Source organism: Magnolia sinica, chromosome 12 (genome assembly GCF_029962835.1).
Source record: "Magnolia sinica isolate HGM2019 chromosome 12, MsV1, whole genome shotgun sequence".
NCBI classification, from domain to species: domain Eukaryota; kingdom Viridiplantae; phylum Streptophyta; class Magnoliopsida; order Magnoliales; family Magnoliaceae; genus Magnolia; species Magnolia sinica.
This window is the reverse complement of record NC_080584.1, coordinates 80,879,024-80,951,112: the sequence shown is the minus strand read 5'-3', so window position 1 is coordinate 80,951,112 and position 72,089 is coordinate 80,879,024. Positions and strand designations below refer to the sequence as shown.

Genomic DNA, 72,089 nt, shown 5'->3' with positions numbered 1-72,089 from the left:
ATGGCTTGATAACCATACATTAACCGTACAAGTCAAATTTCATCCGTTGGATCCCTGTGGAAGTGACCCAACGGATAGATCAGACCTTAAACCATTGATTTTGGGCCCACTTGCTATCTGGATATGCTTCAATCTTGGTCTCAACGTGTTAAATAGGATGAGGAAGGGAATGGACGGAACGGATTCCACATGTACATCACACTGGACCCCGCATGTACAACGCGTGTACATGGGGTACACGCGTGCGCGCCGCACCAGACGACCGATGCGGTCAACAGACGGATGACCCGTCTTCTTTCCACACTAGCGTCTAACGGACGGACGCAGGCTGGCCATTTTTGGCTAGTGGGCCCCACCCATCATCCCTTTGGCAGATCTGAACCGTCCATTGCATTCGAAATGGGGGTTTAACCCACGCCTAGGTTTCCTTTTGGCATCATGCAAGTTTCCTCACTTTCCTAGTCGTTAAATATAGGATGGACGGCGGAGCAGAAAGATCGGTGGACCACACCTAATCCAAGCCAAACAAACCCTTTCCAAATGGTTTTTCGAGGGAATTTCAATGGACAGAATGGATTTATTCTCCTGTCTCGATCATGACCCCAACAACCACAGCCAAAGATCATTGCGCAGGCTCTGTTTCGCAATCTGACTGGTGAACAAAACCTTGTGGGCCTCTATCTTGACCCATAAGCTTGATCCGGACCGTTCAGAAGGTTCTAACTGTCTGGCTAAGCATTATATAGATGAAAATCTTACAAAGAAGAGCCAAGAATTGCTTCTTCATGTTCGAGCATAAGATAAATGGTAACAAGGAAGATCCCGCGGGCCATCACAGGGACTATCCATACCACACTTTCTAGGCTCAGGATTTTAAGAGGAACTTAATGAATGGAATGGATCATGCTGCCGGATCTTCGTTGTGCTAAAATCCTATCCAAACGTAAGAAGATTGTGCGTTCTCGCTGTGGTTATGTGAAAATTCCCACCGACTTCTCTCCCACTGCTGACTTCACGCCAGCTAGCAACCATCTGACCGACCTTACTGATCTTATAAAAGAAAGAGAGGGAGAGAAATCTGGGGGGGAGAGAGGCTGGGAACGTGGAGCAGAGAGAGAAGGTTGGGAACGTGGGGCAGTTTTCTTACGGAGTATTTTTTTCCTTTTGCTTTGGCTGTATGTTTTCCTTTTTTAAGAGATTTGCTAATCATGTCTATGGTTGGCTAAACCTCTTAACTAGGGCTAAGAGGTGAAGCTTGTAGTGTGATGGGGTGATTTTACGTCTTGGATTCATGTTTATGAACTGACGTTTGATTCTAGTTAATTAATAGGAATGCTTTCGGTTTTTAATGGTTTGTTGTGACTTAAATTACAATGGATTTGCGATGGCTTTGAGTATTTTCTTTCTCTTATTTTTTTGTCATGAAATTAGGAAGCCCTGTTGTTCACCATTGCCCCTTGGACATGGTTGGATGACGGAATCTTTCTTAACATTCATGTATCTTTTGATTGGTTGTGAATTAGTTTAGTTCTGTTATTTACTTTGTCTCATGGGCATGGTTTTGTGATAGAATCGACTCTAATTCTCATACCTTTCATCTCTTTGAAAACTAGATCAAAAGAAGTTCAGATTGTGTTTTAGTGGTATATCTTCCAACTAGATAAAGGTGAGACTCGAAGTCTAGTTGAGTTCATGAATCAAGCATAAATCTCCCTGATCTCTACAACTGGATCCTCTAAATCCCTAGTTTCCTACCTTTGAATTCTACATATTTTAGTTTAATATTTTACCATTATTCCTCAAATCCACCTGATTTAAATTTCATCTTTTTCTAGTTCTAGTTCTATTTATTTTCAGATTACGTATAAGGTTCAGTCCCTTGGGATTTGACCTCGGTCTCATCGAGTTTATTACTACACCACAACCCTATACTTGGGGAGTGAATAAGTTTTTGGCGCCATTGCCGGAGATTGACGGTTGCGATTCTCTGAAATTAATTAGGTTTAGAATTAGTTTAAGATTAGGATTTTATTAACTTTAGTTTTAGATTTTTATTTCTATTTGATTTCTAGAACTAACTTGTTTCCTGTTTTGTAGGACCCTGACATAAACTTCTAAATTGGTAATCCCTTTCTAATTCCTCTACTTTTTCTATTTTTAAATTAGGGTTTGAATTTTAGAAATTTTCTAATTCTAGTATTTTCCTATATTTAGGAAATAGTTTATTTTTAGAAACTTTCCTCTTTTGTTTTTAGAAACTAGGTTAGTTATTTTCCTTTTTAGAAATTCTTTCTAATTTTTAGAAACTAAATCATCTTTCCTTTATTTTATTTTTAAAAACTTTCTAATTTTAGGTTTAGATTTTCTATTTTAGAAACTTTCTAATTCTGGCTCTTTTAAAATCTAATTTTGTTTCCTAATTTATTTTTAGAATTTTTGTTTAGAAACTAACTTTCCTATTTTGTAGGCCTTTAAGATAGAAATTTCTAATTCGGTAAGTTCTTTCTCTACTTTCAATTTTTCAGATCTCTTTTAGTAACTTACTTTCTAGTTTAGGGCTTTCCTAATTTATTTTAGAAATTTCCACTTTCTTTTAGGAATTTCTTCTTTTAGAAACTGGTTTGTTTCTATCTTCTTTTTTAAGGATTTTCTAATTCTAGACATTTTCTTTAGAAACTGACTTATTTTGTTTTCTTTTACAAGATTTGTTACTTAGGGCTTTCAATTTGGTAACTTCTTTCTAACTCTCTCTTTCTTTCTAAATTTTCTCTTCCTTTCTTAGGATTAGGTTTCGAATTAGATTGAGGGCTGCGAGTGTTTTATGCCCAAGTGGGCCCGTGACAACACTCGACGTCTCTTAACTGAAGGAGGATTGGTTGAAGGGTTGACTATCCATCGCAGGACTAGACACCACTCAAAATCCCCTGAGTTAATTGAAGTGATGGTTGAAAACTAACCTCTTCTACCCCAACCTAGGGTGGAGGACATTAAGGATGAGAATGAGGTGCATCAAGCACCCCCACCACGTACTTTACGAGATTATTTACAACCAGCGGGGGTGAGTACACCCTCATGCATGATTTTTCTTGAAAATACAGGACATATGGACATCAAGTCAGGGGTTATCCAACTCCTTCATAAGTTCCATGGGCTTGAATCTGAAGAACCATATTTACATTTGAAAGAGTTTGATGAGATCATAGCCACTTTATATTTTCAAAATGTGTCTGAGGACACAGTCAGGCTGAGACTCTTTCCTTTTTCCTTAAAGGAGAAGGCTAAGACGTGGTTACATTCACTGCGTCCTAGATCCATTGGCACATGGAATGATATGCAAAGGGAATTTATAAAGAAAATTTTTCCACATCATAAAACGATTACCCTTAGAAAAGCAATCATGAACTTCACCCAAAAGGAGCATGAAACATTTTACCAATGTTGGGAAAGGTTCAAAGATTTGGTCAGTTCATGCCCACAACACGGCTTTGAAACGTGGCGCATTACAAATTTTTTCTACAATGGACTGACATCTTCCATGCACTAAATGGTCGAGACAATGTGTAATGGAGAATTCATTAATAAAAATGTTGATGAGGTATGGTATTACCTCGATAGTTTTGCTGAAAAAACACAATCATGGGATTATTACCCAAAGTCGAACACCACGTCTAGGCCGACTCAATTAAAGGAGAAAGGTGGATTGTATCTCTTGAAAGAAGAGGATGATCTCAAGTATAAAGTGACTATGCTCATAAGAAAAGTTGAGGCCATGGAAGGAAAGAAGGATAAGGTTAATGAAAGTGTTTGCGGCATCTATGATTGCAACATTCATACAACTGAAAATTGTCCTACGATACCCGCCTTTCGAGAAGTGTTGAATGAACAATCCAATGCCGTAAATAATTATCAAAGACCTTTCAATGGACCAACCTCTAATGCGTACAATCCTGGTTGAAAAAATCATCCAAACTTTAGTTGGAGAAATGGACAAACTGCTACTCCTCAAGGTTTCTTCAATCAAAATCCAAATCAGGGGAAACCTCAAGAAGACCGGTTCAAAATTCCATATAAGAGCTGACCCAGGTAATGCGAGACTTTATGCAAAAGATGGATTCACGTATGACGGTTATAGAAAAGGGGATGCTTCCTGCACAACCGCTCTCCAATCCTAAACCGCAGTACGAGATAAGTAATCCCAGCTCTTCAAATCAAATGGAGCACACTAAATCCATCACCACTCTTAGGAGTGGGAAGATCATTGATAAAATCCTTCCGGTTAGGCCTGAAAAGCCTCAAGAACCGGAAGAGAACAATAATGATGGATCTAGTGATGCCCTACAAAAATTAGAACCGGAACTTATAGAAAAGCCGGTTGCTCTATTTTTCCAACGGTTGGTAGCACCAAAACCTCTCTCTAACTCTCAGGATATCCTAGAGGTGTTGAAACAAGTGAAGGTCAACATTCCTCTACTTGATGCCGTAAAACAGATACCTTCATATGCCAAATTCCTGAAAGACCTATGCACGACCAAACGATGGCAGAGTATTCAAAAGAAGATCTTCTTGACCAAGAAAGTGAGTGTCATCCTAAAGCAAGACGTGCCACAGAAATTCAAAGATCTCGGTAGCCCAACCATATCATGTGTAATCGGGGACCATCGAATTGATCATGCACTTCTTTACTTAGGAGCGAGCGTCAATATAATTCCCTACTAGGTATACAAACAGTTAGGTTTGGGTGAATTAAAACCCACCTTAACCACACTACAACTTGCTGATCGCTTTGTTGGTGTACCAAGAGGGATAATTGAGGATGTGTTGGTCCAAGTTGATAGATTTTACTACCCTGTAGATTTTATCATCCTGGATACCGAACCCATCAATAACATGAGCACTCAGATTCCCGTCATTCTTGGTCGCCCATTCCTTGCCACTTCAAACGCAATTATCAATTGCAAGAATGGTGTCATGACTATGTCTTTTAGGAATATGACATTGGAGTCAAACATCTTTTTCAATAACGGCAGAAACTTAGAGGATGATGACGATTTCCACGACATTAACATGATTGACTCTTTAGTGGAAGATACGACACCTCTGACCTTATCCTTTGACCCTCTAGAGATGTGCCTGGCCCACTCCCATGATTTTGATGATGACATGATTAGGGAGACGTGTGCCTTGCTTGATACTGCACCGGTACTTGAAGTTAACCGGTGGAGGCCACAATTTGAAGAGTTGCCCCAAACCGATGTAGTACCTCTACCATCTAACCTCAAGCTACTGAAGCTTGACCTAAAATCTTTGTCTTCTGATTTGAAATATGTCTATTTAGGTCAAGAGGAGACATACCCGGTGGTGATCTCTGCCCACCTGGAGAAAGAACAGGAGAGTACGCTCATATCTACTCTCATTGAGCATAAGGGAGCCCTTGGATGGACGATAGCGAACCTCAAGGGGATCGACCCCTCGATTTGTACTCATCACATATATCTTGAGGATAATGCTAAGACCGCTCGACGATTACAACGTAGACTAAATCCAAACATGAGGAAAGTGGTTAAGGCCGAGGTTCTTAAACTATTGGATGTGGGTATTATATACCCCATATCTGATAGTCAATGGGTGAGTCCAACTCAGGTGGTTCCTAAGAAGTCCGGGATCACCATCGTAGCCATGCCAATAATGAACTCGTACCAACAAGAGTTACTACTGGTTGGAGAATGTGCATTGACTACAGGAAGCTGAATACCGTCACGAGGAATGACTACTTTTCTTTACCATTCATTGATCAAATCTTGGAAAGGCTAGCTGGTCACTCCTATTACTGTTTCCTTGACGGGTATTCGGGCTACAATCAGATTGAAATCGCTCCTGAGGATCTGGAAAAGACCACATTTACATGTCCCTACGGCACCTTTGCCTACAGAAGGATGCTATTTGGATTATGTAATGCCCCTGCCACCTTTCAACGATGTATGATAAGTATCTTTTCTGACATGGTGGGGAAATATCTAGAGGTCTTCATAGACGATTTATCTATTTTTTGTTCATCTTTCAGCGAGTGCTTAGAGAGTCTTAAATGTGTATTGAAAAGATGTGAAGAAAAGAACTTGGTACTTAATTGGGAGAAGTGCCATTTCATGGTTCAGAAGGGAATTGTCCTTGGGCATATCAACTCGTCCAAGGGAATCGAGGTAGATAAGGTAAAAATCGATCTTATCTCTAACCTACCTCCACCTAAGAACATCAGAGATGTGCGATCCTTCTTAGGACACGCAGGATTTTACAGACAATTCATAAAAGACTTTAGTCTCCTCTCTCATCCCTTATGTAATATTCTACAAAAGGATGCACCATACGAGTGGACGGAGCAATGCCAGGAAGCTTTCACCAAGCTTAAGGGCATGTTAACCACTGCACCTATCATGCAGCCACTCAATTGGAGCCTTCCTTTTGAGCTTATGTGCGACGCTTCTAATTATGCTCTTGGAGCAGTTCTAGGCCAGAGAAAAGATAAGAGGCCCTACGTCATTCATTACGTAAGTAGAACTTTAAATTCTGCCCAAGTGAACTACTCGATTACGGAAAAGGAACTCCTAGCCATAGTATTCGCTTTGGATAAATTTAGGTCCTACCTGATCGGATCCAAGATCATTATCTACACAGATCATGCGGCACTTAAGTATCTCATTTCTAAGAATGATTCTAAGCCCCGGTTGATACGATGGATCCTTCTACTCCAAGAATTTGATTTGGAAATTAAAGATAAAAAGGGAGTAGAGAACGTAGTGAATCTGTCTCGCCTTAATACCTCTGATTCCCCTGAGGCGGCCCATATAAATGACATGTTCCTTGATGAACAACTGTTCAGAGTCTCCCATTTTCCTTGGTTCGCTGATATTGCCAATTATCTTGCCACAGGTTCCATACCGACACAGTGGACTGCACAAGATAAGAAGAAATTCTTTGCCAAGGTGCGCAACTTTTCCTGGGACAATCCATATTTGTTTAAATATTGCCCAGACCAGATCCTAAGGAGATGTGTGCCAAACGATGAGCATCAGAGTGTCATCTCCTTCTGTCACTCACAGGCCTGTGGTGGTCACTTTTCTGCTAAAAAGACAACAGCCAAGATTTTGCAGTGTAGCTTTTATTGGCCCACTATGTTCAGGGACACTCATGAGTTTTGCAAGGCTTGTGAGCGTTGTCAGAAATTGAGAGCATTGTCCCATCGAAATATGATGCCTTTGAATCCCATCCTTATCATAGAAGCATTTGATTACTGGGGCATTGATTTCATGGGACCATTCTCCCAATCTTTTGAAAATCTATATATTTTGCTCGCTGTAGACTATGTCACAAAATGGGTTGAAGCGATTCCGTGTCAGAATAATGACCATCGCACGGTCATTAAATTCTTAAAAGAGAACATCCTTTCCCGATTCGGAACGCCTCGAGCTTCATTAGTGATGGGGGCTCACACTTTTGTAATAGGCCATTCGAGAGTTTAATGAAGAAATATGATATCTCTCATAAGGTGAGCACCCCATACCATCCACAGACAAGTGGGCAAGCTGAGATCTCCAATAGGGAGATCAAACATGTCCTAGAGAAAACGGTTAACCCTGATCGTAAGGATTGGTCAATCCGATTGACCGATGCCTTATGGGCATACCGTACTGCTTTTAAGACCCCTATTGGAACATCTCCCTTCAGACTTGTTTATGGGAAAGCTTGTCACTTGCCTATGGAGTTGGAACATAAAGCGTACTGGGCGATCAAAAATTTGAATTTCAATCTGGACAACGCTGGCTCGCTACGCAAACTTCAGTTGAATGAACTCGAAGAAATCCGGAACGACGCATACGAGAACTCGAGAATTTACAAGGACAGAATGAAGGCGTTTCATGACCAACGTATTCTACGAAAATCATTCACACCTGGTCAAAAAGTCTTTTTGTATAATTCTCGATTACATCTCTTTCCAGGTAAGCTTCGATCTCGTTGGACTGGCCTTTACATTGTGGTTACTGCGTATCCTCATGGGGCCGTTAAGATAAGAGATCCTGACAATGGCAAGGAGTTCAAAGTAAATGGACATCGCTTAAAGCCATTTGTCGAAAAATTTGATTCAGAAGACATGTCCATACCTCTGACTGATCCTGTTTACCAGGATTGATCTCTTAGTCTGATGGAGGTATAGGTAGGTTTCCTGTTTTTATAGGACTAGGGTAGTTTCCTTTATGCTGTTTTAGGATAGATGGTAAACTTAGCGCTCCTAAGAGGCAACCCAACCTTTTATTTTATTTTATTTTAGTTAGTTAGTTCAAATGTTTGTGGGTAACATTGCTGCAAACCCTCACGAGACTACAACTCGTTCACTAGGGGCAACCTAGGGGTTTAAAGGCTTGTTGCATACGCTAAATGCAATCGAGAGCACCTGCGAAAGTGGTGTAGGTATGATTTTATTTTTATTATTTTTATTTTACTTCTGTTGGTTTCTCTCTTGTGCTGACCCGCTCTTACGTAGATATCTTTGGAAAGCCTCTTGATTCGTTCGTCCAGGTACTATCTTTCCATCACTCCTCTTATATTTTCGTTGTCCCATGTGCATTGCATGCTTATTTCTTTTACATTGAGGATAATGTAGATTTTAGGTTAGGGGTGGGAGATTAGGTTTCCTAATCAGTGTTTTCTTAGTCTTGAGCAGAAATTATGAAAATTTTTAAAGTTTTCTAGAATTTCGTATGAATTCAAAGCGATTTTGACGGCCATCTTGGATTTAGAATTACAAGATAAGTGATGTTGGAATTTATGACTCTTGGATTCAACTATTTGTTAGATTTCACAGTTAAGTTAGAACTATTAATCCATGATTAGAAGTTTTAAATATTGATTGAATCATAATTTTACATGTCACATCTCGCTTACACATTAAGTTCATTCGATATTGAAGGATTAATTTGGTGATCACAAAGCTTGAAAGGAACCAACTTGAGAAATTGAAAGGATTGGGCGAATGGTCTACACCATAGGTTTGCTCCCTATAGGTGTAGATTTAATTCCCTATGAATGATATGTGAAAAAAAAAATTAGGTGTACAGTCTTCATCATAGGTTTGCTCCCTGTAGGTGAGGATTTGATTCCCCTTCTTGGCATTACTTTTAATGAAAAAAATCAAAAGCTAGAGAAATGAAAAGATGATCTGTGAGGCAAGTTTTGGTTATCGTGAATTCTCTTATTGGTTACCAATGATATCCTTAAATAGAGAGGTGAATCTTAATGTTGATAAGTCGAGATTAGACTATACATCCATGGAATTTAATGTTTAGAATTGTTCTAATTGACAGACTAATATTTTGAACTTAATTATGAAGTTACCATATGCTTGAATCTAGGAGAGAATTATGCCCAACATTCATGAATCTTAGAATTTTCACATCTTGACCATTTGTTCACAAGTCACTCGAGTTTACAGGAATTGTCTTTTAGTTCTGAAAGTAATTTTCGCATATTTTGCTCGGGACTAGCAAAATGCTAGTTGGGGGTTGTGTTGAGGGTCAAATATTGCATATTAGACCCCAATTATTGCTTGGATTTACGAACATGATACCGTTTAATGGCCCGCTTTAATCATGTTTGTGATGCAGAGTGTATTTACGAGCATGGACTGAAAAGGGAGCTTAAAGCATGGATTTAACGCTCTGATGACACTAAAAGCAAGGGACGGACTCCAGAGGACCAAGCTTGAAGAATTTACACGCCAGAAATCCAAGAAAATCAAGCCATTCACGTTAAAGGCCCGAAACTGGCGCAGAATGCAAGATCACAGGATTTTTGCCATCCGATTGGCTCGAAACTTCATACATGGGATTGGGACCATAAATTAACCGTACACGTCGAATTTCATCTGTTCTATCCCTGTGGAAGTGGCCCAACGGACAGATCAGCCCCTAAAACTCTGATTTTGGGCCCACCTGCCATCTAGATATGCTTCAAAATTGGTATCAACGCGTTAAATGAGATGAGAATACAGATGGACGGAGCAGATTTCTCACAAACATCCTCAAGGGACCTCATGTATATCATGTGTGCACAGTAGACAAGTGCACTAGCCGTGCACTACAATTCTCAAGGTCGGTCAGTACACGTTGACCGACTCCATCTTCTCCAAACCAAAAAACGGACACAGCGTCCTGCCATCGTCCATCGGTTTTCACTAGTGGGCCCCACTCATCATTCGTTTACAAGATCTGGACCGTCCATCGCGTCCAGAGGGGAGGCTGGACCCCCGCCTAGGTGTCCTTCTATTCCCATGCGTGCACACACGTGTAAATAGCAATCAAATGCAGGATGGAAGGTGAAAGAAAAGATTCAGTGGGCCGAACCAAAAGACATACAAAAATATCCTTTTCCAACTAGTTTTTTGAGAGGAACGCAATGAACAGATTGGATTTTCCTTCTGAGGTCAATCTGGGACCCACCAGCCATCACAGCGCTGAATGCGCAGGTTCTGTTTCGCAACAGAGCCTACGGATGAATCGTGTGGGCCACCACCGTACACCAACGATTTAATCTGGATCGTCTATCAAGAGCCTATGTGCCTTCTCATCCAAGCTTAGGTGACCGAATTTTAGAAGACAATGAAGATCAGTTTTCAAACCATCTAAAAGAAGACGAACGGTGCAAGAAAAATCTTTGTGGGCCACACCGAATGCAAGCCATACCATGTCATTTCTAACTAATGTTTCGTTCTTCATCTAATGGATGGCTTGGATTCTTCCACCGATATCAGGAATGGGCCCCACCAAACAACCAGCGTAGGTTCTCTTACGCACGTTGCTTTGCGTAAGGAAAAAGCACGCCTACTGCGTTGCGTAAAGAAAATGCATGTAGGAAGTTCTCCGACTCCAGGAGGATCTGACGTAGCTACTGCCTTCATTGCTTATAAAAGAGAGGGAGAGAGCAAGACAGCGGGGGCAGAAAAGGAGGGATTGAAGGCTGGGGCTGGACGTGAGCAGAGAGAGAGAGAGAGAGAGAGAGAGAGAGAGAGAGAGAGTTAATTGTTTTTCTTTTCTTCTTCTTTTTTGTTTATTTTGGATTTAGCCTAATCATGCCCGTGATCGGCTAAACCTCTTAGTTAGGGCTAAGAGGTGAAGCTTGTAGCGTGATGGGAAGAACTCTGTGCTTATGCTTTTTATTTTCATGGAATTGACTTGATATTTGTCTGATTATGGGAATATTTTTAGTTTTTTTTAAATGGTCTGTTGTGACTAAAATTACAATGGGTCTGCGATAGCTTTAAACATGTTCCTTCCTTTTTATGTTTATGACGTTAGGAAGTCCTTTTGTCCACCATCGTCTCCTGGGCATGGTCGGATGACGGCACCCTTCCTAACCTTCATGCATTGTTGATTGGTTGGTAATTAGTTTAATTCTGTTGTTTGCTTTGTCTTTTAGGCATGGTTTGGTGATGGAATCCATTCTAATTCATATACCTTTCATCTCGTGAAAACTAGATCAAGTAAGTTCAGTTTAATTTCCATGATTCTTGATGCAGGCATAAGATCTCCTTGATCTCTACAAGTGGATCCTCTGAATCCCTAGTTTTCTTCCACTGAATTCCTTAATTTTTAGATTAGTATTTCACTATTATTCCTCAAAAATCATTCAATTTAGATTTCATCTTAATCTAGTTCTTGTTCGACTTAGTTTCAGATAATGTACGGGTATCAGTCCCTTGGGATTCGACCTCGGTCTCACCGAGTTTACTACTCATCACAACCCTATGCTTGGGGAGTGAACAAGCACTAAGAACACCCCCTTGTTATGTGTTGTGGTCGAAGATGGTAGGTCTATTAATGTGGGACCTAATTATGGTGAATGTGTTATAGTTTCGACTCGTTATCTTTTTTTTTTTTGGCATCAGAACTACCATACCCCCACTATATGTATTATATATAAAATGTGGGCCCCATTAGTGACAAGGCCCGACCCCAATCGTCTCTCTCCTTCCCCCCCTCTCTCTTCTTCATTTCTCTTTTGCAGCTAGCCATGAGGTCCACATAATATTACATCCTGTTGTTTAGGTCCCATAGACCTGGATAAAGGGCCCACACAAATCCCCGCTTGATTCAGAATAGGTATGGGCCCCACCTGGACTAGTAGTGGACTACACCTAGGGAAAATGGCCTACCGTTAAAAATTTCATGGGGCCCACCGTTATTTGCCACCGGACTTATTTATAAGGTCACATGTGGCTTGGTTAAAGTGGGAAAACACAAATATCAGTTAAAACTTAATAGTTTTAATAAGTTGTATTTTTTTTCTTCTATTTTTAGAGTATTTTAGATTTTGAAGTCTCTATTTAAGTTATGTGAAAGCATTTAATTTAGTTTAGAAGTCATTTTTTATTTTAAAAAAACTTTACTACTTTGCAAAGTAACAAATTTAGTTTTTAAGGTTTTATATAAGACATATGAAAAGGCCTTTATAAATAACATTATTAATTATTTTCAATAAGATTTTGTCATCTAAATTTTATTGGCCTCATAGATGTAAGGTTCATCATGAACTCTAGGTTTATCATTAATGAAGAAGACAATAATCTATTCATCATTCCTTTCCAGCATGCATATGTTATATTATTTGGTGTCATGATGAGATCTCTCTTAGTTTAATGGCTTTTAATAGCAGATTAGGTGACAATAATTTTTGGCTTCTTAACTATTTATTAGGAGAACATATAATCATTGCGGGAGACGATAATGCCGATTAATTAATTGACTAAGGCTATGAGGCACAAATATATTTATAGCAATAAATAACTTATGATCATTGCAGGAGACGATAATACTGATTAATTAATTGACTGAGTCTATGAGGATATATTCATGGCAATAAACAACCTATGATCATTGAAGGGGCTCATGGCCGATCTATTTATATGATCAGGCAACTAGATCTAATTGTAGCTTATAAACCTATAGTGGTAATACTAATTCAAGTAAAGAAGAAAAAATGACTTATGTAGAACAATAAGTTTACCTTTAAGAATCTATTGGTAAATAATAAAAGTGGGCCTATGTAGATCGAGTGCCTCTTGACAAATTCACTATTAGATTGCTGGATGGATCCACAGATGAATCATCTAATGGATTAATAGTTGGACTAGAAAAAGTTTTAATTAAATTAAAATATCAGTTGATGGATGGAATCATAAAAATGATTAATGGATAAATAAATTACAAATGACACTTTGAACAAGGAGATGCAAACCTTTAATGCCATCTTGGCAAACTCAATAAAAATTTGTAACCTTATACCTTCTTGACAATAAATAAATTGCATACATCAACGAGTAATGTTCATGATAACAACAATGTTTTTAATGGATGTTGAGTAACGAATGAAATTACAATCAACTCTGGGGCAATTTCTGATAGCAAATCCATTATTGAAAAAAAAGGTGAAGATAGACCCCTCATAAATTGAGGAATTGAGGGAAGCAAAATTCAAGGAATTCAAGGAGATAGACCCCTCATAAATTGATATGCTATTGTCATTGTGATGCACCGTTGTCATTCAAAACTTGAGAACGAGTTTTTTCTAGTGGAAATTTCTGATGTAGGTCAAAGTCAAGGACAATCTCATTGAAATCTAAGCTTAAAAGAAATCAGGCTAGAAAGTTTGATGCAAGTCTAACGCATACTGTAACTTCCAACAATGATAAATTTTGAAATTGGTTATCCATTTCATGCATATAATACGTTAGTCGAAAGCTATCGACAATCTCTACATGTTGGCTGATGTTAAAGTCTATTAAAATCTGAATAAAATTCTTTAATTGATTTAGTAGAAAAATCTAAAATTTAAGTTAAAAAATATTTTCTAATGAGTTATGGTTTTTACTAATTTCAGGTTGTTTAATATTTCAAAAAAAAAATCTAATTATATTTAAAGTCTTTATTTGAATCATGTGAAATTTTTTGAGTAAATTTAAATTATTTAATATTTTAATATTTTTTATTATTTTAAAAATAATAATTTAAAAGAAGTTACCAATTTAGAGTTTAAGGCTTTTATAAGTCCTATGACAGGACTTCGTAAAAAAAATTTATTTATCATTCTCAATAATATTTTACTTTTAGTGACTCTTTTGTCTCATGGTTTTAAGGTTTCTCGTTGATTTGAGGTTTATCATAAAGGAAGAAAATAATGATCTCTTTATCACCCATTTCCTCCATACTTAGCTCTTAGCTCCATAGCTGTATTGTTGGCAGGTAATAATCTACATGTATTGGAGAGGAGAGTGGTTGCTCAGGTGAAAATTACAATTATACCCTCCATTACCTTTTGTAAATAAATTCCAACCCGTGAAAAGGCTTTTGGATGAAATACAAATGGTGCATTAAATAGCAATTTTATTTTCAATTCCTAAAATACCTTTTCATTTAAACATGTTCCCATGCTCTTTCAATATTCGAAGTTATTTAGTATTGAGAAACTATTTATGGCAATAGAAATGTGTAGAAGCTAGTCACATCATATATACATTATAGACATAGATGTAGGAGGTTGTTTAACTAAACAACAATGTAACATAGTAATATTTGAACTAAACTAGTTTTGGATTTAAAATGTAGGACTCAAGTAAAACATAACACAAGAACAAGTACTCACTAGATTACATGTCAAATTACCTAGAACCTATGAAATCGATGGTTCACAACATAAAAATTGCATGGAAATTAGGCCAATCCACTTATCGATTGGACCTCATCTTCATGACCAATTCCCATGAAGTATCCTCAAGGATGATTGAATAAACCTTATGTGCATGTTGTGGGCAACTACTTTAGGGCGTGTTTGACCAGTCGCATTGGGTGGGATTAGAAAGGATGGAACTAAGTTTAAGGTAATGATGTATGTTGTCGGTGGATGTGAAGGAGTTCCACCGTATTGCAATATTTCGGGACGATTTGGGATATCTGTTTGGATGGGTGCAATATGCTGGGACAATCTGGGAAATGTGTTTGGATGGGCATGGGATTTAGTAATCCAGCAGGTGTAACAGAGGGGAGTGTTTGGAACGATGGGAGTTTATCCCAGGAGTCCTGCTTCAAGCCAAAAAAATCTACATTGAGGGCACGTCAGACGCCAGTTTTCATGGGAAAACGGTCTAATCCTCGACGGTATGCTGAAAACGGTTCTTTCAAGTAGCGACGCTCACTAGTAATGGCCACCAAACTACCATAAAACACATCTTGAAAATGCAGTTGCTCATTTCTTACATCTACTCTCTTTGACACCCCTTGTTTCTCAATCCCTTTCTATTTTAACATATCTCTTTCTCTCTCTATGACCATACCATCATTTGCTGTCAAATCCTGCATCGTTAAAACTACCGATGACGCTAAGCTCCACACCTGAGTCCTCAAGCCCAAGGACCCCAAGGACAATTTAGTAATTGTGCTTGTTCATCTGTACTCTGTTTTGGGCAGTTGCCAAGGCCTGTTAAGAGGGATAACCATTGGTTTGGCGGAGAGAGGGTACACAACCGTTACCTTTGATATGCGAGGTGCTGGTAGGTCTACAGGAAGAGCTTCTCTCAAAGGCTTTGTTGAAATCTGCAATGTAATTGCTGTCTGCAAATGGGTATTTGTTTATATGTGGGATGTGATCGATGATAGCCAATGACCAGGCAATGAATCCCTTTTCCTCTGAAATCATTGACTCCATGACGCAGACTGATATTCACCGCCATCCAAACAACCTAGAGATAGGGTTAGGAGGGATTTTACAATACTATCCCTCCTAATCCACCTAAATTTCGCTCACGCCCTTATAGAGGGACATAGTACAAAAGGGTCATGTTGTCTAGAAAGAATGAATGTCTGTGAAACTCCACATGCATGTGTAAACTTCATGCATCAATGTATACATGTGTAGTTGTGCAGATCACCATAAAATTTATATCATATTTGCTTATGTATCATAAAAACATATCATATTAACTTATGAATCATATTAGCTTGTATCCATTCTACATTTGTATTTTTTTAAATTATAAATTAATAAAAATTAGAAAAAAAATCATCTAAATTTTTTTGAGACTCCCTATTTACATGGTATCATAGTTGTCTGATATGGGTCATTGAATTAGACAAATTTCACTGGCATGAATGTTATTTGCCTGGCCCTATTTGTCATGCATTGTCCTAATTGTGGAGTCCTTTTTGAGGTTTATATATATTATGAGAAACTAGTGGCATGCAAATACAACTATATTTTCTATATCAAAAATGAAAATAAGCTAAAGGCAATAAAATATCTAAATATAGTTTGATACTCTGCCTGTGTATAAGGCTAGATATGCTGGTAATAGAATAAGTTGAATAAACCAACTAATTGTGAAACCACTGTCACATAATCAGCTCTGTTTGTTTAATGAAATTGTTACATAACTTTCATTTTTAACCATCCAACAAATACCCAACCAATCTAATGGTCTGATAATGAAATAAGCTAATTTTTTAGTTCATAATGATATCTAAAATTTGGACAGAATTACTTGTACTCTACCTGTGCAATTTATAAGTTAATTTATGTGCCTGAGTATCATCTATCACAATTTTACTGAGTATCAAATCTTTTCTCAATAACTAATTATGTAAAAACCATATTCAAAGACCGGTAATCAAATGGTGTGTGTGTGTGTGTGTGTGTGTGTGTGGAAAAGGTTCTGTACGGTCGAGCTCATGTGAACTCCCCATGAGGTCGAGCTGAATGACCCCACCAAGCGATAGAAATCTTCTATGTAATCTCTCATTGGCCAAGAGGTGTACATGAGTCGAGCCGAGCCGAGCTTTGCCCAACTCGTGCTTGACTCGGTCTGCTCGAGCCCCAGCTCGTACTTGGCTCGACTCGACTCGGGCTTTGAGCTCGGAGCAGTAGCTCGTGCTCGGCTCAGCCGAGTTCGAGCAGATTTCGAACTGAGTTCGAGCAGATGAGTTCTGCTCTAATGGTAGATTATATCCTGGTAAACCTCTTCTTGAATCGGTTCTTCTGAGTAGTCCGTATTTTCCATCCGACACCCCCTAACTCATGAGATTGATGGCCTGGATGTAGCTATCAGATGTGTTGCGGAAAGAATCCCCTTACGATGCGGTTTGCATTGTGTGAAAAACGGTGAAATAGCAGAACCTTGTTCCTTCTTGGCTTTCCTTATCTCCTTTCCTTATTGGAAAACATCCGGACTCTCCTCCTTGAAGGTCGGATGGTTCAGTACGCATGAGGGAAAGGAAGTTTCCTGTTTCCACTCACCGTATGGACTTTGATTTGTCTAAAATGGTGTGCGTGTCTGGCCCTTTCACCGCACGTGAAGCATCGGGTTTTGGTCAGAAATGATGGGGCTGTCCCCGATGGACGATTCTGATTATCCATTCTCATTTGTTAGTGGGTCCCGTTTTGAATGAATGGCAGATGTTTGAAACATTTGTAGGCAGGAAAGAGGGAAAGAGGAAGATGAGTTCCGATCGGGAGTTGTTGCGTACGTTGGACGTGCAGCAACGAAAATTTCCTTTTATGCATTACCCACGTGTGATGATGTAGGGTCCACTATGATGTTTCCTCGAGAAATCCATTCTGTTCATCAGTGTTGCAGGGTCACATTTTGTTATAGGATCAAATATAAAGCGGATTCAAGCCTTGGGTGGGCCACACATTTCAAAAAAAACGTGTGAGTGAATGAGTTTCACTAAGGCTAGAAAATCTACATCATATATACACTGTACCGAGTTACCGAGTCGAACCGAGTTCGATCAGTATTCGAGTCGAGCAGGGGCAAGCTCGAACTCAGCTCGAACTCGTTTTGATCTGAGTCAAGTTAAGCTTTTTCGAGCCGAGTCGAGCGAGTTATCGAGCTTTTGCTACTCGTGTATAGCTCACCTGTCGATAATTTTAGTATTGTTGGAATAGTACCTGATTGTAATCACTAGAGAGGAGTCGTGGGCGTAGCAGCTGCTTCATTCATTGCCATATGTGATTGGTGCTTTCATCTTTCTCATCTGTGTGGGTCATGGTTGCTCACTCCAAGCTGAAACTCTGCCCTTCAACTTGTAGGCCACAAGCTTAACTTTCTTCACTTCAGGGATTTTCATATAGTTGAAGAATCACTTAACTTCAGAAAGTCAATTGATGAAATCCTCAATGTGAAGTTAGCCATTGAAACTAGGATGATCAATTCTCATCCTGAATTCTCGATATGTCTGATCTGCCCAATCACCGCCTTATCTGCGATATTGGAGGATCATGTCGTCGACCTCATCATCACCGGACCCCACTTCCTTAGGAGTGATCTTGTGGTTCACTGCCGGCACCGTCTTGTAATTACAACTTCCAACGCCTACTGGGGGTGGATCATATCCATAAACACGGAGCTGGCCTAGGGCCTTTATCATATGATTGATGACAGCTTGTAGCCCTTACATGACTTTTAGATTCTCTTGCTGTGCCACGTCGAAAGCTGCCACTATTAAAGGTAAATTCTCAAGCGCACTATCTATAAGAATGTTGCCCGAACCATCGTTAAAAGTCATAGATTCGAGGAAAAAGCCTTACTTTGATACCAATTAACGTAGGAATTAAAGGACATGATGAGGTCGATCACTATCTTCATCAATCGATAAACAACTTGAATCCACAACGAACTCTTGAATTCACAAGAGAAAGTTCTTGAACCCAAGATAAATAAGAAAAGTTGTTAAAGTAATTTTGATTGATTAATAATAAAAATGAATTTACAATCCTTTAAATATCAATATCAAACTAAGAAAAAAAGTTTTAGACTCAAACTCCAACTCAAACTCCCTAAAAACGTGACTTACTATAAATAGAAAATTTATCAATTATAGACGGTCATAATTCCTACTAGATTTCATGGTTTTCGTCTAAAAATATTAAGTGTCCAATTTGACCTAACCACGTTATTCTCCTAATTTTTCTAAGCCCTTTTCATGTTGGGCACTACTCCTAAAACTCAAAGGATCAAAAGTTATGATCAAATTAAAATTTACTATAAATAGTAAAAATGAAAATAAAATGGACTTTCAACCATCGATCTAATGAAATTTCACAAATCTGGCATGAGCAACCCGACATAGCAGGGTTAGTTGGCTAAAGTAACTTCTCTTACCCAAAATCATATATTATACGTCGAATAACTCATTTTGGTTTGCGAGATACACCATTTTTAGGGTTTTGACCGTCCCGATTACTTCTTCTTCTGATTGGGCCTTCTCTTATCCATCTTTGCCATTAAAGTGTCCACAACCCGCTCAACATCATGGGCCCAACTCAAAAATTGATCATAAAATCCCTATTGCTTTATTGAATGTTTCTAATTTATTCTCCCATCAAGTGGACCACTTTGCTTACTTTAATGTTTGGAGCTTATCTTCCTCATTGAGTAGGCCACACATGCATTAAAAAAAATAAAATCAAAAGAAACAGAACCAATGGTCTACATTCATCAAACTTGGACTTGTCTATATTCAAAACATAGACCTTATATTCCTAATTTATTTCTTTACCTCTTGATCAAGTGAGGGCCGCGTTGTAAAAAGATCTCTCTCTCTCTTTATCTCTTGATCAGATAAGCCACCACACATGCTTAAAAAATTAAGTACTTCCCAAGGAAAAAAAAAAAAACCAAAAGGCTACGCGCAAGCAAGATGCATGAGTTGCTTATTGCTCAGGTAAGGATTTTTAATAAAAATTTTAAAAAACATATTTTGGATATAAGGGTTTTTAATAAAATGCAGGAGAATAAAACTTTAAAAACTTCTATTATAAAAAACATATTTTAATGTGGCTTTTGAAAGTTTTTAATTGTACACATTCATTCACCACTGATTTCTTTGGTTGGATCCAATCGAGTTTTGGATCTGCCTCAGTTTTGGGAAGCGGATTGGCTGGTGTACCTCACACCAGCTGTATAGCTGCTGTATTCATGTCAGCAAGTTCTGTGGGTCTCATCATGAGGTATGTGTTATATCCAAACTGTTCATCCATTTTACCAGATTGTCTCAAGGCTTGAGACAAAAATTTTTATAAATCTAACTTTCAAGTAGACCACGTTGAAAAAAGCAATGAGAGATTGAACGTTTACCATTGAAACTTTTTTTGGGTCACAAAAGTTTTGGACCAATATGAAATTTGTTTTCCCCTTCATTCAAGTTTTTGTGACCTTATGAACGGATTGAATGTAAAATAAACGTTATGGTGGGCCTTAGGAGTTTTTTAACAGTGAAAATTATTCTCCCTGCTATTTGTAGTGTGGTCCAGATGATCTTTGGATATGATTCATTTTTTGAATAATGCTCTAAAATGATCTCTAAAAAGAGATGAACGGTATAGAGAAAATAAATACATCACTGTGAGACCCATGTAACTTTGATCTTCTTTGAACTGTTCGTACAACTCGGAGCTCGACGAGCGTCAGTGCTCGTATTCGCACGACACCTATCTACACAGCTATCTAGCTGGTGTGTAGTACACCAGCCAATCCGCTTCCCATTTTTGGCTAGTGAAATAAAATCACTTTTCCAAATGGATAAACGGTATGGATATAACACATACATTATAATGGGGCCCACACAACTTGATAAATGAATAGACGGTGTGGATACAACACAAACATAGTGGGGCCCACAGAACTTGGTAACGTCACTCCACTGGCGAGTCTCGCTACTAAACCTATCAGTGGCTAATCCACGTCTCCATTTGCGACGCCGCACGCAGACTCGCTTTTGTTTTTTTCCAATTAAGTAGAGAAAAGCCGCCGGTATCTGGGAAAAGCGAACCTAGTTTTTCCAGACCACCAAAAAGCGCCGACGGTTTTCTCATCAACACCTCTCTCTCTCTCCCTCACTCCCTATAAAATGACCCCATCCACCCTTCTCTTATCTCATTCAAAGATTCACAATCCATTACCCTACTCGTAAAAGGAAAAACTCATTCCTACATAGACAGAGAAGATGAGTTACCCGAGCAGAGCTTGGATGATAGCAGCGAGCGTCGGAGCTGTTGAAGCCTTGAAAGATCAGATGGGGTTTTGTAGATGGAATTACGGTCTCAGATCTCTCCATCAACATGCCAAGAAGACCATCCGATCTTACACGCAAGCCCACAGACCCTCTCCATCTCTCGAATCTTCTTCTTCTTCTTCTTCAATGCTGATGATTTCGGAGAGGAGGAGAATCGATGGAGATGAGAAAACGAAGCAGTCAGTAGAATCGCTGAGGAAAGTCATGTATATGAGTTGTTGGGGTCCTAACTGAAAGATTAAGGGTAAAATTGGAATATTGAAAAATTTCCATACGATCTGTATTATACGATTGTATGTTTTGATTATCAAGAGTAAAATTACACTAATTACACTAATCTAAATTACTTTTTTTTTTTCCTTCAGTTATTTGATACTCTGGCTGAGTATGACAGTTAATAAGCTGGCACTTAGAAATGGTTCACGTTACAAATACTAGCTCAACATTAAATTCTGATTAATGGGCACTTGTTTCTAAAAATAAGACTATTGCTATTTTTCACTTTTTAGCCGTCCAATAATCATCCTAAAATCTAGTGAGCTGTTTGGATACCCAATGATCTGTCAAGCTAAAACAGTAACTGGTTAATTATTTTTTATTAAGAAAAATGATTTTTATTTTTAAATACTTTTGCATCTCGGACTGGATCTCGTACGGACATTGAAGGCACTGTGATTAGGGAGCGGATTGCTGATCTCTGTGGGGCCATAGGTATGTCAATGACAAATCCACTCCTGTGTGGGGCCCATGGAGATGAAGGATCACTTCTGTGTTGAAAGATCACAGTAGTTATAAGATAGTAATTTAAAAATAAGGTATAGATCAAAAATTCATGTGGGCCACACCACACGAAACAGTGGGGATTAAACACCTAGCAGTGACAGTAATTCTGTATCAGTATGATATTTGTTCCTACAATATTTTTTCTGAATGGTAATAATTCTATGAATGGTTTGGATGGCTTATAAGCATCATGCTCACCTCCGAGAAGGTTTCGACCGTAGATGTTGCTGTTCCCACGGTTTTGTTGGTGTGGTCCACTTGAGTTTTGGATCGGCCTGATTTTTAGAACTTTATCTTGTTTCAGTCTTGCATAGGCCTGATTTTTAGAATTTTATCTTGCTTTAGTCTTTCAAAACAAATATATAAGGTGGATTTATCACTAATATTTCCGTGTGGGTACACAACCCCATGCATAGAGATATCTCTTTTCCTATCTACCTGGATAAAGAGATATCTCCGTGAGTAGGGACCATATAGATCTTAGCGACAAATCCACTCTATTCATCCGTTTTAAGAGGCCAAGACAAGACAGAATTCTAAAAATAGGCAGATCCAAAACTCAGGTGGACCACGCCAACAAGCAGTATGAACAACAAAGTCCACTACTAAGGTGACCATGATATTTATATGCCATCGAAGCTGTTCATAAAATTATTACAACTCAAATAAACTATAGGAACAAATATCATCTTGATACAAAATTACTATCATTACTAGGCATTCAATCCCCATTGTATCTTGTGGTGTGGCCCATAAGAGTTTTTGATCTGCCTCATTTTTAGAATCATATCGTATCGTGGTCTTTTAGAACAGATGAATGGTGTGGGAGGATTTCTCATGACAACCATGACAACTTTTGATTGGAGAACAGTTTAATTTTCACTTATGTAGAGAGATCAAATTGACTATAATCTAAGGTGATGATGTGCTGCGTCAAATTGGATTGGGTTGGAGGAATTCCCATGGAGTAAAGATTTGGGTGAGATTTCAGCTCCAGGCTTAGTTTAAAGGAGAGATTTTGGTTCGGAGTTTGTGTTCAGGATGAGGTTTTTGGCATTAGGTATGGGTCAAATTGAGATGTTGTATGGGAAGTCACCCTGCTTTGGGTGTGGTGTCTACATATTCTAACCTAAGGTGTTTCAATTGATGGATCGAATAGATGTCACGAATAGATGTCACATAAATAGTAGAGCTTGGGTGTTGCATGCTCTTCTTACAACACGTTTCTTAAGGATTTCAATCCCTCACAGGAATGATTAAGATCACTATAGCAATGTAATTCTCCAGGTGATGGCCCATTCAAGACATAGCCTAATCCATTGGGCTTGTATAAGCCTACCCAACATTGATGCTTGCCCACATGCAAGCAACAAGCAACCATAAATCCAAGTGAAAAAAAAAAAAATGACAAAAACCATATATAGCCCATGTCCTCCTTAAGGCAAGCTATCAATTCATTAGCCGCTTTCTCCTAAAGGTATTACAACTTGAACCATGTATATATACTTCATTTTCAAACCAAAAAATACATAGGCCACAATGTAATCAATATGGAAGGCGAAGATTAAGCCTCCTTAACCACACAGAGTGAAGTACCATGTGGGTCACATCAAACCTTTCGGCGGGCCGATTAAGCACAAAGTGCCGTTGTGCATGAATCACCCGCCTCTGCAACGTTAGATATCTACGACTTGAAATCCCTTGCAATATCACTTTGATGTCCGGTATCCGATCTACCGGTATCTGAATAGAGAACTTACTCCAGTCTAATACATCACTAAATGGAAGAACATAGTGATCAGAAATTATCACAGGAATGCAACCCGCACTGATTGCTTCGACCACTCGAGGGCTTGCAACTTCATATCCACTAGGGCATAAGCAGAACTTGCTTTGGCTTATTAATTTAGTGTAGTCGACGCCTTTTGGGAGGTACTCATGAACTTGGATATCCTTGTCTTTGTCTTTCCAATGCTCTAGTAGGACTTTTCTAATGTAACCATGAGAACCGCCTGCGAAGAATGCGAGGATGGACCGTCTTGAAGGGGATTGTCCAAAGCTTGGTTTTGGAAGGCGTCCAAAACGGATGTTGATTTCGGGTAATGTTACATCTCTATCAGGTTTGAATCCTTCAGAGGTGTTGGCATTGCAAAGAACTCTAATGAAGTTCCGGTATAGCTCGGGGTTTGCAGTTGAAACATCAGGTGCCTGTAAAACACATAGGAAATGGTTTAAGTACAATACTGATGGTTTATTAATTTAGAAGTAACCCACCAAACCATTTCAATGAAAGTGTGTGATTATTCCTCCCATTAAAATAAAACAATGCTCGTATTCAACAGCTACTAGTAAGAGTTTTCAAGGTGGCCCATCTATGGTGGGACCTACTTGAATGCATTGAATAGTTTTACCTCTCTATAAACTAGTTAAAGATGTACATGAACTTCTTGTGGAAGGAACCAAGCAGGAGTGATTGGTCCATCTAAAGAACATTGAAGTAAGGGACCCACCTAAGAAAGGAAAGTTGAACGTATAACTCTTTTGAAGGAGAAATCAGTGACTTCTTAGTTGATATATTGGTAGAAATCCACTGAAGCAAGAATCAAAGTATCATTTGAGTGTTATTAATAGCAGCAAGTATCTATTGTAATTCATTCATCTAGTATCTAGTGGCATTTAACCTTAGTATGATAGAGAATTCCTCTGGGTCCTACTCATGGTTCAGTGGTAGACTGTGAGTTTCAACACGGAGATTATGAGAGTACCCATGTGGTGTGTGTGGGGTGTGAGTGTGTATTTATAATAAAAATAAATAAAAATAAATAAATAAGAAGGAGAAGAAGAATATGAAATTCTATTCCTCTAAATTTGTTGAAAGAAGGCCCTTCAGTTGGCATATGTAGAACTGTACACGAGACAAGTTAGCTTGGTCGACTCGTTTCGGATTGAAATTGAATTCAGACTGAATCGGTTTTTGGAGATATGCCCGAGCTTGACTCAACTCAGATCGAACCTGGACTTTACTCGACTTGGCTTGGTGACTCAGTCATTTTGATCTTGATGCTGCTCGTCGAGTGTTTGATGAAATGCCTCAATGAAAAATTGTTTCTTGGACTGCCTTCATATCATGTATTCTTGAAATGTGTATTCAAAGGAAGATTGAAGAAACAAATCCCTACCAAAAAACTTCATATTATAGGATCGCCCTTGTATCTTAAAATTGATGTTGCTCGCCAAGTGTTTGATGAAATGCTTGCAAAGGGTTCTTATTAATTTACATTCGAAGTATGGGAGATTGAAGATACAATCTATGTATTGAAGAAAATATCACACAAGCTCGAACTCAGCTTCAACTGGCCCGAGCTGCTGATCGAACTGAACCGAGCTGCCTAGTCTAGCACGAGGACCAAATCGAGCCAATCTCAAGCTGAGGTTGGCAGCTGGTCGAGCCACGGTTCGACTCGTGTACATCTCTAGGCATATGTATCACCAAAACTTGATAGGACCATGTCAGACCCATTATAATTGACATTTGATCATAGAAAAAGACCATTTTAATCCTGTATGGGAGAGGATAGTGTTAGGTTTTGGGTTTGGGATAAGAGAGAAGTAAGGATTAGGATTGCGTTTTGGTCAATACTATTATCTTTTGAAAAGATTCTGCTAACCTACCTATATTTACCTTTTGTCTAAAACATTAATGTCATTAAGGCGAGTGTTTTCTATTTCTTCTGAAAATAGTCACGAGGGATGGTGTTATTTATCTTTAGGTCAATAGGGAGAATGTTATATATCAATACTTGTAGAGTATTTGAGGATTCATGCATCCATGACGAATTTAAATGTTGTGCATTTGCATAGAGATTTATCCCTAATCCAAATGTACCACATTCTTTTATAGCGATACCCATGTTTTCATTGCATCATTCGGCATGGTACATTGGAAGACTTTTTTTTTTTAAAAAAAAAAATTTTAAAAATGCTAACATGGGAAGGAATTTAAATATTTGCTTACCCAATCATGGCAAGAGACCATAAAGTGGTCAGCCCCTTTGCTTCTATTCCAGTAGGGGTATTTAGTGGACACAACACCAATGTAGTCAGTGACCAAACGTTGGAGGGGTTCCCTTGAATAGGAGACAAGGGGCCTGTAGAGGAACCCTATGACCTTGGCCACACTGAAAGGTAGGAAGAAGGCATGCGCCTCATCAGGATGGTGGGCCGCAAATCGGCTCTTGCCACTCTCCATCTCATCGATGAACTGCCCTTCCGTAGCGTAGATGTTGTTCAATGGTCCATCATGGACAAGGGGCGGCTCTCCTTCTCTATATGTCCATACTTTGAATCTCCTTTCCATCTCAATGTAACTCCTGTTATGCACATACATCAGTTCATCTATGTAAACTTCATGCTTCTAGTGTCTAGTTCTAGAAGCAAGTCATTTGCAAAAATCATGCCAATCAGATGATCCTAACACCCTATCAAATAGCATAAAAATGGAGTGGTAAGATTGAGTGGAGAAACAAAATAGATCCAACAATCATCTTAAAACATCTACTTCATAGATCCAACTTTTTATTGCTCATGATTCCCGAGTAGCACTTGGATTTGATGATTCAAACTATGTGATTTGTGGTTTCTAAACTATAGATGGGCGGTTGTAATAAATTGGCATCATTTAAAAGGCCAGGATCATCCAGTTAGCCTAATTCTTGCACTATATCTTTCACCCAATGGTACCATTGAATGAACTGTCCCAATTGATGGTTAAGTCACTAATGTAATGTCCATCATTGCCTAACAAAAGTGATTCTTTAGATTCATAAGCAATTAATGATGGGCCTAACAAATAGATGGATCAAATAATTGATTGGAACTATTTTCATATAAACAATCTTGACCGTTCATATTAAAGGACATTAGAATGGTTATCTTTGTCAATTGGTCTGATGTTTGTGTGTAACGTATCCCCATAGTTGAATTAGCATGTGTAAGAGATTTAAATTGTCTGTTAGGTGTGGGCCAGGACATGTTGGTTCATCAATGGTCCATATGTATTCCGCCTGATGAGAGGGAAGCACTGATGGAGTCCCAACTAATGGACATGTTAGATCTCATATAATGTTAAACGTTGTCACACCAAACTACTTTCAAGATGTGTACTACAATAAGAAAAACTTCACTACTTCGGCAGTGTCATAGTTCTACTAGGGCACTAATACTTTAAGGTAGGTGGCCTATTCTCACCTTTCAGTTAAAAAAGGAAAAAGTAAAAAAGAAAAGAAAAGAAAAAAGTACTAATACATATGAATCTGGATCCTCTTATTGTGACAAGTAGAAAAATCATGTTTTCCTGCATTGTGAATGGTCCACATCAGTGATAACGTTGTCAGCACCATTGCATTAAATGCAGTAACTCATGATGTGGCCGTTTACTGGTCATTTAGTAGACAGGGCAATGAAAGCTAGCTAGTGGTCTTAATTCAGTATACAAGTGTTCATGAACTCCTTAATTACCGACTGTTAAATCAATCTGATTTATGAGTTACATGCTATGTACAGTCGGTCCCACAACTTTGGAGGTTTAATTTGAATTGGTGTTGATAGCAATAGAAATTCTAAATTCCTGTGTGTCAAACATCAATCTTCTTGAGCATCAACTAGTGTGGATATATAGAGATATTGGAGTAATTTGATATAATGCACGTGGATGGAGATGAGAGGAAATAGGAAAAAGGAGAGGAGAAAATATAAGAATTCTTTTAGGTGTGCCTAATAGGCCAATGGTTTAGATGTACGTTAGTAATCCTTAGTTTAAGTTAATGAGATTGGAACTAGTTATATTAGCCAACATGGTAACCTTAAACAGTGAAGATTTTTATGAATTTAGATGTGATATTAAGGTACAGGAGTAGGGTTGTATATAGTTGTGTCTGTGTTCAATGAGAATAGTGAAAAAATATTAATAATTACCATTTTGTATGGATGTAAATAGTGTGGAGTAAACAATACTAGTGATGTAAGGCTAAGAGACCCATCTCACTCATAGGTGTTAAGTGTCTTTAATTTATATGATTAGTATCGGTTAGATTCATGTTCAGGAGAGTCACTTGCATGTTATGACTTCCTTATACAGGAGAAGTAATATGATGTGATCGATTCTCATTAGGATTGATTTGTTGGGCCTATTTTTGTCTTGAGTAGTTCAATTGAAGACTCCAATAAATTGAATTTTTTTAATGAATTTTGTCTGATATTCAAGAACTATTTATATTAAACATCTATGCTAATGTGAGTGTATTATGCAATCAAGTAAACATTTCAACTCAATACAATTTAGTTCTCCTTTTAACTAGGTCCAATTATCCAAAAATCAAAGGATCCATGAAGATAGTCCTGGAGATCATGAAAATTGAGATTGCCCTAAAAGAAAAGAAGAAATACATAGTAAGTAGGGTAAGGTACATAGTACCCATTTAACAACCTCGATACAAAGGTATAATGAAAAAAGGATAGAAAACAAGGTTATAAGATGTAATCTTTTGGTTCTACAGTTGAAAATCAACATGAAGAAGTTAAATAAAAAAAGTGAAAAAGGAAGGATATTTGCTTTCTTTTGCAAAGAGTCGGGCCATTAGTAGATAAACTATATTAAGTTTAAACAGTGGCTCATAAAGAAAGATAAGGACCATGTCCTGGTCTGTTTTAGATCTAATATGATAAACATGTTAGTAGATTCCTAGTGGATAAATTAAGTACAACTATTCATATTTGAAGTTTCATACAAAAAATGTTGCAAAGCTAGTCACCAACTAATCCAAAGCGATTAGAATGCATATGCAATAGTGTTGAAGCAGTTGTAGAGCCAGTCGGAGTCTTCAAGATTATGTTGAAGTCGGGTCATGTATTAGATCTAGTAGATACATTTGTGTACCTTCCATAAGGCACAATTTAATTTCATTTCTCAATTAGATAAATCTGATTATATATTTTAATTCAAGAATAAAAAGTTTAGTATCTATTACAATTCAAATGTGATTAACATTAGTATTATAGTTAATCACCTATATCAATTGGACTTAAATACCTCACATGTATATAATGTTAATGCTCTACATGAAAAAAGGTAGGATTTAAAATTATATTATATTATAAAAATTCTTTCATATTGTGGCATAAACAATTAAGTCATATTTCTTATGAGATATTAAAAATAACTGTGCGAAAAAAATTCTTCATTCTCTTGACTTCTTCGCCTTTAAAGTGTGTACTAATTGTTTAAATGATAGATAGACCAGAATTAGGAAAAGATATGCAATTAAGAGGGTATAACTCTTCGAGGTGATACACACACACACACATTTGCAGTCCATTCCCTAGTCTCTACAACATGTTACAGTGTATAAAAATATTTTATCACTTTTATAAATGACTATTCTTGTTTTAGATACCTTTATCTTATAAATGAATGATCAAATGCCCTTGATGCCTTTAAAATCTATAAAGCTAAAGTTGAAAATCAATTTAATAAAAGATTAAAGTCAGCAGATCTGACCGTGGTGGTAACAAGTCAAAATCTAAGACTCTTTTCTAGGTACCGATAGATTGTGGCATTATTACCTAATATATTATGCAAGGAACGTTAAAGAAAAACGGTATAGTTGAAAGCGACAATCGCACCTTAATGAATATGGTGCATGACATGATTAGAAATTTGATATTTTCAGAATATTTATGAGGTGGTATGATTAAAACACGGTTCATATTTATGAGCTGAACTTTATAACCTGCATGAAAGAAAACTCTACTATAAAATTATAAGTTGTTTCTTTACAAGATATCTGGAAAGGTCAAAAGGTTATCGATTCTATTCTCTTCCCACTCCATGATGATTATTGAGACTATAAATGACAAGTTCATTGAAGATACCGAAAATACGAGGATGACAAATATTATGAACTTTGTATTTGAGAAAGAGTGAATTGTGACTCATGTTGCTGTCGTTGTAGACAATGTAGGTATAAATCCTACAGTTATGCCTATAATCATTATCGATCACCATATTAAACATCCTATATAATTCACTGAAGAATGAAGTTAAAACCCAACTAAAGAGGGTGAGCTATTGCGAAAATCATAAAGAGAAAATACATACAATTCCGGACAATTACATCGCATACTTACAATAGTGCGAGTTAGACATTAAAGTGGAAAAAGATCCTGAAACTTTTGTACAAGATAAACAAAGTACTAATTCCTCTTGATAAATTGATGCTATGAAGAATGAGTTAAAATTAGTTTGGGATCTTGTTGAATTATCCGAGAAGGAATAAAGTTGATTGGTTCTAAATGAGTACGTAAGACCAAACATGACTCTAAAGGTAATATCGAAAAATATAAAGCTAGACTTATTGCTAATGACTTTAATTAATGTGAATGCATTAATTTTAAGGAGACTTTTTCAATTATATTTTATAAAGACTCATTTAGGATCATAATGACTCTTATGACTCATACGAATTTAAAGTTGCACTAGATATATATAACGTATTTCTTAATAGAGATTTAAATGAAAATGTATACAAATCGTAACCGGAAAGTTTTGTAGCCAATTACTCAGAATATATGGTTTGCAAGTTTAAGAAATTCATTCATGGGTTGAATTGGCATCACGACAATGAGAATCAAAGTTTTATAAAGTGATTTTCTCATATGGCATTGTAAAAAATATCATGGATGAGTATATTGACATTAGAATAAGTAGGAGCAAATTCATCATATTGGTTTATATGTTGACAATATTCTGTTAGCTAGCAGTGACATTAAGATGTTGTATGTAAGACATGTGTTCTATTAGAACATTCCTTATACTTGTTAGCACTGTGACCATAACATCGCGTAACACGCCTTGTTGCGATACGTAGATTGGAAGTTATGGACCCAAACACGAATCAATACGTGCTGCACATCCTAATGCACATGGGATGCTGCACATGCGTGGCATAGACCATACTTGCAAAGCATCTCTACAAGCATTCCCTACCCCATGTGAAATTACACTACACTATCCCTACATATGACAAAAGACTAGCACTACTCCATAGCCTTTTTCTTTTTTCAAAATACCATAATTACTTAGCTTTTCCAAAAGAACAAAGTGCCCCCATTCTATTTATCTACAATGTCATTACGTTCCCTAAACTACACTTTCTCATTCCCACACATAAGGACACTTAAAGTCAACAAAACTCTTACCCAATTTATTTTTCTTATCCAAAATGCCCATTCTTTCAACCATCTGGAAGATCATAGCCCTTGAAATGGGGAGTGCATGTTTTGAATTATTACCCATGTAACATAATGTGTTCCCTCTTGTTACCTTTTATTATTATAGGAGGAAAGGAGGTGGACCCCACCTTTCATTGTGAGGATTATGAAGCCACCATCCCCATCTTTTTAAGTCATCCTAATGGGTCCCATCGTCCAATAAGCTGGACCATGCTGATAGCACCAAAAATACCCCCTTGTTATGTGTTGTGGTTGAAGATGGTAGGTCCATTAATGTGGGACCCAACTATAGTGTATGTGCTATATTTTCAACCTATCATCTCTTTTTTTTTGGCATTGGAACCACCATACCCCCACTATATGTATTGTGTAAAATGTGGGCCCCATTAATGGCAGGGCCTGACCCCCATCGTCCCTCTCTCTCTCTCTCCCTCCCTCCCTCTCTCTTTTTTCCCTTTCTTTTTTCAGCTAACCATGAGGTCCACATGATGTTATATCCTATTATTTAGGTCTCGTAGACTTGGATAAAGGGCCCACACAAAATCCTGCTTGATCCAGAACTGGTATGGGCCCCACTTGGACTAGTAGTGGACTACGTCTAAGGAAAATGGTGATGATAGACTGCCTACCGTTAAAAACTTCATGGGGCCCACCGTTATTTTCCACCAGACTTGTTTATAAGGTCACATGTGGCCTGGTTAAAGTGAGAAAACACAAATATCAGTTAAACCTTAGTAGTTTTAATAAATTGTAATAATTTTTTTTTTCTATTTTTAGATATCGTAGATTTTGAAGTCTCTGTTTAAATTATGTAAAAACATTTGAGTTAGTTTAAAAGTCATTTTCTATTTTAAAAAACTTTACTAACAAATTTAGTTTTTAAGGCTTTATATAAGCCATATGAAAAAACCTTTATAAATAATATTATTAATTATTCCCGATAATATTTTGTTATCTAAATTTTATTTGCCTCATACATGTAAGGTTCATCATAAACTCTATGTTTTCATCATAAACTCTATGTTTAACATTAATGAAGAAGACAATAATCTATTCATCACCCCTGTCCAGCATGCATATGTTACATTATTTGGTATCATGATAAGGTCTCTCTTAGTCTAATGGCTTCTAGCAGCGGATTAGGTGACAATAATTTTTTGGCTTCTCAACTATTTATCAGGAGAACCTATGATTATTGTAGGAGATGATAATGCCGATTAATTAATTAACTAAGGCTATGAGGCACAAATATATTCATGGCAATAAACAATCTATGATCATTGCAGGAGACGATAATGCCGATTAATTAATTGACTAAGGCTATAAAGCATAAATATATTCATGGCAATAAACAACCTATCATCATTGAAGGGGCTCATGGCTGATCTGTTTATATGATCAGATAACTAGACCTAATTGTAGGTTATAAACCTATAGTGGTAATGTTAATTGAGGCAAAGAATAAAAAATAAAATATGCAGAACAATAAGTTTACCTTGAAGAATCTACTGGCAAATAATAAAAGTGGGCGTATGTAGATCAAATGTCTATTGACAAATTCATTGTTAGATTGCTGCATGGATTCACTTATAAATCAACTAATGGATTAATAGTTGGACTAGAAAATGTTTTAATTAAATAAAAATATCAGTTGGTGGATGGAATCATATAAATTGTAAATGGATAAATAAATTATAAATGACACGTTGGACAATGAGATGCAAACTTTCAATGCCATCTTCGCAAACACAACAAAGATTTATAACCTTATATCTTCTCAACAATAAACAAATTGCATACATCAACCGCTAATGTTGATGATAACTGTTGATGCGATTATCTGGTTCGTCCTCCTAGACCCTTGTATGCCTGCACAGAAAGAAAACAAAGGAGACCCTGGCTCGAGCAGGGGACCCTCCGATGCCAAAGTCAGGCCTGGACTCGGGGTCTCAAAGTCTTGGAAGGTTTTTAGGAGGGATTTGTTTCGTACCTCTCAAGGTGACAAGGGTCCTCCTTTTATAGCTGCTGGGGTCCTCCTGATATTGAGCGCGGGATCTTCTCGGGTCCTCCTGATATTGAGCGCGGGATCTTCTCCTGGTATCACGGAGATAGGATCGTGCCCATCTTGAGCCATCATCCGATCCCGTGAGCTTCGGGGTCGGAGATCTTATCCCAAGATATCCGGGATGAGATCTGACCTAGCGACGGTCGGTCTTGCAAGGCGGTCCGCCCGACACATGCCCGGAACGCTGATAAGTCGTTCGAACCGACTCAACCATTGTCTCGATTTAGCGAACCATGCCTCGGATTTGACGCATCCTTCGGCGACCCGAGGTATCAAGTCCGAGTCCCGAGGCATTAAGTCCGAGTCTTCGGACTTGTATTTTTGCCCCCAACAAGATCCATTAAAATTTTTGTCTTCATATGACACCGAGGAGTAGCGAGTTTGGAGTCGATTCGTAACTCAGTCAGAGATGAGTCGTGATCATTAAATGCATTCCATGAGGCCTTTGATGGGGGCCGGTTCAGCTTCTGACTCGCATGCGCCGTCAGCCATCAAATCACACATCCCGCCAATGAGGATTGGACACGTAGCGAAGGTATTATTGTTGCCAGTTGACGTGCGCCACGTGTCGAGCGAGGGCCTCGATGCAGGCGTCGAATCATGTCCTCATTAATTGTCTCCGCCGTATGGCGACCTGAGATAACGTCCGGGGCCCCGCACTTTAAACTTTTACTGCTCTTGCCAGTCCCGCTCCGCATTTTCTTTAGGGTTTACATAGCCTTTCGTCTCCTTCCTTTTCTTTTTCTTTACCGTCTGGTGCCTCTTTCCGCCATCTCCGTTTTCCTTTCTCTCCTCGGTGAGTTTCTCCTTCCTCTTTATTTGGATAATAATAATGGCGGATAGGAGTTCTCAAAGTCCTCGGGGAGCTTCGGAGACGAAGGCGGCGCAACGCTTTTGAACGCTATGCGGAATCGCCTTCCCTTACTAACGACGGAGATAGCGGTGGACGCCAACGCCGCTTGTCTACCGGAGAGAGTCACCGACGATCAGGCGAGCGCCCAGCTTCCGTCGTTCCTTCTCGGGGCGGGTCGTCATAACCCGCCCGGGAAGGCCTAACTTGCCAAGGGATATGGAGGAGGATGAGGAGGAAGAAGATGAAATTTTAATCGCCGAAGGAACCCCTGATCTTGCTCCTGTTGGTGAGTCGGCGCAGGCCGAATCTGAAGAAGAAGGATCGGGGGAAGATTTAAGCGGTCCGGTTCCCTCAGTCTTGACTGAGACGGACTTGGACAGAATCCGAGTCGGGTACCATATTCCCGAGTCGGTCATCACCTATCTTCCCCGTCCGAATGATTTACCGGATCACCCTCCTGCCGGGGCAGTCGCGATTTACCAAGTGTCGATGCAATGCGGCTTGCGTCTGCCCCTTCAGACCATAGTCCGGGGAGTTTTGTCTCGCATAAAGATTGCCCCGGGGCAGATAGTCCCGAATGGGTGGAGGAACTTACTCGGATGTGCAGTGTTGTGGGCTGAGATGGAACAGCCACCACTTACAGTCGACGAATTTCTCCACCTGTATCAAGTGCGGGTAAATCCGAACTACCCCGGCTTCTACGTCTTCGCTGCTTGGCGAGGCGGAGGCGGTTCCCTGATAACCGACCCTCCCACTTCCAACAAACACTGGAGAGAGCGTTGGTTTTGGGCATGTGGTCGCTGGGAGACGGATGAGTCCGGGTCCCACGAGGCTCGTGTCCCTCGGGCTTTCCAAAGAGCAGGTGACTTGGTTTGTTTTTTTTTTTTTTTTTTTTTTTTTTTTTTTTTTTTTATTACACTGTAGCGGAAGGAATTATGTTTGGCAGATATTCCGAAGAAGAAGCCGAAGCTCGGCAGCACTGCCTCGGCTCGGATCAAAGAGTTGAAGTCGTTGGATCCGGGGGACAGGTCTTGGAAGGTGCTTCTACAGCCGGAGCGCCTTCACCTTGCAGGTCTGGACTCGGAAGTTACAGGTAATTAAGAACGAATCTTCTGAATTTTCCAAATTTCCCCCGACTTACTTCGCCTTACTCTCCCCCTCCTTTTTTTGTTTCTGCAGATCTGCCCGAAGCTCGTCCCAACCTAAGGATTGTCCCCGAACCGGAGATGACTGGAGCTCGTCCTGCCCTTAGACCAGTCACGAAGTTGAAGGCACCTCCGCGGTCAGTTCTTCTTTCAGAGCCTCGGCCACCGAAGAAGCAAAGGGTTCCGCGGAAGGAGAAAGAGCCAGCGAGTTCCGCCCCTTCCGTCGTCGTGATTCCCGACCCGGACGAAAGGGCGGAAGAGACGGCGAATGCTGCTTCGGATCCTCAGGCGGCACCTGACTCGGCACGCGTTGAGACGACGGTGCCGAGTCGGGAAGAAGAGACCGGGGCCGCGACCTCAAGGGGGGAGGAAGAGACGAGGACTGCGTCCTCCCGAGGGGAAGAGACGAACCAGGAGGGGCCGTCAATCCTGCAGCAAGTGGTGTCGGGGATGGTTCCTTGGGCCCTGGCCCATGGGTGTGAAAGAGAGTTCGTGAAACTCTACAACGCCCCGTCGTCGCAGACCGTCAGCCACGCTGCCCGGATGCTTTTTGAACTCGCTCCTTGCTTAATCAAGGCCAGCAAGGAGCTATCCTCAACTCATCGGCTGCAGGCTCTTCTGTCTGAGGCCGAGATCCGGGTCGGCGTCCTGACAGGCGAGGCGTCCCTCGCTCGGAAAGCTGCCGAAGACGCGAGGGCAGAGGCGGCTTCTTCCAGAAGGGCCCTGGACGAAGCGAAGGCAGAGGTCGCTCAGGCACTGGTTCGACTCTCCAAAGCCGAAGAGGAGAATCAGCGAGTTCTGACAGTCCATGCTTCGTGCGCGGATGACTTAGCTCGGGCTAAGCTTGAGGCGGCGGAGCGCATTCAACAGGCCGAGGAGAAGACTCGGGAGACCGAGACGGCCAGAGACCAAGCCGTCCAAGCATTCCTTGAGTCGGCCGAGTTTGAGGACGAGAGGGATCGCCTGTTCCAGAGCGGATATCTGGAATGCGTCAAGGATATAAAGAAGTCTTTTCCTGACCTTGACCTTTCAGAAATCGAAGGCGGGGCAGCCTCAGAGTCCGAGAATCCGGACGCCGCCGCTGAAGGCACAACTGCCGGTGCCGGGGACGGGGCCGACGCATGAAGACTTTGATCTTTTTTTTTATATGTATATATTTTTTTGCTCCGATGTATTCGGTTGCTTTTGTACTTACACATATTCGGACGAATGAAAAAGAAAAGCATGTCTTTATTCATTTGACTCGGCTTTACTCTTTAAACATCAAATAGCAAGCTAAGGATAGTAGACCTTGAGGTGTTCAGCGTTCCATGGATGAGGCAATGACTGTCCGTTTAGGTCTTCTAGCCGATATGTTCCTGGTCTAATGGTGCCCGAGACGATATAGGGTCCTTCCCAATTGGGTCCCAGTGTACCCGACCCAAACTCCTTAGTGTTGGAAAACACTTTCCGAAGAACCATATCTCCCCTTCGGAATCTTCTAATCTTAACTCGGGTATTGTAGAACCGAGTCACTTGTCGTTGTCGAGCCTCCGTGCGCAGCCTCGCCCTTTCCCTTTGTTCGTCCAGAAGGTCGAGTCCGAGTGCAAGGAGTTCTTCATTCTCTTCTGCATTGAATAAGGTGATTCGAGCCGAAGGTAATCCGATTTCGACGGGAGTGACCGCTTCCGAGCCGTAAGCGAGTGAAAACGGAGTTTCTCCTGTGGCCGTTCGGGTTGTAGTTCGGTAAGCCCAAAGAATTTTCGGGAGCTCTTCGGCCCATGCTCCTTTGGCCCGGCCAAGCTTGGTCCGAAGATGTTGCTTGATAATCTTGTTAACTGCCTCGACTTGTCCGTTGGTTTGAGGGTGATGCGGTGATGAATAAATATTCCTGATCCCGAGGTTCTTGCACATCTCACGAAAGCTCCTATTATCAAATTGCCTTCCATTGTCTGTGACAATGGTACGGGGTACTCCGAATCGGCAGATAATGTTTTTCCATACAAACTCGGTGATCTTCTGCTCGGTTATTTTGGCTAATGGTTCTGCCTCGGCCCACTTCGTAAAATAGTCCACTGCTACCACAGCAAACTTGGTCTGCCCTTTTCCCATAGGGAGCGGTCCTATGAGGTCGATGCCCCATTGTGCGAAAGGCCAGGGACCAGTCATCGGCGTTAGTGCATCGGGTGCTTGCCTCGGAATTGCCGCAAACCGTTGGCATCTGTCGCATTTTTGAACGAGCTCACGAGCGTCGTGTTGGATAGTGGGCCAGTAGTATCCCTGTCGTAAGACCTTATAGGCGAGGGATCGCCCTCCAGAGTGGTTTCCGCAGATTCCTTCATGAATTTCCCGTAACACATAGTTTGCCTCGCTGGGTTTGAGGCACCGCAACAGAGGCGTAGTATCCTTTCTTATAAAGGGTCCCGTTGAGTATGGTGTAACGGGAAGCTCGGATCTTAATTCGTCGGGCCTCGGTGCGATCCTCTGGCAACTTTCCTTCGTCAAGGAATTGGCGGATTGGATCAATCCAGGATGGTTCCGAGTCGATTGTATTGACGGCCTCGCTAATTGGCTCGTCTATACTTGGTTTATCGACGTATTCGACAGGGACGGACCTGGGTATATCGTCTTCTTCGGCCGAGGCGAGCTTTGCTAGCAAATCGGCTTTGCTGTTTTCCGTACGAGGTATCCGAGTTACACGACAGAATTGAAATTTGTTGATAAGTTCTTTCGCTTTCTCCATGTAAGCTCTTAGCCGGTCTTTCCGTGTCTGGTATACACCGGTAACTTGGTTAACAACCAACTGAGAGTCGCTGAAAACGCTTAGGTGCGTGACCTCCATGCTAGCGGCGAGTCGGAGGCCGAGTAGCAACGCTTCATATTCCGCCGTATTGTTCGACGCTTGAAATCCAAGTCGTAAGGCAAACAGAATAAAGGTGTGATCGCTGGTTTCCAGCACACCCCCAGCCCCACCGGCCTTCGAGTTGGAAGAACCGTCGACATACAGATTCCACGGAATAGGGCAAGGGGGAGCGGTCGAGGTCGGAACTGCACCGTCCTTCGGTGTATCATTTATTGAACGTTCGGCTGAAGACGTTCCCTCGGCGATAAAATCAGCTACGGCTTGCCCTTTGATTGCTGCCTTTGGTCGATATTGAATATCAAACTCACTCAGCTCGATAGCCCATTTGGTGAGTCGGCCGGAAGCTTCTGGTTTCTGCAGTACCTGGCGAAGCGGAAGGTTGGTCATTACAATGATGGTGTGGGCATGGAAGTACGGCCTAAGTCACCGAGAGGAAGTTATTAAAGCCAAGGCCACTTTTTCCAAGCTCGGGTATCTCGTTTCTGCTGGCAGTAACGTAAGAAACCGGTAGTTGCTTTCCTTCGGATTCTCGTATCAAAGCCGAGCTAACCGCTGCCTCGGATACAGCTAGATAGAGGAGCAACGACTCCCCCGGTTCAGGTTTTGATAAGAGAGGTGCAGAACCGAGATATAATTTTAATTGCTGGAATGCTGCTTCACATTCTTCCGTCCAACCCATCGCTTGTCTTCCTTTCAATTGTTTGAAGAAAGGGAGACACTTATCCGTTGCTCTGGACAGGAACCGATTGAGTGCTGCGACTCGTCCGGCCAATCTTTGGACGTCCTTAATGGTTTTGGGGGATTCCATATCAATCAGAGCCTTTATCTTCTCAGGGTTTGCCTCTATTCCTCGCTGACTGACTAAGAAACCGAGGAATTTTCCGGAGCCTACTCCAAAAGCACATTTACTTGGATTTAGCTTCATCCGGAACTTCCGTAGGATTAGAAACATTTCTTCCAAATCATTCACATGATCTGCCGCGTGTATGCTTTTGACGAGCATGTCGTCGATGTATACTTCCATGGTTCTACCTATAAGTCGAGCAAAGATTTTGTTAACTAACCTTTGATAAGTTGCGCGCGGCATCTTCCGACCAAATGGCATCACTCGGTAACAATACAGGCCTTTGTCGGTGACAAAGGTAGTTTTTGATTTATCTGTTTGATGCATTACAATTTGATTATACCCTGAATATGCATCCATGAAGCTAAGGAGCTCATGTCCGGCGGTACTGTCTACTAGCTGGTCTATCCTTGGAAGCGGAAAGCTATCCTTCGGGCAAGCTTTATTTAAGTCGGTATAGTCAATACAGACTCGCCACTTCCCGTTGGATTTCTTTACAAGCACGACATTCGCGACCCACTCGGATAGTGTATTTCTTCTATGAAATTAGCCTGGAGGAGTTTGTTGACTTCTTCTTCGATGATGGCGTATCGTTCGGGCCGAGCGGTCGCCGCTTCGTCGGATCGGTCGATATGACGGATCGATGTTAAGTCGGTGAGTCACCACAGAGGGGCGATCCCGGGCATATCTTCATGAGTCCAAGCGAATACGTCGGCGTACTCTCGGAGCAAGCTATCAGCTTTTCTTTCAAAGGGGACTGCAGAGACGAGCCAATTCGCACTGTCTTGGATCCATCTGTCTCGACCAAGGGGACCGAGACAAGATCTTCGACCGGGGTCCTCGTTCATAATTCTCGCCCGAGGGTCCAATGATTCGATTGTTAATATGTTGGTCGGACTTTTGTCGGCGGCTCCTTTTACGGCTATCATGTAACATCGCCTCGCATCCTGTTGGTCTCCTTTGACAATTCCGACTGACTCGGTCGGGAATTTCATTGTAAGATGGTATGTGGATACCACGGCCTGGAGGAGACTCAATGAAGGTCGGCCGAGTATCGCGTTGTATACCGAGGGTTGATCGACGACCAGGAAGTCAACCATCATCGTCGTCTGATGTGGGGCAGTGCCAGCAGTGAGTGGTAATGAGACAGTCCCCTCGGGCAATACTTGTCCTCCGGAAAAACCGATCAATGGGGTCCGAACCGGGCGTAACGCGGATCGTTCGATCCCCATTTTGTCGAACGCTTGAGTAAATAACACGTCTGCAGATGACCCCGTATCGACGAGTATCCGAAACACTTTTCGGTTAGCGATCGCCAAGGAGACGATCAGCGCATCATCGTGGGGGTGATGGATACCTCGGGCGTCTTCTTCAGTGAACGATATGCAATACCTTTCTCTTTTCTTTTCCTTTGATGGCCGATCTATAATCATGAGCTCGGACCGAGGCTGACTGAGTTTTCGTGCGTGATTCCTTCGCGCGTTGTTTGAGTCGCCCCCACATTGTGGACCGCCGATAATCGTCCGGATTTCTTCCATAGGCTGACTCTCGGTCGGGCGCGCCTCGGATGCCCCAGCTTTGACCATATGTTCTCTGAGTCGGCCGTCTTTTATGAGTCGTTCGATTTCTTCTTTTAAGTGACGGCAATCACTTGTGTTATGCCCGTGATCGCGGTGATAATGGCAATTTATCCTTATCCCGCCGATTAGGATTACTCCTGAGCTTCGGCCAGCTAACAAAGCCTTCGTTTTTATTTCCATCGGTACCTCTTCCCGAGTCTTATTCAGGGAGTGTATATGGAAAATTTTCGATCCGGCCGTTTTCGACCTTCGCTCGTCACGTGCTTGATCCTCTTTGCGTTTCCTTCCCCAGCGGCTTCCCTTTTGGCCGACTCTTTGGCCGAGGTTTTAGTTTCACGCAGATTCGTGCTTCCTCGGCGTTGGCATATTTATCGGACCGCGCCATAAACTCTGCGAGTATCGGGCGGAGTTTTGTCTAGAGATGCCAGGAATGGCTTATCCCTAACTCCTTGCATGAGTGCATTGAGGGCCGTTTCTTCCGAATGTTTCCGAACTTGAAGGGATTCGAAATTAAAACGCTTGATGTAATCTTTCAATAGCTCTCCCTGCCTCTGGACTAGGTTATTCAGATGTGCAGGGGGCTTTAATTTTTTCTTTCCGCCGATGAAGTTGGTGAGGAAGGCGTCGCTCAGCTCAACGAATGAACTGATGGACTTTGGCTTCAGCTGTTTGAACCACAGTCGAGCTACATCAGTCAATGTAAGAGAAAAGGCCCGACACATTACTGCATCCGAGGCATCATGGAGTTCCATATAGGTTCTGAAGCACTCAATATGCTCGGTCGGGTCAGTCTTGCCGGTGAAAGGAGCGATTTGAGGTAATCGAAACCTCTCGGGCAATCGGGCTTTCAATACCGAGTCCACAAAGGGGGATGCTTTCGCTTCGGACCCGGTCGAATGTACGTTCTGGCCATTCTTTATGTCCGCCATCTCTTTTGCCATCTCTTCCCGCACTTCTTTTTTAAAATTTTGAATGTCGGCTTTCCAAGGTTCACTGCTTTCTGCCGTGCCTTCCATGGAAGGGCGATTGCGCCTTCTTCGTTCTATTTCGTGCCGAAGATCAGTCGGGGGCAGGGAAGCGTTGGCAGCGCTGGAGATGGTTCTGACCCGCCTTGAGGTTGGCTTGGCCGGAAAGATGCGCGGAAGGTTGAGGATCAACCGCCGCCGTTGGTACGCCGTCTCCCCTTGAGATGCGGGAGTGGTCGCATTTCTTGATACATTCGTTCCGGATCTCGCTTCATCGTATTCATATCGAGCGGATTTCTTGAACCTCCTTGTCCAACCGCCCATCGTCGCGACCCGTCTGATTGTTGCTTGTTCCGGTCGCCTCGTCGGCGGTTGTTAGGTGGGTTATGGGCTGCGGGGATTGGGCCCGGTGGCCCTGTAATCGCGTTCTCATTCAAATCTTCTTCTGGGACCGTCCTTCTAGTCATCACCATTGGACTCGGTATAGAGATACGAGATGGCTTTTGCACGTGCTGTCATCAAATCAAAGCTGTTGATGCGATTATCGGTTCGTCCTCCTAGACCCTTGTATGCTTGCAAGAAAGAAAACAAAGGAGACCCGGCTCGAGCAGGGGACCCTCCGATGCCAAAGTCAGGCCTGGACTCGGGGTCTCAAAGTATTGGAAGGTTTTTAGGAGGGATTTGTTTCGTACCTCTCAAGGTGACAAGGGTCCTCCTTTTATAGCTGCTGGGGTCCTCCTGATATTGAGCGCGGGATCTTCTCGGGTCCTCCTGATATTGAGCGCGGGATCTTCTCCTGGTATCACGGAGATAGGATCGTGCCCATCTTGAGCCATCATCCGATCCCGTGAGCTTCAGGGTCGGAGATCTTATCCCAAGATATCCGGGATGAGATCTGACCTAGCGACGGTCGGTCTTGCAAGGCGGTCCGCCCGACACATGCCCGGAACGCTGATAAGTCGTTCGAACCGACTCAACCATTGTCTCGGTTTAGCGAACCATGCCTCGGATTTGACGCATCCTTCGGCGACCCGAGGTATCAAGTCCGAGTCCCGAGGCATTAAGTCCGAGTCTTCGGACTTGTATTTTTGACCCCAACAATAACAACAATGTTTTTAATGAATGTTGAGCAATGAATGAAATTACAATAAACTCTTAAGCAACCTCTGATAGCAAATCCATTATTGCAAAAAAAATGTGAAGATAGACCCTTTATAAATTGAAGAATTCAAGGAAGCGAAATTCAAGAAATTCAAAGAGATAGACCCCTCATAAATTGACATGCTATTGTTATTGTGATGCATTATTGTCATTCAAAACTTGAGAATGCGTTTTTTCAAGTGGAAATGTCTAATGTAGGTCAATGTCAAGGACAATCTCATGGAAATCCATGCTTTAAAAAAATCAGGCTAGAAAGTTTGATACAGGTCTAACGCATACTGTAACTTTCAACGATGATAAACTTTGAAATTGGTTATCCATTTCATGCATATAATATGCTATTTGAAAGCTATTGACAAGCTCTATATGTTGGTTGATGTTAAAGTCTATTAACATCTGAATAAAATTCTTTAATTAATTTAATAGTCAAATCTAAAATTTAAGTTAAAAAATATTTTCTAGTAAATTTGGTTTTTACTAATTTTAGGTTGTTTAATATTTAAAAAAATCTAATTATATTTAAAGTTCTGATTTGAATCATGTGAAAGATTTTGAGTAAATTTAAATTATTTACTATTTTAAAAATTTTATTATTTTAAAAAATAATAATTGTAAAGAATTTATCAATTTAGAGTTTAAGGTTTTTGTAAGTTATATGAAAAGACTTCATAAACAAATTTTATTTATCATTCTCAATAATATTTTACTTTAGTGACTCTTTTGTCTCATGGTTTTAAGGTTTCTCATAGATTTGAGGTTTATCATAAAGGAAGAAAATAATGATATCTTTATTACTCATTTCCCCCATCCTTCCATTATGTTAGCTCCCTAGTAGTATTGTTGGTAGGTAATAATATACGTGTATTGGAGAGGAGAGTAGCTGCTCAGGTGAAAATTACAATTATACCCTCCATTACCTTTTGTAAGTAAAATCTAACCCATCAAAAGGCTTTTGGATGAAATACGAATGGTGCATCAAATAGCAATCTTATTTTCAATTTCTAAAATACCTTCAATTTCATTTAAATATGTTCCCATGCTCTTTCAATATTCGAAGTTATTTAGTATTGAGAAACTATTTATTTATGGCAATGGAAATGTGTGGAAGTTAGTCACATCATATATACAATATAGACATAGATGTAGGAGGTTGTTTAACTAATCAACAATGTAGCATAGTGATATTTGAACAAAACTAGTTCTGAATTTAAAATGTAGGCCTCAAGCAAAACATAACATAATTATAAGTACTCACTAGATTACATGTCAAAATGCTGGGAACCTATGAAATCGATGGTCAACAACATAAAAATTGCATGGAAATCAGACCAATCCACTTATCGACTGGACCACGTCTTCATGACCGATTCCCATGAAGTATCCTCAAGGATGACTGGACAAACCTTATGTGCATGTTGTGGCCAACTACTTTATAGAGAGACATAATACAAAAGTGTCATGTTATCTACAAAGAATGAATGTATGTGAAACTCCACACGTGTAAACTTCATGTATCAATGTATACATGTGTAGTTGTGCAAATCACCATGAGATTTATATCATATTTGCTTATGTATCATAAAAACATATATCATATTAACTTATGAATTATATTAGCTTGTATCCATTCTACATTTGTATATATATATTTTTTTAAAATTATAAATTAATAAAAATTAGAAAAAAAAAATCATCCATTTTATTTTTTGAGAAACTCCCTATTTACACGCTATCATAGTTGTCTGATATGGGCCATTGAATTAGACAAATTTCACTGGCATGAATGTTATTTGCCTGAGCCTATTTGTCATGCATTATTCTAATTGTGGAGTCCTTTTTAAGGTCTATATATATTATGAGAAACTAGTGGCATGCAGATACAACTATATTTTCTATAGCAAAAATGAAAATAAGCTAAAGGCAATAAAATATCTAAAAATAGTTTGATACTCTGGCTGTGTCTAAGGCTTGATACGCTAGTAATAGAATAAGTTGAATTAAACCAACTAAATTGTGAAACCACTGTCACACAATCAGCTCTGTTTGTTTAATGAAATTGTTGCATAATTTTCATTTTTAACCATTCAACAAATATTGGGTCCATACTCTTGCTCGGGTGGTAAACTCTCAGGTGTTTCAACTCCCGGTCAAAGGTTCGACCACCCATAGGTGGTAAAATTTCACTAGCGTGAGTGTGTGGGGGTGTGTGTGCGTGTGTAAAAAAAAAAAAAAAAAACCATCCAACAAATGCCCCACCAATCTAATGGTCTGATAATGAAATAAGCTTATTTTTTTTAAGTTCATAATGATATCTAAAATTTGGACAGAATTACTTGTACTCTACCTGTGCAATTTATAAGTTAATTCATGTGCCTGAGTATCATCTATCACAATTTGACAGAATATCAAATCTTTTCTCGAGAAATACTGAGAGGTTTGGCTCGTGCATGGAGTGTGTGTGTGTGTGTGTGTGTGTGTGTGTGTGTGTGTGTGTGTGTGTGTGTGTGTGTGTATATATATATATATATATATATATATATATATATATATATATAGGGAAAAGGTTCTATACGGTCTAGCTCATGGGGACTCCCTATGAGGTCGAGCTGTGATGATGTATGTCAAACATCAACACCGTGTATTTGATGGGTCCCCTTTAGATTATGGGATATCCCAAAAATCAGCCTTATATGAAACTCAGGTGGGCTGTACCATCTAAAATCATGTGAAGACATGCCTAAAACATATAAAAGCACTTGGTGGGGCCCACCCAAAATTTGGGTGCGTCTGAAACTTGGTCTGACCCCTCATCCAAGTGGGACACACATAATGGATGGGCTAGATTTGTGAACCACATCTCGGCGGGCCCAAAAAATGATTATGAATGTTTTAATGGAGGGTAACCCCTCTCAAATTTTGTATATGGTGTGGCCCACACAAGTCATGAATTGACTTGATTTTTAAGCCCTAGGCCCACAATGGAATGGTGCATTTGACTGATGGGGTAGATGTTCGACATACATCATGATGGGATCCACACAACTCGGCCTCATGGGGAGTTCCCATGAGCTCGACCTTATAGAACCTTTTCCCATATATATATATATATATATATATAGAGAGAGAGAGAGAGAGAGAGAGAGAGAGATGCCCGTCCAACTAGTTGCGTAATTAATGCTAATAAATTCGTTCTGGAAAAGTTGTTTCCCAAAGGAAAATGACTTGATGGCTTGGGTGGGACCTACGGTGGAGTTAATATGAAATCCACACCAACCATTAGATGAGTCGCCTCATATTGGTCATAGGGGAAAAAAATCAGATGCATCCATAAATAAAGTGGACCACATGGTAGAAAATAGCGCCTTGGAAAAGCTTATCCTCCAAATTGTAATCCTTCCTATGGTCCACTTGAATTATAGATCAGCGTGATTTCTTAGCTCTACGTCTAATATGGAATTATACATATAATGAAAGGAGTGGATCTCATGTAAATATCACAGTGGAACACATCAAAAGAGGAAAGGTGTGCATTGGTTTCGAGAAAGACTCAGATGACAAGGCGGGTAACACACAGCTGATTGTGTTGATGTAGCAAAGCTACATGGTCCTCGCCATGATGTATATGTTATACCCACATGATCCAAAGCTAAAGTAGACCATGCTACAGAAAACAGTGAGGATTAAACCCCCACCATTGAAAACTTGTTAGGGTGACGGAAATTTTGGATCACGTTGATATATATTTTTTTCCCTAATCCAGGTCTGCGTGACCTTATGAATAAGTTGGCTTATAAATAAGCTAAATGTTGGATGGAAAATAAACATTACGGTGGGCCATAGGAGGGTTTTAATGATGGGGGTTCAATGTTCACTATTTCCTGTGGTGGGGCTCACTTGTTAGGTGGATCGGTTTAATTTTTGGGACCATCCATTAAAATGATTTGTAAAAACTGATGGACGTCGTAGATATACAACAAATATATCAAAGTGGGTCCCACGGTCAAGGAAGCACCTATTGGTATGTTACTCGGGTAACAACTGATCTACTCTCTTCCGTAACGTACCAATTATCTCGGAACCAACGAGTGACTCACGGATTTCAACCTTTCATCTTTTAATGGGGCCACTGTGATATGTGTGTGGGATCCACTCCGATCACTATATGTTTAATCCCCATGTTGGCCCCACATAAAAAAATCTAGGCTAATTTGTGAATAAGGTGGACCATACCAAATGGAAACATTTGGGAAAGGCGTCGACCCTTGATTTTTACAAGGCCCACCTGGCTGGGCCTTGGAAATCCACTCCAACCATTATATGACATACAAAAAGTTAGGCTTGATGTCCAAAAAATCATGCTGATACATGATTCAGCTGGGCCATGTCAAGGAAGACGATTTGGAGGTTAAGCTCTTCCCGTATTCGATTTTTGGTCGTGTGGTCTATCTTAACCATGGATGGAGCTGATTTTCAGATCATGGTCCCAGCATGAGGTGAATCATGGGATGATTGGGGTGGATTTTCCATTAACACTATGGTGGGGCCGATCAAAGTGGGTAAGTCATTTTCTTCTTTAAAATAATTTTTCAGATATAGCATTTGTTAACATTAAATGCTCAGGTGGTTAGACCAAGAGCCACGGTCCAACTAGTTGTGTGTGAGCATCTCTCATATATATATATATATATATATATATATATATATATATATATAGAGAGAGAGAGAGAGAGAGAGAGAGAGAGAGAGAGAGAGAGAGAGGGAAAAGGTACTATGCGCTCGACCTCACGAGTTCGTCCCATGAGGTCGAGCTGTGTGGGCCCTACCGTGATGCGTTTCAAAAATCTACCCCATCAGTCAGGTGCACCATTCCATCATGGGCCTAGGTCTCAAAAATCAAGTCAATCTGTGACTTGTGTGGGCCACACCACATACAGAAGTGGGGAGAGGCCGTGCACTATTAAAACATTCATAATCAGTTTTTTGGGCCCACCGAGATGTGGTTTGCAAATCCAGCCCATCCATTATATGTGTCCCACTTGGTTGAGGGTTCAGACTAAGTTTTAGTAGCATTAAAAACTCAGGTGGGCCCCACTAAGTGCTTTTATATGTTTTAACGGTGTCTTCACATGATTTTAGATGGTATGGCCCACCTGAGTTCCATATACGGCTGATTTTTGGGATATCCCATAATTTAGAGGGGATCCATCAAATGCACAGTGTTGATGGTCAACACGCATCATAGTGGGGCCCACACAGCTCGACCTCATGGGAGCTTATCATGAGGTCGAGCGCATAGTACCTTTTCCCATATATATATATATATATATATATATATATATATATATATATATATATATATATATATATATATATATGTCCAACTAGTTCTAATTAATTAATGCTGGTTAATGTAGAAAGAGAAATTGGACTTTGTTTGGCATTACCTTTCAAAATTATTATTAGCTTGAGTGGGACCTTTTGTGCCTTTAATGTAAAATTCACACCGACCATCAAGTGTGTCACATCATGTTAGACTTATTGAGTGAAAATAAACTCCATTGGTAGTTCAGATGGAACACACAATTGGAAACAGTATTCTAAAAAAGCTTACCCTCCAAAATGATTGTTTGATGAGGCCCACTTGAATCGCATGTGGAAATGATTTTTAAGTCCCGCACCTAGCCTTTACTTTCGCATCTAATGGTTGGAGTGGATTTCACATGCTCATGATTGGGGTCCTGTCAAAATCAAAGGTGGATGTCTTTCCCTCAAATATTTCATTGGTGTGGCTCACCTGAATTACAAATTTACATTATATTTTATCTGTAGACCTACAATGAGATTGCACATCCAATGGCCAGAGTGGATCTTGCTTACATGATACGGTGGGCCATATCAAAAATCGTGATAAGCTCTCTCCTACCGTTAGACTTCTTCTAATTCCCGAGAGAAAAGGTGCCTATTCCCAAAAATGTGGGAGTACATTGGGTGCAGCGCGTTCACATGCAGTTCTGTCCATCCGTCATCCTGGGCCTACCTTGATAAACGGATTGTATATCCATTCTCTACATCTATATTTTTAGCTTATGATAAAACAGGATTCGAAAAACGAAATAGATATATATTTCAGGTGGACCACACCACAGAAATAGTGGTGATTGGCCATTAAAAACTTTTTGTGGGCCAAAAGTTTTGAATTAAGCTGAAATATATTTTTATTTTGATTTTCCTTCGTCAAGGTCTCCGTGACATTATCAATAAGTTAGGTGGAAAGTAAAAAAATTACGTTGCACCCTAGAAAATTTTAATGGTAAGAGTTCAATTTTCACTATTTTCTATTTGGTGTGGACCACTCAAGATTTATAATTGGATCGTGTTTGGGTTAATGTTCTAAAATGAGCTGAAAAAACAAATAGACCACATCAATATATGATACATACATGAAAGTGGGCGACATGGTCAGGGACCAACTGTGTTGCATAAGCAATGGACTGCACTTAATCCACTCTTTATGTTTTTCATGAGGAAGACGGGAGTAGCTTAACCGTGAAAGAAGAATGTCCAACCTTATTTTTATTAGGCCAACTATGATGTCTTAATGTACATGTGAGATCCACTGCGACCATCAGATGTGTGTTCTTATTCTAAGTCTAGAGACAAAATATCAGGCTGCCTTTTGATTTAGGTGGGACACACCAATAGAGCAATAAAGGGAGATGCATCTACCTTTGATTTTTACATACCCACGATCATGAGTAAGTGAAATCCATTCAACCATTAGATGCCACATCAAAAAGCTAGGCATATAAATAAAAAATCAGGCTCATATTTGATATAAGTGTGCCTCATGAAAGGAATTATTTTATAAGGTGAGCTTTTTTTAAAACACTATTTTAAATTGTGTGGCTCACTTGAACCATGGATGGAGTTGATTTTCAGTTCTTAGATCTAACATGTGATGACACACGTGATAGTCAAGATAGATTTTACATTAACACCACAGTGGAGCCCACCCAAGTCAGAGATCATTTTCAAAAGACCGTAAGGGCTAACGTGAAGCAAACGCCCCTCTCTCTCTCTCTCAACTTTAATTCGCATTAGAGAAAATTTTTCTCATTAAATGCCCAGCTAATTGAACCAAAAATCACTGCCCAACTAGTTGTGTGTGAGCATCTCTCTCTCTATATATATATATATACACACACACACACGGTCCTCTTTTGGCCCTAATCGGGTACAGATTATGAAATAAGTGGGCCCAGCTCAAAGGGACGGTGGGGACTAAATAATTCAGACGGCTAGATTCGTTGCTTAAACCATTCTTTACGATGATTCTCTCCCTCTGGACGGGAATTAGCCACTGAACTTGAGAGTGGCGAGTCTGGCTACTGAAGTGACGTCACCACGTTTGTGGGCCCCATCATGAAGTATGTGTTGCATCCACACCGTCCATACATTTGGAGAGATCATTTTAAGGCATGAAACAAATAATTAGGCACATCCAAAGCTCAAGTGAACCCCATTATAAAAAAAAGTAGGGATTGAACGTCTACCATTAAAAAATTCTTTGGGCCACAGAAGTTTTAGATCAAGTTGATATTTGTGTTTTCCCTTATTCCATGTCTGTGTTAACTTATAAACGGGTTGGATCTCAAATAAACATCATGGTGGGCCCTAGGATGGCTTCAATGGTAGGTGTCACTGTCCCCACTGTTTTCTGTGGTGGGGTCCACTTGAACTTTGGATCTACCTCATTCTTTGGACCATGCCCTGAAATGATCTCTCCAAATGGATGGATGGTGTGGATACAACACATACATCATGGTGGGGTCCAAAGAACATGGTGACGTCACTTCACTAGCCGACTCACAACTGTCCAGTTCAGTAGCTAATCCGCGTCCTCTCCCTCCATGCATCCATCAGCACAATGGACGGCTATAATTAGCAATAACCCATGAAATTTGGGGTATGATTGTTAATTCAAGTGGGTCTAATATAGATTGGAGAAATAAATAATTAGATACTCTGGCACAGTGTGATAGTTGATGCAAAGGCACTTAGAAATTGTATATACCATCAGTGGCCACCATGATGTTCATATGTCATCCAAACCGTTTATAAGGTCACTTCTGTGGGTGGGATGATCCGAAGAAACAATAAAAATACATATGAATGTTTCAATGGTGGTCACTCAATCCCCACTCTTTCCTCTTGGGCCACATGAGTTTTAGATGCGTCTCAATTTTTATCTAATGTCCGAGAGTGACTATGAAAAACGGATGGACGGAATGGATTTATCACAAACAACATGGTGGGCCCCACCTGGCTTCCCAAGTAGGGGAACTTCCTGCCAAAGCCATTCGCAGGAAATCTGCGACACACGTCAAAGAAACCGACTGCCCATAAGGTGGGATGGTGGGGCCCAGCGAGATGTATGTGAGACATCCACCCCGTTCATCCGTTTTGAGAGATTATTTCAGGGCATGCGACCAAAAATTATGTGTATCAAAAACTTGAGTGGGTCACAGGAGAGGAAACAGTGGGGATTCAGTGTGAATCGTTGATACATTCTTGTGGCCATAAATGTTTTGTGTCATACAATTTTTTAAATATTTTCAATTCATCCCAGTGGTAATGACCCTATAAACAGTTTGGATGGCATATAAACATCAAGGTAGACCCAGGAAAGTTTCAACGGTAGGAATTTCTTTACCCAATTTTCCCTCTCGTGTGACCCACTTGAGTTTTTGATCCACCTCATTTTTCGTCATCTCTACTAAAATGATCTCTCAAAACGGATGAACGGGGTGGATTTCTCACAAACATCTCGGTAGGCCCCACCCATCATCCTTGCGCAGGAACTTCCTCCAAAAAGCTTTCGCAGGAAATCTAAGCCCCACCATTTTTGATCTGACAGGAGATCAGATTGGTGTTGCAGGAAAAAGGGGCCAATTTGTTTATCTGATCAACAGCTCTGATCTCGCACACGTGTGCCACATGTGGTGGGATGACTTTGGTAAAAGCAAGTAGCATATCTTAACTGGTGAAAGGCGTAGGCATTTCGATAAATAGCTCCTCTCGGCACGAATTTCTCCTCCTTGTGCGAACTGTAGTTGCTCGAAAGCACGGCTTTCCGAATTAATGCTCGAGCCCTCGCCAGCCCCCTTTCCATCATCTCCAACCCATCACCTTCCAATCTCTCCTACTTACCAAAAAAAGAAAAAAAAAATGAAAAAGAAGTCCAATGAAATGAACATTCACACCCACTTTTTTTACTTTTGGCAATACAAAATCAAAAAACATGTATCACCCATCAAAAAAGAAAGGGTGCTAGACATTAACCAACATGGTTTTTTTTTTTTTTTTTTTTTTAAATATACTTACTGTTGTAGCTGTAGCACTGTTGTTGGTTGCAGAAATAATAGTAGAGTTGGAGGAAGATATATGAAAGAAGCTCTCAGAGATTGCTTGGGCTTGTGGGATTTGGAGACTTCCTTTTGTAATCCTTGTGTGATTTTGAGGGATGGTTTTGAAGAGATGGAGATGGCTTTGGTTGATAGGAGAAAAGACTAGTACGATAGAGAGAAGAACGAGTATGGGTATTAGAGAAGATGGGCAGTTCCTAAAGGGTAGCATTTCTCTCTGATTTTTTTTTTTGCTACCATACAATGAAAATGGAAATGGAAAAAGAAAAAGGAAGAGTGTTTTATAGGACAGGAATCTACTTACACACCTGATTCATACAACGCATCAAATACGCAAGCTCTGTGGGGCCCACCATGTTGTATAGGATAATCTAATCCATCCATCAGGTGTAACGCCTTTTGAAATCTGCACTCAAACGATCAGCCAAATGAAAAGCTTTGATGGGCCCACCAATGGAAACAAAGTAAAATGGGAACGGATTGGCTACTACCCCTACCACCAGCAAATGGCTAGTGGTCGGTGCTCTGTGGGACCCACCATGATGTATGTGTTTCATCCATGCCGTCCATATATTTTTCTAGATCATTTTATGATATGAGACCAAAAAAGAGGTATATCCCAATCTCAATTGGACCACGTTACAGGAAACAGTGCTGAATGAATGTCGACCATTAAGAACTTTTTCGGGGCCATAAAAGTTTTGGATCAAGTTGATATTCGTCTTTTCCATTCATATGTGTCTGCATGACCTAATCAACCGATTGGATTTCAAATAAACAGTACAGTGGGACTTAGGAGGATTTTAATGGTGGATATCCAATCAATATTTGTTTCCTATGGTGTGGTCCACCTTAGAACGGCATCCCGTAACTTTTGTCCTAGAATGCTAAAATGATCTTTAAAAACGGATGAACGGAATGGATGAAACACATACATCATGGTGGGACCCACAGAGCACGACCATCAGCCACCGCCACCGGGCTGGTGGCAGGGGGAGTAACCAATCGTAAAATCCCTCCTGAAGCCTTTTATAAGTTCATCGAATTGTGAGTCAGTAGGGCTATAAATGGGTCAATGGACCCGATCCAGACCCGACCGTTTGTTAAATGATACAGTTCTGGTTCCAAGAATCGATCTAGCTGCTAAATAGGTGGATCTAATTTCTTTTATGTTAGACCCGACCCGACCGAACCCATTTTACAAATGGGCGGGTATATGTTGCAAGGTACCCGTCCAGATCCGGTTTAAAACCTGGTAGGAACCTTTTTAAATTTTTATTTATTTATTTATCATTTTGTTCTTTTAAAAATCAGTACCGTTAAAACAGAAGGGTCTACCATGAAAACCTCCTGGAAAAAAAAATCAGGCCGTTCTGCCAATTCATTGGGCCACAAAGTTCAAATCAATAGACAACAACCATTTGACTCAATATACAGGGTGGCCCACCTATTGAATTCCATCATCGTAGTTTTCATGAAAAGTGACCCTCTTTGTGGGGTCTACTGTTTTCATTGTAGTGACTTCCTATACATGCACCACAAGTTATCCTACCGTTCAATGTATGTGGGCAGTTCTCAAGAAGTTTTTAATGGAAACGTTCAATCACCACTGTTTATCATGGGATGGCCCACTTGAGATTTGGATTTCTAAATTTTTGGCATCATACCCTAGAATCACTGAAAGAGCTGATGGACGGCTTGGATATAAGCACATACATTGAGATGGGCCCACGGTTAGGGAAACAATTAAAACCCACTAATGTGATATCTTATAACAGCTCATGTAAGCTGTTTTTTACTATATTGCGTGCAGTGCTACACGGCGCTGGGAGCGGATCAGCTGTTAGCCTGTTTCGCGGGTAGCACCGTAGTGGATGTTACTCTTACCATGTGGGGCCTACACTGATAAATTATTTTCATATCCACTCCGTCCATTCATTTTTTTCGATCATTTAAAGATGTTATTTCAAAATTTAAAAATATCCAAATCTCTTTGGACAACACCACAGGAAAAGTGGTTAATGACCATTAAAAGATCTTTTGTATGGCATAAAAGTTTTGGATCAATCTATTATTTGTATATTTTCCTTCATCCACTATATTTTGAGCTTATCAACGGTTTGGATGGAAAATAAAAATTAAGGATCATCTTACATAGGACCTTGGGAAGTTGTTAATGGTTAATGTTAATTATAACTCTTTCTTGTTGTGTGGTCCAGCTGAGAATTAGATATGACTATTTTTTTGTAAACTTTACTAAAATAGAATTTTAAAATGGATGGACGGATTGGATATGAAATATATTATCAAGGTGAGACATAGCGTAAGAGTAACACCCACTGCGCTGTTACCCAGTTAAGGTAACACATAATCCGCGCCCACCGCATCGGACCCAGTGACGCAGATTTAGTAAAAAGCCTTTGGCGGGAACTTCGTATGCTGTTATGCTAGGTGTGGAACAACGATGTTTATGAAAAATCCATCCCGTTCATCCGTTTTTCCCTATCATTTTAGGGTAACAGACTAAAAATCAGGTAGATCCAAAACTCAAGTGTGTCTCACTTGTAGAAATAGTGGATATTCGGTGACCACCGTTTAAACATTCGTATGCCACAAAATTTCCGTATCAAGATGGGAGTTTTGTGTTTTCACTTCATCCCAGTGGAAATGAACTTATAAACGGTTTGGATGGCATATAAACACCCACCTGGTTTCGAATCCACCTGATTTTTGGTCTTGGCTGTCATAATGATTTGGAAAAACGGATGGATGGGGTGGATTTTAAGAAACATTATAGTGGCCCACCTGGCATCCTGGCGAAAGAACTTCCTCACAAAGCCTTTCACATGAAATCCGCGTCCAACAGCACCTACGTTATTGGATTGGGACGCGGATTGGGTCCTACCCCTGCTAGGGCTATGTGGGTCCCATCATGATGTAAGTGTTTTATCCACGCCGTTAATCGTTTTTCTAAGATCATTTTAAGTTCTGAGACAAAACATGAGGCAGCAAAAGATATTAAATGGACTACAAAGTGAGGATTTAATTTCTACCATTAAAAACTTCTTGGGAGCCGGAGAAGTTTCGGTTGAAGCTGATATTTGTTTTTTAACTTCATCCACGTCTACATGACCTTGTTAATAGGTTGTATGGTAAAAAAACATCAAGGTGGCCCTTAGAAAGGTTTCAATGGTAGGTGTCATTATCACTGTAGCTTTCTTTGGTGTGGGCCACAGGAGCCGTGGAGCAGCCTCGTTTTCTGCAACTCATATTAAAATGATTTGAAAAAAACGTCGAACGGAGTACATCACTTTGGCCCCACATAGCCCTGTCCGGACGGATTACCGTCGGGGCGGATGGGGATTGCGTACTACTCCTGCCGGTCCCTAGCTCCAGACGGGCAGTTCTGTGGGCGGGCCCCACCATGATGTATCTGTACATCCAAACCCTTTATCCCTTTTCTTAAATTATTTTAACGCATCAAATTCAATCTATCAACTAGACCACACCATATATTACTCTTGCATTTAATGCAACTGACGCGTGTTGGGGATAAAAAAAATACAAGTCCGCATACTCGGACTTAATGCCTCGGGTCACAGAAGGATGTGTCAAGACCGAGGCATGATTCGCTAAACCGAGACAAAGGTTGAGTCGGTTCGGACGAGTCATCAGCGTCCCGGGCACGCATCGGGCGGACCACCTTGCCAGACCGACCATCGCTAGGATGAGTCTCATCCCGGATATCTCGGGATAAGATCTCCGACCCCGAAGCTCACGGGATCGGATGAAGGCTCAAGATGGGCACGATCCTATCTCCGTGATCCCAGGAGAAGATCCCGCGCCCAGTATCAGGAAGAGAATCCTTGTGCGACAGAACGCCCCAGTAGCTATAAAAGAAGGACCCCGGTCACTTTGAGAGGTACGAAAAAATTCGGTCTAAAAACCTTTCAATACATTTAGACCCAGAGTCCAGGCCTAACTTTGGCATCGGAGGGTCCCCTGCTCGAGCCAGGGTCTCCTTTGTCCTCTTTCTGTGCAGGCATACAAGGGTCTAGGAGGACGAACCAGACATTTGCATCAACAGTTTGGCGCCGTCTGTGGGAACGTACAAAAAGCCATCTCGTATCTCTATACTGATTCCAATGGTGATGACTAGAAGGACGGTCCCAGAAGAAGATTTGAATGAGAACGCGATTACAGGGCCACCAGGTCCGGTTCCCGCAACCCAGAACCCACCTAACAACCGCCGACGAGGGGCGACCGGAACAAGCAACAATCAGCGGGGTCGCGACGATGGGCGGTTGGACAAGGAGGTTCAAGAAATCCGCTCCGATATGAATATGATGAAGCAGATGCTGGAACGAATGTATCAGCAACAAGTACAGCCGCTCCCGCATCCTCAAGGGGCTACGGCTACGGCGGTTGATCCTCAACCTTCCGCGCCGCAGTCTGTCCGCCCAAGCCAACCCCAAGGCGGATCAGAACCATCTCCAGCGCAGTCAGCCAACGCTTCCCTGCCCCCGACTGATCTTCGGCACGAAATAGAGCGAAGAAGGCGCAATCGCCCTTCCATGGAAGACACGGCAGAAAGCAGCGAACCTTGAAAAGCCGACATTCAAAATTTTAAAAAAGAAGTGCGGGAAGAGATGGCAAAAGAGATGGCGGACATAAAGCACGGCCGGAATGTATATTCAACCGGGTCCGAAGCGAAAGCGTCCCCCTTTGTGGACTCGGTACTGAAGGCCCGATTGCCCGAAAGGTTTCGATTACCTCAAATCACTCCTTTCACCGGCAAGACCGACCCGACCGAGCATATTGAGTGCTTCAGAACTTATATGGAACTCCACGATGCCTCGGATGCAGTAATGTGTCGGGCCTTTTCTCTTACGTTGACTGATGTAGCTCGACTGTGGTTCAAACAGCTGAAACCAAAGTCCATCAGTTCATTCGTTGAGCTGAGCGACGCCTTCCTCACCAACTTCATCGGCGGAAAGAAGAAATTGAAGCCCCCTGCACATCTGAATAACGTAGTTCAGAAGCAGGGAGAGCTATTGAAAGATTACATCAAGCGTTTTAATTTCGAATCCCTTCAAGTTCGAAAACATTCGGAAGAAACGGCCCTCAATGCGCTCATGCAAGGAGTTAGGGATAAGCCATTCCTGGCATCTCTAGACAAAACTCCGCCTGATACTCTGGCGGAGTTTATGGCACGATCCGATAAATATGCCAACGCCGAGGAAGCGCGAATCCTGCGTGAAACTAAAACCTCGGCCAAAGAGTCGGCCAAAAAAGAAGCCGACTCGGCCGGAGGAAGGAAACGCAAAGAGGATCAAGCGCGTGACGAGCGAAGGTCAGGAAAACGGCCGGATCGAAAATTTTCCACATATACTCCCCTGAATAAGACTCGGGAAGAGGTACTGATGGAAATAAAAAACGAAGGCTTTGTTAGCTGGCCCAGTAAGCTCAGGAGTAATCCTAATCGGCGGGACAAGGATAAGTACTGCCATTATCACCGCGATCACGGGCATAACACAAGTGATTGCCGTCACTTAAAAGAAGAGATCGAACGGCTCATAAAAGACGGCCGACTCAGAGAACATTTGGTCAAAGCTGGGGCATCCGAGGCGCGCCCGACCGGGAGTCAGCCTATGGAAGAAATCCGGACGATTATCGGCGGTCCACAATGTGGGGGCGACTCAAACAACGCGCGAAGGAATCACGCACGAAAACTTAGTCAGCCTCAGTCCGAGCTCATGATTATAGATCGGCCATCAAAGGAAAAGAAAAGAGAAAGATATTGCATATCGTTCACTGAGGAAGACGCCCGAGGTATCCATCACCCCCACGATGATGCGTTGATCGTCTCCTTGGCAATCGCTAACCGAAAAGTGTTTCGGATACTCGTCGATACGGGGTCGTCTGCAGACGTGTTATTTACCCAGGCGTTCGACAAAATGGGGATCGAACGATCCTACGCCCAGTTCGGACACCGTTGATCGGTTTTTCCGGAGGACAGTTACTGCCTGAAGGGATTGTCTCGTTACCACTCACTGCGGGTAGTGCCCCACATCAACGATGATGGTTGACTTTCTGGTCGTCGATCAACCCTCGTATACAACGCAATACTCGGCCGACCTTCATTGAGTCTCCTCCAGCCGTGGTATCCACATACCATCTTTCAATGAAATTCCCGACCGAGTCGAGTCGGGATTATCAAAGGAGACCAGAAGATGCGAGGCGATGTTACATGATAGCCGTAAAGGAGCCGCCGACAAAAGTCCGACCAACATATTAACAATCGAATCGTTGGACCCTCGGGCGAGAATTATGAACGAGGACAGCCGGTCGAAGATCTTGTCTCGGTCCCCTTGGTCGAGACAGATGGATCCAAGACGGTACGAATTGGCTCGTCTCTGCAGTCCCCTTTGAAAGAAAAGCTGATAGCCCTGCTCCGTAGGTACGCCGACGTCTTTGCCTGGGGTCATGAAGATATGCCCGGGATCGACCCCTCTGTGGTGACTCACCGACTCAACATCGATCCATCGTATCGACCGATCCGACAAAAGCGACGACCGGCCCTGAACGATACGCTATCATCGAAGAAGAAGTCAACAAACTCCTCCAGGCTAATTTCATAGAAGAAATACACTATCCAGAGTGGGTCGCGAATGTCGTGCTTGTAAAGAAATCCAACGGGAAGTGGCGAGTCTGTATTGACTATACCGACTTAAATAAAGCCTGCCCCAAGGATAGCTTTCCGCTTCCGAGGATAGACCAGCTAGTAGACAGTACCGCCGGACATGAGCTCCTTAGCTTCATGGATGCATATTCAGGGTATAATCAAATTGTAATGCATCAAACAGATAAATCAAAAACTACCTTTGTCACCGACAAAGGCCTTTATTGTTACCGAGTGATGCCATTTGTCTAAAGAATGCCGGCGCAACTTATCAAAGGTTAGTTAACAAAATCTTTGCTCGGCTTATAGGCCGAACCATGGAAGTATACATCGACGACATGCTCGTCAAAAGTATACACGCGGCAGATCATGTGAATGATTTGGAAGAAATGCTTCTAATCCTACGGAAGTTCCGGATGAAGCTAAATCCGAGTAAATGTGCTTTTGGAGTAGGCTCGAAATTCCTCGGTTTCTTGGTCAGTCGGCGAGGAATAGAGGCAAACCCCGAGAAGATAAAGGCTTGATTGATATGGAATCCCCAAAACCATTAAGGACGTCCAAAGGTTGGCCGGACGAGTCGCAGCACTTAATCGTCTTCAGAGCAACGGATAAGTGTCTCCCTTTCTTCAAACAATTGAAAGGAAGACAAGCGATGGGTTGGACGGAAGAGTGTGAAGCAGCATTCCAGCAATTAAAATCACATCTCGGTTCTGCACCTCTCTTATCAAAACCCGAACCGGGGGAGTCGTTGCTCCTCTACCTAGCTGTATCCGAGGCAGCGGTTAGCTCGGCTTTGATACGAGAATCCGAAGGAAAGCAACTGCCGGTTTATTACGTCAGCAAAGCGTTATTGCCAGCAGAAACGAGATACCCAAGCTTGGAAAAAGTGGCCTTGGCTTTAATAACTTCCTCTCGGCGACTTAGGCCGTATTTCCATGCCCACACCATCATTGTAATGACCGACCTTCCGCTTCGCCAGGTACTGCAGAAACCAGAAGCTTCCGGCCGACTCACCAAATGGGCTATCGAGCTGAGTGAGTTTGATATTCAATACCGACCAAATGCAGCAATCAAAGGGCAAGTCGTAGCTGATTTTATCGCCGAGGGAACGTCTTCAACCGAACTTTCAGTAAATGATCCACCGAAGGACGGTGCAGTTCCGACCTCAACCGCTCCCCCTTGCCCTATTCCGTGGAATCTGTATGTCGACGGTTCTTCCAACTCGAAGGCCAGTGGGGCTGGGGTTGTGCTGGAAACCCCCGATCATACCTATATACAGTATGCCTTACGACTTGGATTCCAAGCGTCGAACAATACGGCGGAATATGAAGCGTTGTTACTCAGCCTCCGACTCACCGCTAGCATGGAGGTCACGCACCTAAGTGTTTTCAGCGACTCTCAGTTGGTTGTTAATCAAGTTACCGGTGTATACCAGACACGGAAAGAGCAGTTAAGGGCATACATGCAGAAAGCGAAAGAACTTATCAACGAATTTCAACTCTGTCGTGTCACTCGGATCCTTCGTACGGAAAATTGCAAAGCCGATTTGTTAGCAAAGCTCGCCTCAGCCGATGAAGATGAGATACCCAGGTCCGTCCCTGTCGAATACGTTGACAAGCCAAGCATAGATGAACCAATTAGCGAGGCCGTCAATACAATCGACTCGGAACCTTCCTGGATTGATCCAATCCGCCAATACCTTGACGAAGGAAAGTTGCCCGAGGATCGTGCCGAGGCTCGACGAATTAAGATCCGAGCCTCCGTTATACCATATTCAACGGAACCTTCTATAAGAAAGGTTACTACGCCCCTTCTGCGGTGCCTCAAACCCATGAGGCAAACTATGTGTTACGGAAAATTCATGAAGGAATCTGCGGAAACCACTCGGGGCGATCCCTCGCCTACAAGGTCCTACGACAGGTACCGGCCCACTATCCAACACGACGCCCGCGAGCTCGTTAAAATGCGACAGATGCCAACGGTTCGCGGCAATTCCGAGGCAAGCACCGAAGCACTAACGCCGATGACCGGTCCCTGGCCTTTCGCACAGGTGGGCGTCGACATCATAGGACCGCTCCCTATGGGAAAAGGTCGGACCAAGTTTGTTGTGGTAGCGGTTGACTATTTCACGAAGTGGGCCGAGGCGTAACCATTAGCTAAAATAACCGAGCGAAGATCACCGAATTTGTATGGAAAAATATTATCTGCCGATTCGAGTACCCCGTACCATCATTACAGACAATGGAAGGCAATTTGATAATAGAGCTTTCGCGAGATGTGCGACAACCTCGGAATCGGAAAACGTTTACTCTTCGCCTCATCATCCTCAAACCAACGGACAAGTTGAAGGCGGTTAATAAGATTATCAAGCAACATCTTCGGACCAAGCTTGGCGGGGCCAAAGGAATGGGCCGAAGAGCTCCCGAAAATTCTTTGGGCCTACCGAACCACCACTCGAACGGCCAGGAGACTCCGTTTTCACTAGCTTATGGCTCGGAAGCCGTCACTCCCGTTGAAATCGGATTACCTTCGGCTCGAATCACCACATTCAATGCAGAAGCAAACGAAGAACTCCTTGCACTCGGACTCGACCTTCTGGACGAACAAAGAGAAGTGGCACGGTTGCGCACGGAGGCGCGGCAGCGACAAGTGGCTCGGTTCTACAATACCCGAGTTAGGATTAGAAGATTTCGAATGGGAGATATGGTTCTTCGGAAAGTGTTTTCTAACACCAAGGAATTTGGGTCGGGTACACTGGGACCCAATTGGGAAGGACCCTACATCGTCTCGGGCACCATTAGACCGGGAACATATCAGCTGGAAGACCTAAACGGACAGCCGTTGCCTCACCCTTGGAACGCTGAACACCTCAAAGTCTACTATCCCTAGTTCTATATTCAACGATTAAAGACTCTGAACTAAGAAAGGATAAAGTCAAGTCAAATAAGTAAAGATAGGCATTTCTCTTTCATTCATCAAAACATATGTATGTACAAAGCAAGCGAATACATCAAAGCAAAAAAAAAAATATATGTCCAAGGGCCCCGGTAACGGTCCTCATGCACCGGCCTCGTCCCCAACAGTATCTTCAGCAGTGGCGTCCGGGTTCTCGGATCCCGAGGCTGCTCCACCCTCGATTTCTAAAAGGTCAAGGTCAGGGAAGGATTTCTTTATGTCCTTGACGCATTCCAGATATCCGCTTTGGAACAAGCGATCCCTTTCATCCTCGAACTCCGCCGACTCGAGGAATGCTTGGACGGCTTGGTCCCTAGCCTTCTCGGCCTCTCGAGTCTTCTCGACGGCCTGCTGAATGTGCTCCGCCGCCTCAAGCTTAGCCCGAGCTAAGTCATCCGCGCACGAAGCATGGACTGCCAGAACTCGCTGATTCTCTTCTTCAGCTTTGGAGAGTAAAGCCAGTGCCTGAGCGACCTCTGCCTTCGCTTCGTCCAGGGCTCTTCTGGTGGAAGCCGCCTCTGCCCTCGCGTCTTCGGCAGCTTTCCGGGCAAGGGCCGCCTCGCCTGTCAGGACGCCGACCCGGATCTCGGCCTCCTCGCGTCGACCTACGGCCTCAGACAGAAGAGCCTGCAGCCGATGAGTTGAGGATAGCTCCTTGCTGGCCTTGATCAAGCAAGGAGCGAGTTCAAAAAGCATCCTGGCAGCGTGGCTGACGGTCTGCGACGACGGGGCGTTGTAGAGTTTCACGAACTCTCTTTCACACCCGTGGGCCAGGGCCCAAGGAACCATCCTCGACACCACTTGCTGCAGGAATGACGGCCCCTCCTGGTTCGTCTCCTCCCCTCGGGACGACGCGGTCCTCGTCTCTCCCTCCCCCCTGGAGGACGCGGCCCCGGTCTCTTCCTCCCGACTCGGAACATCCGTCTCAACGCGTGCCGAGTCAGGTGCCGCCTGAGGCTCCGAAGCAGCAATCGCCGTCTCTTCCGCCCTTTCGTCCGGGTCGGGAATCACGACGACGGAAGGGGCAGAAGAGCTCGCTGGCTCTTTCTCCTTCCGCAGCACCCTTTGCCTCTTCGGCGGCCGAGAATCCGAAAGAAGAACTGACCGCGGAGGAGCCTTCAACTTCGTGACTGGCCTAAGGGCAGGACGAGCTCCAGTCATCTCCGGTTCGAGGATAATTCTGAGGTTGGGACGAGCTTCGGGCAGATCTGTAAAAAAAAAAAAAAAAAAAAAAAACAGAGAATAAGTTATGGCGAAGTAAGTCGGGGGAAATTCGGAAAATCCAGAAGATTCATTCTCAATTACCTGTAACTTCCGAGTCCAGACCTGCAAGATGAAGGCGCTCCGGCTGTAGAAGCACCTTCCAAGACCTGTTCTTCGAATCCAATGACCTCAACTCTTTGATCCGAGCCGAGGCACAGGTGCCGAGCTTCGGCCGCTTCTTCGGAATATCTGCCAAACACAAGCTCGTCAGACTCAGAATATTACAAAAAAAAAAAAAGGGAGGGGGAGAGAAGACCCAAGTCACCTGCTCTTTGAAACGCCCGAGGGACATGAGCCTCGCAGGACCCGAACTCATCCGTTTCCCAGCGACCACATGCCCAAAACCAACGCTCTCTCCAGTGTTTGTTGGAAGTGGGAGGGTCGGTTATCAGGGAACCGCCTCCGCCTCGCCAAGCAGCGAAGACGTAGAAGCCGGGATAGTTCGGATTTACTCGCACTTGATACAGGTGGAGAAATTCGTCGACTGTAAGCGGTGGCTGTTCCATCTCAGCCCACAACACCGCACATCCGAGTAAGTTCCTCCACCCATTCGGGACTATCTGTCCCGGGGCAATCTGTATGCGAGACAAAACTCCCCGGACGATGGTCTGAAGGGGCAGACGCAGGCCGCATTGCATCGACACTTGGTAAATCGCGACTGCCCCGGCAGGAGGGTGATCCGGCAAGTCATTCGGACGGGGGAGGTGATGACCGACTCGGGAATATGATACCCGACTCGGATTCTGTCCAAGTCCGTCTCAGTCAAGACTGAGGGAACCGGACCACTTAAATCTTCCCCCGATCCTTCTTCTTCAGACTCGGCTTGCGCCGATTCACCAACAGGAGCAGGATCAGGGGTTCCTTCGGCGATTAAAATTTCATCTTCTTCCTCCTCATCTTCCTCCACGTCCCTTGGCAAGTTAGGCCTTCCCGGGCGGGTTAATAGAGACGACCCGCCCCGAGAAGGAACGACGGAAGCAGGGCGCTCCGCCGGAGCTTCTGTGACTCTCTCAGATAGAAACGCAGCGTTGGCATCCACTGCTATCTCCGTCAGTAAGGAAGGCGATTCCGCAACATTCCAAAAACGTTGCGCTTCGCCTTCGTCTCCGGAAGCTCCCCCCTGGGGACTTCGAGAACCCCTATCCGCCATTATTATCTAATAAAGAGGAAGGAGAAACTCACCGGAGGGAGAAAGGAAAACGGAAATGGCGGAAGGAAGCGCTGACGGTTAAGAGAGAGGAAAGGAAGAAGATGAAAGACTGAAAAGGCTCCAAAGGGAATGAAAAGTAGGAACGACAATAGAAGTTCAAAATGCGGGACCCCCACCAATTTATAAGGTTGCCATACGGCGGGAGTAATTAATGAGGAAATGATTCGACGCCTGCATCGATTCCCCCACTCGACACGTGGCGCTCGTCGACTGACGGTAATAATGTCCTTGCTACGTGTCCAACCCTCATTGGCGGGATGAGCGACTTGACGGTTGACGGCGCATGAGATGTCAGGAACCGAACCGCCTCTCGTCAGAGGCGGCATGGAACGCATTAAATGACCACCTGCTGTCTCGGACTGGGTTATGAACCGACTCAAAACTCGCTACTCCTAGGTGTCATATGAAACACACGGAGTAGGGGGGGCTTACTGTTGGGGATAAAAAATACAAGTCCGCAGACTCGGACTTAATGCCTCGGGTCACAGAAGGATGTGTCAAGACCGAGGCATGATTCGCTAAACCGAGACAAAGGTTGAGTCGGTTCGGACGAGTCATCAGCGTCCCGGGCACGCATCGGGCGGACCACCTTGCCAGACCGACCATCGCTAGGACGAGTCTCATCCCGGATATCTCGGGATAAGATCTCCGACCCCGAAGCTCACGGGATCGGATGAAGGCTCAAGATGGGCACGATCCTATCTCCGTGATCCCAGGAGAAGATCCCGCGCCCAGTATCAGGAAGAGAATCCTTGTGCGACAGAACGCCCCAGTAGCTATAAAAGAAGGACCCCGGTCACCTTGAGAGGTACGAAAAAATTCGGTTTAAAAACCTTTCAATACATTTAGACCCAGAGTCCAGGCCTAACTTTGGCATCGGAGGGTCCCCTGCTCGAGCCAGGGTCTCCTTTGTCCTCTTTCTATGCAGGCATACAAGGGTCTAGGAGGACGAACCAGACATTTGCATCAACAACGCGTATTATAATACAACCAAGCTTATTATTTGGTACGGTCCAGTTAAGCATTGGATCTGCCTCATTTTTGTGTTAATGACTTAATATAACTTGAGAAAAGAGATAAACGGCTTGGATGTACAGATACATCACGGTGGGCCCACCCACAGAACTGCCCGTTGGGAGATAGGGACAGGCAGGGGTAGCACGCAAACCGCGTCTCGTCCGGGCGGCGTAGGACGCAATCCGCTTCCAATAGATTGAATGGAACTGCCCGTTGGGAGACAGGGACGGGCGGGGGTAGTATGCAATCCGCGTCCCGTCCGGGCGGGGGTAGGAAGCAATCCGCGTCCAATGGATAGAACTGACCGTCCGAACGGGGGTAGGACACAATCCATTTGACGCAGTCCCCGTGCAATGATTAGAACTGACCATTCGGGCCGGGGTAGTACGCAATCCGCGTCCTGTCCGGGCGGGGGTAGGAAGCAATCCACATCAAATGGATAGAACTGGCCGTTCGGGCGGGGGTAGGACACAATCCATTTGACGCAATCCCCGTCCAATGAATAGAACTGACCGTGCGGCGGGGGTAGGACGCAACCCCCGTCCAATGGATAGAACTGACCATCCGGGCAGGGGCAGAACGCAATCCCATCCCGTCCAGCGGGGTTGGACGCAATCCGCGTCCAATAGAGTGAGTGCAGTACAGCGCAACATCTAGGTAAGTACCGGAGGCGGATTGCCTGTTTGGCCGGACCGATCCCACGGTATTAGGTGGGATGGGATTTTAAAAACATCATTATTACCCATGACAGGGACTGTTACCTGGTGCCGTGGGATAAGCTTAATTGCCTTTTTTGTTTGTAATACGGTGGTACATTGAAAGGATATACCCATCATCATTTGAAATTATTGACAATAACACACATGTGTTATATCTAGACTGTTCATTTGTTTTGTAACCTCATTTTTAGGCCGATGCCTAAAAATGAGGCAGATCCAAAACTTATGTGGCCCCAAAGCAATTTTCAACGGTAAGTATTCAATCCCCATTGCTTTCTATCGTGGGGTCCACTTGAGCTTTAAATCTACTTGGATTTTTGGTCCATGCTCTAAAATGATCTCAAAAAATGGGTGGACGGTGTGGATATAGCCCACACATCATGGTGGGACCTATACAACTTGCTAACATTGAGTAATATTAGCACGAGATCCGATACAGTTCCATCTAGCATACTTCCAAGCTTTTCCGCTCTTCCCAAACATGGAGTGGAATTGGCACAAGACCACATGCAATTCCATCCCACCTAAGCCCACCTAATCCAGCCGGCCAAACAGGCCCTAAGCGAATTGAGTAAAATCCGTGAGGTCCATTATGGTTTATATATTTTATCCAATCTGTACATACATTTTAACAGGTAATTTTAGGGTCTTATCCCTAACAAAAAAAAAAAGGCATTTAGAAAGCTAAAATGGACCACCGATAAGAAACCAAGTGTGAATTGAATGTCTACTGTTGAAAATTTTTTAGGGGTTATAAAAGTTTTGGATTAATCTTATATTTGTTTTTTCCATTCATCCATGTTTGTGTGATCTTATGAGAAGCTTGGATGACAAATAAACATCATTGTATGGCCATAAACGTTTCCACGGTGGAAATCATTATTTCCACTGTTTCCTGTGGTATGGTACACTTGATCTTTGGATAAGCTTCAATTTTGGGATCAACCACTAAAATGATCTGGAAAAATGGATGGACGGTGTGGATAAACCACATAAATTCACAGTGGGCCCAACATAGTTTACACATTACAATAAGAGCCTCCTGAGTTACCCAGTATGCAATCGTGAGTACCACGTCATGGCAAAGTTCTGTGGGGCTATCATAATTTATGTGTTACATCTACACCATTCATCCATTGTTTCTTAGGACATTTTAAGGCATGAAATAAAAACTAAGCCAGATTCAAATCTCATGTGGACCACGCCACGAAAAATCGTGGGGATTGAAACCACCATTGAAAACTTCTTGTGCTACAAAAGTTTGCAGCTGATATGTGTTTTCACTTCATCAACTTGTGTGACCTTACGAATAGGTTGGATGGAAAATAAACATCACGGTGGACCCTAGGAAGGTTTCTATAGTGATGATGCGTGCGTGAGGTGATAAAAATTGGATGGATAGGGTGTACATGAAACATACATTATGGTGAGGCGCAAAATCAATATACCAAATCTAAATAATTGATTCACCACTTGAAATCCCTATAAATCTACATGGGATGCCTTTTGAATTTTTTGTAGTGGATTAGCTACTCTACGGGGGCCACCTTTGATGTTTGGGAGAATCCACTATGCTCATCTATTTTTTCATATCATTTTAAAATATGGGTAAAAAATATGAGGTAGATCTAAGGGCCTGTTTGGGAGCATGGATTTGGAACCCCGTGAATTCGGAACCAGGATTGGAAACCCCATGGATTGGCAATCATCCCCGTGTGTTTGGCACCGTTGGAGTGTGAATCAACTTCAATTCAAAAATACCTATGGATGGTATATTTATAGGGGTTTAAATTTAATTGCTAAATCAATTTTAATATCTCTAATTAGTGAGATATATAATTTTTGACACTATGGTTGTGATAAGCCCGCTGAAATATTTGCTTTGCCTGAAAATGATGAAATTCTAAGTCTCGGATGGACCACAAGCACAAGATCATGTCTGAGTGACTAACCAACAATTTTTAATCATTGATTAACATGGACAATGTTTGGACGGTGTTGATTTACATAGACAATGTTTGGATAGTGGTGCCCAATAGAATGATAGTGTACAATGGCACACATGTTACACCTGCAACTATTGAAATGATTTTAGGTGTAATATGAGCTCTCCCGGTGGATTGCAAACCCCTCAAAGAGGGGATTAGAAACCCCCCGTTACTTTATGCTGCCAAACAACCAAGGGAAATTGAAACCCCCTCCAATCCCCTCCAATCCACGATGCCAAACGACTCCTAAAACTTAATTGGGGCGCCCTCCAACGAGAAAAAGTGAGTTAGCAAATGCCTTCTGAATGTTTATGTGGCATCCATACCATTCATAACGTATGGATGAATTGAAAAGTCAATATATTGGACTCATCCAAAACTTTTGTGGCCCCACATATGTTTTAATGGTTGATGTTTAATCATCACTATTTCTTATTGTAATGACTATTTCTCGGGTGGTAGACTCTCAGGAGTTTCAACTTCCGGTCAAGGATTCGAGTACCCATAAGTGGTGAAATTCCACCAGCTTGAGTGTGTGGGGGTGGGGTGTGTGTGCGTGTGTAAAATAAAAAATAAAAAATCATCACTATTTCTTATTGTAATGACTATTTGAATTTTGGATCTGCCTCATTTTTTCGCCCATATCTTACAATGATACGGATGGACATGATGGATTTCTCTCAAACATCACGGTGGGCTCCAACTAACTTTTTACATATTTTTTCCTATGTTAAAAGTGCGAAATAAGGAAACGGATTATCAACATCGTGCACCTCTCTCTCACACACGCACTTGCGCGCGCGCACACACACACACACAATTCTATCTCACTGCACCTCTCTCTCACACACACGCTCACACACACACACACACACACACACACACACACACACACACACAAATTCTATCTCACTGGTTCACACTCTTGTTGGTTCACTCAATCGCACTCTCATTATTTTGCTCACTAGTATGTTCTAATTGGTAGTTTGGCATGACTTCACAAGATTATGTAATGAGAGAGTGGTTAAAGCTCAATACAACCATTGCAATCAAATTCTCTCAGCCTATAGTACTAATGGAATGAACCAGCTTAAGAAGCAGCTTACGAAATGTATGAAAGATGTGTATCATAATAGAAAATATCTAATTATAGGATCGGCTATAAGTAGTCAAGGGGTTCCTAAACTTAATACACATGTTTAATCAAGAACACAGTCGTAGAACCCTTATAAAAGTATTTATTGTGATTGAGTATTCATTTAAGGATGTTGAGAATTATTATTTTAGATCATTTTTTACTGAGTTGCAACCTAAATTCAAGCCTATGTCAAGTACACTTATTAGTGATTGGATTATGGGGTATTAAGAAGAAAAGATGAAAATGATGAAATTTTTATTGAGATGTGAGGGCATGTGAGGCTTACAACAGATATGTGAACTTCCAACCAAACCTTAGGTTACATAAGCTTTACCACATTTTACATAGATATGGACTGTATTACAAAGAAGGCTTGTTAGTTTCAAGATGGTTCCACCTCTTAATTCGGGTGTTGCTCTTAGCGATGCTGTTTGAGTGAATGGGAGGAATTAGCAATGAGTTATTTTCAATAACTTTGGATAATCTTAGTGCTAATAATATTGTTATTAGCAAATTACTTAAACAATTTAAGACGGCTCTTCCACTTAAGGGTGAGTTTTTTCATGTAAGATGTTGCGCTTATATTCGCAATTTGATTGTGAAAGAATGGTTGAAGGTAATAAGTGGTCCATTATGTAAAATTTGTGAAGCCACAAAGTATTTGAAATGATTACAAGCTCGTTTGGAGAGCTTTAAAGAAATTATCAAGCAACCGAAGATCTCATGCATGAAACAGTTACATTTTGATGTGCCAAATAGGTGAAATTCTATATATTTGATGTTGGAATCCGCCTTAATATATAAGGATGTATTCTTTCATTTAACAGAGCAAGATTCAAATTTTCAAGTAGTACCAAATGAAAGTGAATGGGAAATGGCAAGAGTAGTTTGCGAATCTTTAGAAGTGTATTATGATGTCACCAATGCTTTCTATAGTTCTAAGTACCCAACTGCAAATGTATACTTTGAGAGTATTAACGTCCCAAATATTCTAAAGTAGATTTGGAGCATAGTATTGCTTGTTATGTGTAAAATCTCATATTAATTAAAATTTTAACTTGTTTCGTGAATAACTTTTTATCCACAATACATTTGATATGATTTTTTTTTTATATGAAAATTTCTTATAATTGTACCTAGAAGCCCTAGAAGCATTAGATTTCATAAAATTAATAGTATTAAAATTTGTAGTATGTGGTTTGGCTTGGGATGCAGTTTGGCTAGTGACGCGGCCACTAGCCATGCAGATAGTGATCAGTGCTATGTGGACCCCACCATGATGTATGTGTTTTATTCACGCCATCCATCCATTTTAAAAGATAATTTTAGGGCTTGATTCCAAAAATGAGGTAGATCTAAATCTCATATGGACCACACCATGCGAAAACAGTAGTGATTGAATGTGTACTATTAAAAACCTCCTAGGGCCCACTATAATAAGCCAACTTGTTGATTAGGTCATACAGACTTGGATGAAGAGAAAAATATATATCAGCTTGATCCAAAACTTTTCATGGCCCCTAAGAAGTTTTTAATAGTAGGTGTTCAATCAACACTGTGTGGCCAACTTGAGATTTGGATCAACCTCATTTCTAGGCTCATACCATAAAATGATCCGGAAGAATGGGTGGATGGTATGGATGAAACTCATACATCATGGTGGGGCCCACATAGCACCAACCACTAGCCATTGGCTAGTGGCAATTTGTTTCCTCATGAGAATCCAAGAAGCAGATTGCGTACTGACAACTTGTGTTGCAAGGTGGCTAAAGAGAGTACTATATTGGCCCCCCATGATATATTTGTGTTTTATTGATTGTTTTTTCAGATTCTTATATATTACTAGCCTAAAAATGAGGGAAATCCAGATCTCGAGTGGACCACACCACAAAAAAATAAAAAAATAAAAAATAGTGGCGGTTGAATACCCACCATTGAAAACTTCCTAGGGCTCATTGTAATGTTTATTTGTTATCTAACCTGTTGATTAAGTCATGCACACCTGCATGAAGATAAAACGAAAATATCAACTTAATCCAAAACTTTTGTGGATCCTAAGAAGTTCTTAAATGTAAGTGTTCAATCACCACTCTTTCTTGTGGTGTGGTCCATATGAGATTTGGATGTTACTCATTTTTGGGGTTCATGCCATAAAATAGCTTGGAAAATGGATGGAAGGCATGAATAGGATACATACATCATGATGGGGCCCACAAAGCACTGTGAGTAGCTACCTTACTTCGAGCGCTGTCAATATGCAATCCTCATCTTACATCAAGGTTCACACTTAAGGTTGCATGCATGTGTAGGAAATGGCACTATGAGGTCGAGTTGTGTGGGACTCACCATGATGTGCATCGAAAATCACACCATGCATTTGATGGGTCCCCTTTAGGTTTCGGGATATGCCAAAAATCAGCATTATATGGAATTCAGTTGGGCCATACCTGAAGACATGCTTAAAACATATGAAAGCACTTGTAGTGGCTCACCTGAGTTTTGGATGCGGCTAAAACTTGGTATGACCCCTCATCCAAGTGGGACACACAATAGATGTGCTGGATTTGTGAATCACATCTCAGTGGGCCCAATAAATGATTATGAATGTTTTAATGGGAGAGTAATCCCTCTCAACTGTTGTATGTGGTGTAGCCCACTCAAGTCATGGTTTGACTTGATTTTTAAACCTGTGGCCCACCATGAAATGGCACGTCTGACTGATGGGATAAATGTTCAACATACATCACGGTGGGCCCACAAAGCTTGACCTCATGGAAAGTTCCCATGAGTCGACCTCATAGAACCATTTCCTTATATATATAGAGGTGGGCAAAATGGACCCGATCTGCCTCGATTCAAACAGAAACGATGGCCTGGATTGGTTAGGTTCGAGTAGGATCGGTTAGATCCGAACGACAATCAGATCGAATTCGGTTAAGTAGTAAATCTGACCAAACCAAACCGAAATCCGATCCGTTTGGATCCGATGCGATCCGGACCGGGTGTAGTAATTAGTAAATTACAAGTTCACCCCTCCTCTCTCTCTCTCTCTCTCT

General features: G+C 41.8%; 2 protein-coding genes and 1 non-coding gene across 3 annotated transcripts; 1 reads left to right on the top strand and 2 right to left on the bottom strand.

The window, feature by feature from the left end:
- Positions 1 to 3,379: 3,379 nt before the first annotated feature.
- LOC131222137 (small nucleolar RNA R71) lies at positions 3,380 to 3,486 on the bottom strand. The gene has a single exon (XR_009159844.1). It is a non-coding gene; the product is annotated as a small nucleolar RNA R71 (small nucleolar RNA).
- Positions 3,487 to 20,982: 17,496 nt separating this feature from the next.
- On the top strand, positions 20,983 to 21,461 carry LOC131221875 (uncharacterized). The gene has a single exon (XM_058217173.1). The coding sequence runs from the start codon at positions 21,042 to 21,044 to the stop codon at positions 21,342 to 21,344; it is 303 nt and encodes a 100-aa protein (XP_058073156.1). The 5' UTR covers positions 20,983 to 21,041; the 3' UTR covers positions 21,345 to 21,461.
- A 1,917-nt stretch (positions 21,462 to 23,378) lies between these two features.
- Positions 23,379 to 52,326, bottom strand: LOC131221873 (probable glycosyltransferase At5g20260). Its single transcript, XM_058217172.1, has 4 exons — positions 52,021 to 52,326; positions 51,678 to 51,838; positions 25,909 to 26,263; positions 23,379 to 24,101 (listed from the first exon to the last, which is right to left on the bottom strand). Exons 1-4 carry the CDS (start codon positions 52,270 to 52,272, stop codon positions 23,439 to 23,441), a joined length of 1,431 nt encoding a protein of 476 aa, XP_058073155.1. The 5' UTR covers positions 52,273 to 52,326; the 3' UTR covers positions 23,379 to 23,438.
- Positions 52,327 to 72,089: the final 19,763 nt, after the last annotated feature.

Bases quoted from the DNA above. Each gene is read 5' to 3' on its own strand.
- LOC131221873 (XM_058217172.1), bottom strand. From the start codon at position 52,272: ATGCTACCCTTTAGGAACTGCCCATCTTCTCTAATACCCATACTCGTT. The intron at 26,264-51,677 runs GTTAAGATATGC...TGTGCATAACAG, and splicing joins AATGCCTACGCCTTTCACCA to GAGTTACATTGAGATGGAAA. The intron at 24,102-25,908 runs GTAAGCAAATAT...TGTGTTTTACAG, and splicing joins TGGTCTCTTGCCATGATTGG to GCACCTGATGTTTCAACTGC.
- LOC131221875 (XM_058217173.1), top strand. From the start codon at position 21,042: ATGAGTTACCCGAGCAGAGCTTGGATGATAGCAGCGAGCGTCGGAGCT.